This window comes from Momordica charantia (genome assembly GCF_013281855.1).
Source record: "Momordica charantia cultivar OHB3-1 chromosome 1 unlocalized genomic scaffold, Mcharantia_2.0 BLBB01000001.1, whole genome shotgun sequence".
Lineage (NCBI taxonomy): Eukaryota > Viridiplantae > Streptophyta > Magnoliopsida > Cucurbitales > Cucurbitaceae > Momordica > Momordica charantia.
The window spans coordinates 2,218,282-2,290,370 of NW_028275157.1; the positions used below are offsets into that span (position 1 = coordinate 2,218,282).

General features: G+C 35.6%; 2 protein-coding genes and 1 long non-coding RNA gene across 5 annotated transcripts in view; all 3 read right to left on the reverse strand.

The window, feature by feature from the left end:
• Positions 1-9,715: 9,715 nt before the first annotated feature.
• LOC148213080 (uncharacterized) lies at positions 9,716-30,956 on the reverse strand. Of its 3 annotated transcripts, none has more exons than XR_015789490.1 (3): positions 30,529-30,956; positions 11,459-11,517; positions 9,716-11,371 (listed from the first exon to the last, which is right to left on the reverse strand). It is a non-coding gene; the product is annotated as an uncharacterized LOC148213080 (long non-coding RNA). The 3 variants fall into 3 exon arrangements; XR_015789488.1 differs by having other exon boundaries at positions 11,459-18,298; XR_015789489.1 differs by having other exon boundaries at positions 9,716-11,517.
• A 3,046-nt stretch (positions 30,957-34,002) lies between these two features.
• LOC111024454 (serine/threonine-protein kinase SAPK7) lies at positions 34,003-37,844 on the reverse strand. The gene is made up of 9 exons (XM_022302149.2): positions 37,510-37,844; positions 37,341-37,415; positions 37,125-37,226; positions 36,568-36,621; positions 36,391-36,483; positions 36,193-36,285; positions 35,717-35,821; positions 35,540-35,638; positions 34,003-34,556 (listed from the first exon to the last, which is right to left on the reverse strand). The coding sequence occupies exons 1-9, from the start codon at positions 37,627-37,629 to the stop codon at positions 34,236-34,238; spliced, it is 1,062 nt and encodes a 353-aa protein (XP_022157841.1). The 5' UTR covers positions 37,630-37,844; the 3' UTR covers positions 34,003-34,235.
• Positions 37,845-69,230: 31,386 nt separating this feature from the next.
• The window catches only part of LOC148213081 (uncharacterized), a 4,720-nt gene continuing 1,861 nt past the window's right edge, over positions 69,231-72,089 (reverse strand). Inside the window, exons 2-5 of the mRNA XM_088120307.1 lie at positions 71,925-71,979; positions 70,064-70,330; positions 69,353-69,701; positions 69,231-69,267 (exon numbers count right to left, since the gene is read on the reverse strand). Of these exons, the coding sequence (XP_087976433.1) occupies positions 69,231-69,267; positions 69,353-69,701; positions 70,064-70,330; positions 71,925-71,979 (708 nt within the window). The remainder of the gene's footprint in view (positions 69,268-69,352; positions 69,702-70,063; positions 70,331-71,924; positions 71,980-72,089) is intronic.

Genomic DNA, 72,089 nt, shown 5'->3' on the forward strand with positions numbered 1-72,089 from the left:
TCCATCCAGGAAGTACCAAAATGTACCAAGACCTCAAGAAACATTACTGGTGGCATAACATGAAGAGGGAAATAGCTCAGTTTGTTAGCAAGTGTTTGACGTGCCAACAGGTAAAGGCTTCAAGACAGAGACCTGCTGGATTGCTGCAACCTTTGAGCATACCAGTTTGGAAGTAGGACGATGTGGCTATGGACTTCATTACAGGACTACCAAGGACGGTTAAGGGATTCACTGTGATTTTGGGTAGTTGTAGATCGTCTAACCAAGTCTGCTCACTTTATTCCCGGCAACGCCACGTATACAGTAGAAAAATGGGCGGAACTGTATTTATAGGAAATTGTCAGGCTACATGGTATACCGGTATCCATAGTGTCCGATCGAGACCCGCGTTTCACCTCGACTTTTTGGCGGAGTCTACACAACACCCTGGGTACTAAGTTGGACTTTAGCACGGCGTTTCACCCCCAAACCGATGGTCAGACGGAGCGTGTGAACCAGGTTTTAGAGGACATGCTCAGAGCTTGCATGTTAGACTTTGGTGGTAGTTGGGACAAGTACCTCTACCTAATAGAGTTCGCTTATAATAATAGTTTTCAGGCCACGATTGGGATGGCCCCATACGAGGCACTGTATGGGAAGGAGTGTCGGTCTCCGGTTAATTGGGACGAAGTCGGAGAAAGAGTTCTCTTGGGACCGGACTTGGTGCAGGCGACTAACAGTGCCATTCAAAAGATCAGGGGAAGGATGCAAGTTGCATAGAGCCGTCAAAAGAGTTATACAGACGTCAGGCGTAGGGAGCTCGAGTTTGTGGTAGGTGAGTGGGTGTTTCTTTGTGTGGCACCTGTAAAGGGGATTTTACGATTTGGGAAGAAGGGCAAGCTCAGCGCAAGGTTCATTGGGCCTTTTGAAATTTTGGAACGTATCGGCCCAGCCGCGTATAGGTTGGTCTTGCCACCATCGTTGGCAGCGGTTCACAATGTGTTTCACGTGTCTATGCTGAGGAAGTACATTCATGACCCTTCGCACGTTTTGGACCCTCAACCATTACAACTAGATGAGTCCTTGTGCTACGAAGAGGTACCCGTCAAAATTTTGGCAAAAGAAACCAAGTTGTTGAGGAACCGGACGATTCGCTTGGTTAAGGTTTGGTGGAGAAACCACCAAGTGGAAGAAGCTACTTGGGAACGGGAGGACGATATCAAGGCGAGGTACCCTGAACTGCTGGAACAGTCAACTTTCGGGGACGAAAGTTTTGGAAGGGGGGAAGTCTGTAACGCCCCGAGTCCTTCAGGTTAGTTAGTCTCGAATCAGGAGATTTTTCATTTAATTTTAAATTGATTGTTAATTAAATTTATTGATTGTTAATTAAATTTATCTATATTCATCGGACTCTAAACTCCAATCAAAGTTATATTCGCCGGACTTCGTATAGTGGGTCTTGTTTTAAGATGGAATGGATTTCTTTCTCCTCTTGGGCTTAGATATGTTGGACTTTTGGATTGGGTTGCTTTTAAAACAAAAAGAAAGAAAAAAAAAGAAAAAAGAAAAAGGGCATTACAGTATTATTGTTTTTGGTCAAAATCCTAGCCCGTCACATTTCTTGCCACTCTTCCCCTCCTTGTGAAGGCCCAGCCGCCGGCACCCCACCTTGACCATCTCTTCTCTAGCGGCTCACGCGAACTCCGACTACCGCGGCGGCGGCGTAGCAGCTCCACGAACAGCAACCCCTCGGCGGCAACGAACTGCAGAAACCCAACTCTCTTCTCCAGCGGCGCACGCGAACTCCGGCGACGGCGGCGGCGGTGGCGTAGCAGCTCCACAAACAGCAACCCCTCGGCGGCGACGAACTGCAGAAACCCAATCGCGACGGTCCACGAGCAGCGAGGCCTTCAAGCGACGATCGACGGCGCGAATCCACGCGAACCGAATGACTCCCCTCGCCACAGCATCACAAGGCCGTGGCGGTCCTCCGCGAACGACAGGTCCGACGAGAGGCGCGCGGGTTCTGCAGCAAATTCGGCGATACCCAGCAGCGGCGCGTTTTCCCGACGTCCCGGCGATCTGCAGCAGCGGCGGCGCGTTCCCCAGCGGTCTGCAATGAACCAACACCGCTCCTCCTCGCGGTGGCACACGGCGACGGGTCAGATCCGTGGCGGCGCACGGCGAACGGGTTGTTACAGCGGCGAAACAGCGGAATCGGTGCGTTACAGCAGTGTTTAGGACGTTTGGCGGTGACCCACATTCGTTCGAAGCTCGATTTAGGCCACCCACACCTTGGCGAGCTAGATCTAGGTGACCCACACCTATACGAAGTCGGTTTTGGTGGTAATGCGTCATTCGAACCCTTTTAGAGTTGAATTTCGGAGGCTAAATAGGGTGTGTAATGTGCTGAATTTTCTGTTTTGGTGTACTTAGGTGTGAAGTCGGCGCAACACTTAAAGGCACGGTTGTGTGTAAGTAGACAAGGGGCGTGTGCGTGTGTTATTGTATGCTCGATGGTCTCTGACGTGCTGATTTTGTGGCGTTTAATGCTAATTTTGTGATGTCATTGTGCTAAATAATTTTCGTTGTGTTAGTCGATATACTTGGAATGGTGTTGGATATTTGTTGATGAAAATGGTGAGTTTTCTGCTTTACTAAACTGTGAGTATTGCTGTGGTAATGTTTGTTGCCTGGATATGCATGTTCTTGTTCGGCGTGTTTAGTGAACTATTATCCTTAGTAATACTGGTTAAATAATGATGTTGGATATTGAGCATGATTGGCTTATTTTTTTGTTATTAGAAAGTTGTTAAAGTTGTGAAAGCATGCTCAACTGTACTTGTGAGTTGAAAGATGCAGGGAAAGTGGGATTTTTGGAAGGAATGAAAGAGTGAGTGTCAGGGCCTCGGGTATAAATGGTCGGGGGCTGATACGTCACTAGTAAAGTGAAGGAGTGAGTGTCAGGGTCTCGGGTATAAATGGTCGGGGGCTGATACGTCACTAATGGAATATCGAGGCCTCGGGTATAAATGGTCGAGGGTCGATACGAGGAGTCCTTTGGAGGGAAGACTATTGGGGCCTTGGGTATAAATGGTCAAGGGTCAATAGATGGTGAATTCATCGGGGCCTCGGGTATAAATGGTCGAGGGCCGGTGCAGAAGTGTCGGGGCTCTGGGTATAAATGGTCAGGGGTCGACTCTATTCGAGGAAGATAACGGTGGGAGGGTAGGATAGCTGAGATAAGTATGGAGGTACTTGTGAGGTTAGGGAGACTGGAGGTTGGTTGTTAATGTGTTTACTGGTTGTAGTTGTCATTAAATTTTTATGGAATGTGTTTATGTCCGAATGCATAATGTGTTGAAAGGCATGACTACGATTGTTTTATGATATAAATGCGCATGATGTGTGTGTGTTGGTGAGGGCTACTTACAGAGTATATTTTATATACTCACCCCCCCCCCCCCTTCTACAATGGTTGTTTCAGGTGAAGGACTCGGGGGCGACCATGGTGATGGGACGGAGGAGACATGACGAGTGAGGACCATAGGCTACTTAGTTACTCCTTTTTAGTTTAAGTCATTGGTTGAGGCCTTATGTTATGGTCAATAAACGAACTGTTCGTATTTGAATAATTGGGAGATTTCCCTTGTTGTTAGTTTCAATTCGAGATAGGTGCCTATTTTGGTTTTATTATATTCATTGTTTCTCCTAGTTGAATAATAAACTTGTTTCGCGAGGTGGTTCACGAACGTTGTTGCACGATATTCTATGGAAATTGATTTATCGTTAAATTGATGAGAATTAGAACTTGATTTTACATATTTGTATGCATAGGGAGTTGGCAGGACGTACTTAGGGGTTAAGCTTAATTAGTTGGGTAGTTAACGTGACTTAAAAGTGTGTGAGAAATTGTGGGTCGTTACATGACAACAACAAAAAAACACTTTTTTTATACAAAAACAACAAAAAAAAACACTTAAAAACAAATTTGCATTTAAGAATATCTTTGTCTGACCATGACTTCATATATCAATTTTTAATTAAGAATATTAATACTTTTAAATTAAAAAAAGAAAAGGAAAAATAATAATAAGGAAGTTAATCCTTGTGTAAACTGCAAGCATAAGTGATATTTTTTTTAATTCTTTTTTATCTAATAACTATCCTAACCAATTTATACACAATAATTTTATTACAGCCGCCTATCTTTTTGAGATACTTTTTTTTATTATTAAAATACAATATCACGAACAAAAAACAAAAAAAAAACAATATTACAAATAAAGTATATATATAGTTGTACTAAAAAAAAGTATGTATTAGTCTTTACGTGATATTCCCAATTTATTTGATCATATATTAAAATTAAAATTAATGATGAATTTATTAATTTTTTACTAAATTATTAAATTTTTGCTAAGTATTAGATTAAAGAATTCTAATGATACATAAACTTTTAAATAAAAAAAAATAGTAACAAAATTAATTATAAAATATATCATTCAATCGTAAAATAACTCCAAAAACATCTGAGAGACTAAAATATATGTTTTAAACTTAAAAAAAAAAAAAATTGAGAGGGAGAAAATCCACAAATTTTGTTTGTAGGAAAAAGTAGAAGGGAGACGACCTAGTTGTAGAAGTTAGCAAACTTATTTTTCATAAAAGATTTAATTAAGTAGTATATATTTGTATACATTTAACTTAAAATAAAACCCTGAATTACTTACTTTAAAAATTGAAATGTTATTGCAAAAGTACTAAATTATTAAAATTAAATAGAGTAGAAATAAATTAAATTAGATAATACAAAAACTAATGGAGTAATTTTTTTTTTTAAAGCTTTATATATTTTAATATGAATTGTTGAGGAGTAAATTAAAAAAATATATATTAAAAAGATATTATTGCTTCTTTCTTTTAATAATGTTAACGAACATAATTCATCCTTAATTTTTTTAATTTCTTATTAAAAATTATGATTTTATTCGTATTCAATTATTTATTTAAATATATCTAATACTTTTATTAAAATTATTATTTTGAAAAAAGAAATGTAATTCGTAATGTTTGTTTATTTGTACGTTATAAATTTGGGAATATCTCTAGTTGGGGAATAAATTAAATATAAGCCAAATTAAATGATAGATTTTTTTTTAAGAAATTTAAAATTTTCTTTTTTTTGTTGTTGACAAAAATTTTCTCTTCATTACTTATTTGCATATTTTTTTCATAAATAATTTTGATTTAATTGATATACATTTAATGTAAAAACGAAATCATAAATAACTTACCTTGAATATTGAAATTTAATTTTGAAAGGAAAAAAAACATTTAAATTTATAAAGATAAAAATGGAAGGGAATCAAATATGACAACATAAAAACAAAAAAAACATTTACATTTAATGTTTGACCTTAACTTTCATATATTAATTTTTAATTAACAAAAAATTAGTACTTTTTTTAAAAAGGAAGGCGTGTACTGTCACCATAAATTAAATATTAAAAAGAAAAAAAAAATCCTTCATAATCTTTCTATTCAACCACGCCAAACAACCCTTACTTATTTCAACCTTTTTATTTTTTCATCATGCTCCTCTCCTCAAATTTTATTTTATCTAATTTTTCTTTTATTTTATCTTTAGGTATTCAACCTAAACATCTATCCTTCTTCTAAGATGTATTGTGTGATAATCTACGGAAAATATATCTATTTATGTCTGTTTCAACTTTTCTTGTTTAATATTTTTAAGTTTAAGTTTATGTATTTTTTGAAGTTTGATATTTTTTAATTTATGGATTTTAGTTTTCTATTTGTTATTATTATATAGTTTTTATTTTTTTAAAAGACACACCTCTATTTAGGTCTGTTTCAACTTTTCTTGTTTAATATTTTTAAGTTTAAGTTTATGTATTTTTTGAAGTTGGATATTTTTTAGTTTATGGATTTTAGTTTTCTATTTGTTATTAGTATATGGTTTTTATTTTTTAAAAGACACATCTCTGGAGATTTGTTGGTTTGTTATTTGATTTTTTTTATTTGTCGCTTCGTATTCTTTTGAAGTTTAATATTTTGCTATTTATGAAAAATATAATATAATTTTTATTTTTTAAATCATAAGTCCACGAATCTTTTTTATTGTATTAATGATTTTCATTTTATTTTTTTATTATACTTTTATTTGTTGTTTGTATAATTTTGATATTATTAAAAACATAAGTCTTGATGGTTATTATTTGTTTCTAGGTTTAAAATTATGTCTTCATTTGAAATTTAATATTTTATATTATTCAATTTTACTTTATATTGGTTATTATTTTAGTTTTTTTTTCTCTTTGATGTATGCTACTTGTTTTTTGTTTTAGTTTGGAGGTTTGTAGCAGCGTTTTATGCAAATATGAAATATGATATTAACAAAAATTGACACTATTATTATTTTAATTATTTATTTGAAATTTATTGTTAATGAATTTTGAATATTTGTACATTATTATTTTACTATTGTTTTAGATTTTTTTATAAACCAACATGATAAAAAATAATAATCAAAGTCCAGGAATATAATAACATTTCTATTTTTAACCTAAGAAAGTTAGTCAATTATGGTAATTAAAATAATCAAAGTCCGGGAATATAAGAACATTTCTATTTTTAACCTAAAAAAGTTAGTCAATTATGGTAATTTATATGTAATCACAAGAAATATAGTATATATTTAGTTTGTTTGTAAATTTTTAAGAGACAAATTTTAATATTTTCTCTTTTTATTATGCAGGATTGTTGAACATTTCTTATTCAACCATTGATAAATAAAGGTATTCTTTTCTAGTTATTTATAAATACTAGTCAGAAATACGTGCGAAGCACGAAAAAATTCATAGTTTTATTTTAGAGTTTAAAAGTATAAAAATTAATTAAACAATTAAAAAGTTTAATACAATTTGGCTTTTTTCTCTCAACGTTTTGTGTTATTCTCCACTTATGACATTGTAGTAAATCCCATCACCCAAATTTAGTGACTAAAAAAATTGAGAAATATTGTTACTTAAAAAATTTTCATAAGTGAAATACACCAAGAAAGAATAAATAATTTAACACATATTCTTAAATTTTCACCATTTTTTGTTCATAAAAATAACAATTTCTAAAAGAAATAAAACTTTGTTTTGTTTTCTTATTTGAGTCATTCAAAAGAAAGTAAGTATGTCATTTTTGGGTTTTTTCTAATAAATTACTTATTGCATGTAATAAGTCTTCTATAAAAAGTAACAATTATTCACGTTGCATTATAATTGAAAAGAAAAATTAAAAATTGAAGTTTCAAACAACCTAACTAAAATATGAAAAAAAAATTAAGACATAAGGAAACATTACGAATGAAAAAAAGAAAAACTCCAAGTTTTGGCTGACAAAATATTAGAGAAATAATAAAAAGATAACAATTATTTATATAATTGTAAGAGAAAGAGTTACAAAACTTTTCAACTTATTAATTATAATTATAAATAAGCCATAACTTTTTTTACTGTTTTTTTATTTCGAAACATCAACTTTTTTTAATTAATTTATAGAAATAAAACTTTACACATTTATGTTCTTGTGAAATTTTATTATTAATTATAATTAAAAATAACTATAATTTTTTCAATTAATATTATAGAAACAAAGAGACAGAACTTCACCTACCCTACCTTAATTTTTGGTATTATCTTAACTCTTTATTTTTACTCAATAATTAATAGTTATTTTGATTATACATTAATTAATGAAAAAATTAATTTGAGAAAAAAATAATTAACAAAATAATATAGAGGGTGTGTATTAGTTGGAGGAACCTGATGAGAGAGACACATCTACAGAGACAATAGATTAGAGAGAGATTTGTATTTAGAGATCAAAATTGTCCTAATAATAGTGAAAAATTTTAAAATAGAAGAATAAAATTAACGTAAAAGTTCTATTTTGTGCCTTTTTCTTTTTTTTCTCAAAAGCTCTTGATGACATTTTATATTACCAACCTATAATGTTCTTAATATGCTATTTGTTTTCTTTAATTATTATCATTATATTACATTTTAAGTTTGTTAATTTTTTAACACTAAATTCCTAAATTTGTTTATTCGCCCTTGAAAAAGAAAGGCAATAATGAGGGGAAGGAAGCCCTAAAAAAACTCTCTCTAGTTCAATTTGATAAAGTTGGTGGGGATAACAAATTTATTTTTTGCCATAATTCTGTACAAATAATTCTGAGCCTAACACATAAATCAAAAGTTTTACTTTCTAAAAATAAATAAATAAAAATAAAACTCATAATTATCCCAATTATCCAACCAGGAGAACAATTTTTTCTATCGTATTGACATCTCAACACAATGCAATCTACAATTTGTTTCAATTTGAACAATGATAAATTCCGAAAAAGCTAACTGTTACCATCGACTCGGCCACTGGTCCCACCTTGATGTGATTGAGAATTAATTTCTTTAGTACATCTTTCTTCACTATCAATTCTTCTCTCAATCATCCATACGTACATTGTAGTTGTCCTTGCCAAAGAAGGAAAATAATCGCCATACTTTCACACGAACTGGAAAAATTTTCCTTCTGCTTCATCCACGACCTCTTAATTCTTTTGTTGTCATGAGAAAAGAGAGGACAAATATTTATATAGAAGAAGTATAGAACCAAAGGGAGGTATAGAGGATGATGAAAGGATTGGGGAAGGACAATATGTCTATGTTTAAATTTGTAATTATGTGCAATTAAGTTACCCTTTCAACTTCCACACATCCATTTGTAACCACAATCAGCTATTATTAGCATATTAAACACGATCTTACTTTCAACGTCCATGAATGATAAATCATAGATCGAACTGCCGAATCAGAAAAATGGAGTGCTATCATATAGCTTTGTATCGGATAAGTTCACGAGTTGGAGATAAGCGAACTCGAACTGACATCCACTACAGGGTAAACCACCGCCTCTCAGGCCCCCGACTGATTCTACCATAGAGGCCAACGATAGACAATAACTCCTCTCCGAACACAGATTACAAATTTCATCGTACTGCTCTCCAAAGAGCAACTCTTCTCAAAATCTCAAAAGGTACTGAGTTGGAATCCCATTATAACTAAAGATTCTTGTGGTTCCGGAGAATCCAGCTACAGGAGAACCAGGAACGGAGATGTAACGCCCCAGGCCCAGGATTCGGAATCCGGTTTCGGCACCTCTCTGCCCCGGCATTCCCCTACGACCTGGCTGCGCCACCGTCAAGTTCTAAGCCACTTAGAAGAGCATAGACTGCCCCTATAGACCAACACGAGTCCTATTGCTCCAAGCCAAGCACGCTTAACTTTGGAGTTCTTACGATTGAGCCACCGAAAAAGAAGGTGCACCTTGTTGGTATAGGTAGTGACTATCAATTCTTTTTATTTAACCGTTTATTGACCATTCTTCAATAATCTCAAGATCTCTCTCATTTGGATGTGGTATCAGTTCATTCATGTACCCCTCCTCTCGGGCGTCACATATTGTAACAACGCATAAACAAACAAATTTTAAACAATTAGAGCTCAACACAGTTCACCCAAAACACTTAATATCCAACATCAATATTCAATGAGCATTGCTAGATACAATAAACACACGAAGCATGCCGAACAATTCCTGCATACTCAGACAACAAACATCCCCACAGCAAATCTCAGTAAATTAGCAAGGCAGAAATTACACCATTGTCACCGACAAATATTCAATACTACTCCAAGTATACAGATTACCACAACCGAGAGCTACCTAACACATCAGCGTATCAAAATAATATCGAACATCACAAAAACAGCACATTAGAGGCCATCTGACACACATTAACACACGCACACGCCCCTTGTCTACTTACCCACAACTGCGCCCTTAAGTTTTGCGTTGATCTCACACCTAAGCACTAAAACAGAACAATACAGCAAGTTACGTACACTATTCAGCCTTCGAAATCAATTCTAAAAGGGTTCAAATGACTCATTACCACCAAAATCGACTTCGTATAGGTGTGGGTCACCTAGATCGAGCTCGCCAAGGTGTGGGCAGCCTAAATCGGGCTTCAACAACGATGGGTAAGCGTCAAACGTTGCTGGAACGAAGGAATCGCCGTGATTCTGGGCTATCGGAATCTCCAAACTGCCTTGACGTGTGCTGGCCGTGGGTTGCTACAGCACGCCGGAAAAATAAAAGAACGCCGCCGGGGAGTAGGTCGCGCCGCCGCTGCTGTGGATCGTCGGGACGTCGGGTCGAAGTCGTGCCGCTGCTGAATGGGTCGCCGTCCGCCGCTGCTGCTGTTTCGAGGAGGCGCCGCCGTGAGGTGTGGTCGCCGGAGAAGAAATTTAACAAGGGTGGGGGGGGGGGGGGGTGTGACGGTGGCTAGGGCAAAAGGAAGAAGAAGATGAGAGCCTAATGTGTTTTATTTTGTTTTGCCTAATGTGTTTTATTTTGTTTTTCTCCCTTAATTCTTTTTTTTCTTTCTCGTTTGTTTTAAAACCAACCCAACCCAATAAAGGCCCACATGACCAAGCCTGAGAGAACAAGAAACCCATCCCAAAGCAAGATAAAACCAACCACACGGAGCTCGATAAATATAAATTTAATTAGAGTTTAGAGCCCGATAAATATAAATTTAATTAGAGTTTAATTTAAAAAAAGAATGAAAATCTCCTGATTTGAGACTAACTAACCTAAGGGACTCGGGGCGTTACAGGAGAGCTTTCCCCCCTTTTCCGCCTGCCTCTTTGGTCTTAAGAATGCTGGTTTTAAGAATGAGTGATTGCCCTTCTCCGACCCTTACTGTCCAACCGGAGAGCGGACAGCTAATGCTTAAGGAAAAACATTAACTTCTTACCAAAAGTATCAAAGAAAATCAACAAAAAATAAAAGAGGCAAAATGGGGCATATCAAATAAACATTTATTCATAATAATTATAAGAAATTCAATAGTTGCATGTAAAATGACCAATTTGTCTTCAACTTCATATTCAAAAGTATAAGAAATGAAGGGTAAAAACCGGAAAAAAAAAGTTTCTCTGGATCTTGTCTTTTATATATACTATAGATTACCTACCGTTCACAATCTCTAAGTTTAATCATCTTGATTTTTCTTTAATTGAATTTTCTTGCAACATACATTTTAGTAGATATTGATTATGTGGTGAAGTGTTGTGTTCCTATTAGAATTAAAACACACACATATATATAGTTTTAAGCTATCAAATAGGTTTTCCTACCAAATTACATAAATAAATATGTCAAATTGTATCAATAGGGAGAAATATTTTAGAACTTACGGAGTATAATGTCTCCCTTCCCATCGATGAAATATGGTAGAAACTAAAACCTGGCATGAAATGAAAAATTTAGAATCAATTTTCTTTATTTACAAAATAAATATTAAAATGAAAGATGCATTTCATAAGAGACTGACCTAATTTGATTGGAATTGGATACTTTGTTCTGCATTAGTTTAAACTTGTACCATGTCAACTAAGAAACCAATAAAAAATAGAGGATATAATAGACTAAAAATTTCAAAGGGCAACTAATTATGTAATAGAATTTGAATTTGACTGTTAACAAATGAATATTAATTATAATTACTATTTAAATTTGTACCGTTACTATTCTTATATTTAAATGATCAATTATTTTTTGTCGCGACTGTATGTAATTAGGGTCACTTTTATTTTGCTTCTCTTAGTTCTCATGTTATTTAATTTAATTTAATTTAGTATAAATCTAGGTCATATTGAGTTCTGGGTTATTTCAAATGTACAGAAAGTTCTACTTCCGATGGGTAGTTTTTCCAAAAGTTTGGTTGGTTATGATAATGAAGCAATGGCCAATGTTCCTGCTTCACTTCTTCCAACGGCAAAGGCTAAGACATGTATGTGTTGGAAATTTTAAACAAATCCTAATTCATGATTATTCTAAAATAAAAGCCATAAAATTCTAGAACAATCAAGACCAAGGATTTAAGCATGGAAGAAAACCAAAATCAATAAAGAGATTAGAATTACCTGAAACCATTAGATGAATTGATCATGATCTGCAAGAAGTTGTGGTTTATGGTCTTCCTCAACTATGCAACCCAGATCAAATATGGGCAATACTCTCTGTTTGATGGGGAACAGTAGGCTCAAGAAGCATAGTGTATTGGGGACCATAACCTTATATTTATAGGTTAATCGTAATGTTTCTCATAATCCTCTAGGATTAATGGGCTGGTTTCTACTCAGCAAGTCACACCACTAAATGGGAAGTCATGGGTCCATAATTAAGATCACTCGTGTGCCCATTAAATAGCTCAAATATAATTGCTCTTTAATTTGTTACCCACATATGAATTAATTATTAAATTAATTCCAACAATCTCTCATTTGGGTAACAATTTTCTTTATTCGCAATTATATTAATTTAGTTCTTTAGTGCACATCTCAATGCTATTAAAATAAACTTCCCTTTAATAACAATCTGGTCCATCTCGTATATCGATGAAAAACAAAAGCGGTTGTTGTCACATGTATAATCACGACTCAACCTTCAATGATCACCACACCAAATATACTTAATGGCATGGATCAAGTGTGGAAGAGCAGCATGAGAATTACATGTAATGTGACCTAAACATGTCTATTCTCAACTGGTCCAACTTTATTCTTTAAAGAGATCCAAATTTATGCTTTCTAGCTTTATGTTAAACTACATTTAGAAAGAAAATCATTCAGAGCAACAAAATAAATCATCTTCTTTATTCTGCAGAAAAGAAAAACTACATGTCTAATTTAAGAAAATACAAACTCCCATTCAACTAACATACCATAATTTTCACATCTATATGAGCATTATGCTTGTAAAACTTTTGTGAAAATTCTTAATGAGCGGATCCGCAATGATGGAGTTGCATTTCTTAAAACAAAAATACTCTGAATTTTCTTTATCAACTAAAGCTTAAATATTCATACAAAAGCTTTTGTTGCTGTAATATGGAAAAAAAAAAAACAAATCTTTGTCAAAATAACCTAATGACAAAATTTGATAACCATATTCTTAAGTTCGTTGCCACATACAAAATGTTATAAACACAAACTTTAGTGGTGAAAGGGACTAAAGTGACTCTCTACCACGAGATAGTAGTATCCTTTAACATATTAGTGAATATAGCCTCAAAGGTGGATCTAGATGACAACTCAAATTATCAAAATCAAATAGCCTTATGATCTCTTATTAATATGATTATGATGAGTGAGCATGCTAACTTTTTTTTTTAACACCTTATAACTCTTTAGATCCAATTAAGAGTTATAAAAAATTATCTTTCATTCTTGATATGAATACTGCAACGGAAGCATATAGACTTTAAGCATGAATTTTTTTTTATTTTACTTTATTATTCAAGGGACCTCTATTAAGAGTGAGTTTATCTTCACTAGTGATTCAATATCCCCTAGTGCATAAATCTTTATGCTAGAGAACTTGCAATACCTTTCAACATAGTTCTTTTGTGAATTCTCAATGTTACTTGAGATTGATCTTACAATATCATTTCACAATATAAAAGAGATATGTTCATGCAAGTTTTCATCATCTAACAAGACCTTTATTATGTCGCAGGCATATTACACTAGGTAAATAAATTTACTCCCAAACCTGTAATTCATAATTATTACTCCTATTACCTTTCGTATTACATATGATAATATCAATATATAATGAAAATTATGAAATTGCAGATAAAAAATTCTTCACTGAGATCACAGATGAATATAAACCTTTTGAAACTTTGTGTTACTAGATCAAAAGTTTCCAAAATATACAAATTTATTGATTTCATAAATTATACAATTAAGAAACCAATCTTTATATTCATCTGACAAAACTCAAAAAAGTTATAAGTATTGTCATTTACTTGAAATAACTTTTCGAGAAGCCATAGAAAAGATCTTTAAAAAATTAATGTCAGCATTAAGATTTGAAACCATAACAACTAGATGAGCCTTATATTTGTTAACATTGCCTTTTAAAAGCAATATAACAAAATGTAAAATATCTTCGTTGTTTGTTGTTTCAACACATTCTTTATGACATTCATTTTTCCTTTTAAGAGATGAGATTTTGTTTAACTGTAGAGAATATACTCTTTTTATCAAACTTTAATCTTTATAATCATATTTCTCGTATCTCTTCTACTTACTTTAATCACATTTTTAACGATGTTGAACTTGTTTTACTAAAACGAGGAGAATCTTTATTCTTTGCTAATATTGTTATAAAGAGAAAATAACTAAATTTCTCTTAAATACAACATTCTTTACTTTATCTTCCCCCCAAACTCAACATCCTTAAGAAACTTTAAGATCTCATCCATATTAACTTTAAGTGAGAACTAACTTTAGAAATTATATATATATTGAAAGACTAGTCTATCTAGAGTGACAACTAAAAACCTTAAGTCCAAGTCTCGTAAAACCTTGAATTGTAAGTAATTTTAGTTGTTTCTTTATTTGTTACACCACTTAAACTTTTTTATAACAAACTTAAGTGTTTTCTCCAAATAGACTGAGGGTAAGGAAAAATGATTTGTCATATTTTTTACCAGACCTTTTTGAGCTTTGAATCATTCCATAAGCAACATATATTTCACGTTTGCCTGAAAATATATATTACTTATTAGCTCTATAAATCCTTAAAGGAGTTAGCAAATGGCTTAGACCTTATCTTTTCAATCCATCATATTTCCTAACGATTTCATTCACTACGAATTAATATATGATGACTTTTAAGATATCCAGGAATAAAGACCTCTCCTATATCAAATATCGGTGCCCTTAACGAGAGTAAATTTAATTTCTTATAACCAATGTTGTTAAACATTTAAAGAAGCCATATTGAATAAGCTATAAATTGATGTTCCAAAATACTAAAACTCTCAATAGCACCTAATTTGACAATTTCAATTATGTCCCCTTGATCATTCCTAATACAAACTTGAATGTCTGTTTAATCGTGAGAACCAACAAACAACGAATAGAAATACCAAAGTCTATTCAACACACTATATAAGTTTTCATATGCAAGTCTAGCTTGTTAAATACCCTAAGTGAGAAGCCAAATTTTCTTTATACCTCATGTGGCAACGTATTTGGAACATTTTTTGTTTTTTCTTATATATGTTCAAATTTCCTAAAAATATCAAGAGAAGTACTAAGCTTGATTCTTTTGTGGTTTAGGCGAACATATGTTCCAAATAAACCTTAGTACCAACTTTAATTTCTTTCTTTAAGGAAATAAACAATTAATGAGTACAATTTTATCTTTTCTTACTTAACCCATTTTCTTTGAAACATCAGTTATAAGTATCATAACCCACTACATACTTACTGTATAATGTCTCAAATGGTATCAAATGCACAAGTAAATCCTTGAAAATTTTAAATTTTGTGCATTAGATCCTTTGGTGTACTCACTAGTGTTCCTTTATTCTTTATTAAGAAATAGTCAACAAAAATTTAAAGTATATTCCTTTTGTACTTTTCAAAACAATCCTTAAGGAACTTTCCTAATTATTTCCTCATAATCTCGTTGAATGTTGCAAAACACCGTCATAATGCTTATGTAATTAAGGTTACTCCAACTTTTCAAGATCCCAATTAAACCTTAGAGGGATATTGATTTGTAAAAGTTGAAGTGTTTCCTTTCTTTATCAAAAATTCATGCAAACTTAAATAGAAATTATTCTTAAATACACAGTAAGGCAATTAAATAATATTTAACAATAACTAATTCAATAATAAAACATCCTCGAAATTAACCTTAAGTATTTATAAAAATACTTTATAATTAAACTCAATGAGGACAACAAGATACCTAACACAACATTGATAGCTTTCCTTTGGACCGACAATATCAACTTGCAAGTGGTACTCTCCATGTGGTAATCAAACATTGATAATCAATCATGTCAAGTGAAAGCATTCCTTTGGGTCGGCAATCACTCACATGACATAACTTTATATTATCCATGTTTATCACCATCTAACTATATGTGGACCTATTATTTGGCCAAACTGAAGTCTTCATTTGGGCCGATTATAGAGTGCATAAATACACAAATCCACAAACATCTGATAATTTTGAAAGATATCAATATCAGAAATCAGAGGCTACTTTGGTAGCATGATTCATCAAATTAACACCAACCAAAAAGATCAGACAATTATGTAACATATATAACTTTATTATTATTAATTTTATCTTTATGAAAATAAAACTACCAAAATTATTTTCAAAATTATATAATATCTTTATATGCATAATTTAATAATGGGAAAAGTCCTCTAAACAATTTATTAAATCTAGAAATAAAAAATAAAAACTGGATTTTCCCAAAAGGAATATTATTGATATTATAACTCATCAACAATTCAACATAAGCTACGGAGCACTAATTGCAGCACAATAATCTAATATCAATAATTAATTCCATAATTGTAAGTGTATTTGTTATTTGGCCAAATTGTGACCTTCCTTTGGGCCGATCACAATTCGCATAAACAACAATACTCAAATCTCACAAAATTATTACTTAATTATTATTAATTGTTTCCATATGAAAATAAAATACCTAAGTTATTTTCAACAATTAACAATAATATTTCTAAATCAAAACATTCATAGAAATTTAAAAATTGTGCAAAGTATTGATTAAATTGTTAATTTATTCACCATAATCAACAATCTTTAATTAGCACAACATAAAAGGAAAATTAAATCGACCTCTATATTTAAATTCGCCCAGAATATTCAAAACAAAATATAAATTGATAACTAGATAAATAATTATTAAAAATTAAATAAATAGCCACAAAAAAAAAACATCTGTGAGTTTGCGCACTGCAACATTTAAAAATAGTTGGTGCTAGGGCATTATCTTCATGCACCAGCCGTTATCTTCAAACGACACCTTATTGGAGTGCCGCAATTTCTTTAATTTTTCTTTTAATAAAAACTAAAGATTCATCGTCACAACTAATTTGTTAATAAAAAAAATAAACTTTATCAAATTAGTCGGGGATAAATTTGAACAATTTTCAATCAATTAAGAATTTTAATCATGTGAAAATTGTTCAAACATCTTATCAATCCAAATAATTTTAATAACTTTTTGTTTAAATAAATAAGTTATTAAAAGAACAATGAACTTAACTATTAAAGATCCACTAATCATCCATGCAAAACTTGCTCTGATACCACTTGTTGGAAATTTTAAACAAATCCTAATTCATGATTATTCTAAAATTAAAGCCATAAAATTCTAGAACAATCAAGGCCAAGGATCTAAGCATGGAAGAAAACCAAAATCTATAAAGAGATTAGAATTACCTGAAACCATTAGATAAATTGATCATGATCTGCAAGATGTTGTGGTTTATGGTCTTCCTCAACTATGCAACCCAGACCAAATATGGGCAATACTCTCTGTTTGATGAGGAACAGAAGGCTCAAGAAGCATAGTGTATTGGGGACCATAACCATATATTTATAGGTTAATCGTAGGGTTTCCCATAATCCCCTAGGATTAATGGGCTGGTTTCTACTCAACAAGCCACACCACGAGAAGTTATATGCCCATTAAATAGCCCAAATATATTGTTCTTTAATTTGTTACCCACATATGAATTAATTATTAAACTAATTCCAACAGTATGTAGTCATTCAAGGAGGGGAGTCAGATTAATCAAATAAGGTATACTCCCATTGTGACATTGAATAGCAAAATTTTAAAGCTGTTTCGTATTTGAAATTCAATTCTAAAAACTGTTTTCTAAGTCAATAATTTAAAATTCATCATTTTTCTATATTTAAAGTTCTTACTCTCCTTATACTAATTAAATTATTAAATTATTTTTATACAACAATTAGAACGTTTCAAATTTATTAAATTTTATTTAATATGAAAGGACTTTTAAGTCTTCTGTTTTTTTTTTAAAAATAATAAGAATGTAGTAACTAAACATTGAATATCTTTGTTTTAAAAATACAATTTTTCAAACTTTAATTTCATAACTCTTTTCTATTGTAATACAAATTTGAAAATAGAATAATCATACTATGACTTATACTGAGCTTATGCCTCAGTTATTTCAAAATAATCAGCTGGCACCTGTACCTGTAGATCCGATCCAGCCTCCATACCTAAGATGGTATGATGCAAATGCTCGTTGTGACTATCACGCAGGAGCCATAGGGCATTCAACAGAGAACTGCACTGCATTGAATACAGGGTTCAAGCTTTGATCAAGACAGGTTGGTTGAACTTTAAAAAAGAAAATGGGCCTGATGTAAGTAAGAATCCGCTGCCGAATCATCATAATGTCGAAATAAATGCAATCGAATGCCAAGGGATCGAGTCGAAGAGTAAGGTTGCCGATATTACAACCCCTATGGAGGAACTATTCGAAATTCTCTTGGGCAGTGGATATGTATCAGTGGAATACCTATGCCCAAACCTCAAGTATAAAGGGTATGATGAAAGTCTGACGTGCCCGTTCCACGTTGGGGGCAAGAAGTCACTCCCTAGAGCAATGCAACAGTTTTCGGATGAAAGTTCAAGAGTTATTAGACTCAAAAGTCCTTACTGTTACAAAATCTCACCTGGAGAAACGGACAAATGTCGCGGAAGATATCTTGATTGCTGAGGGCTCAAGTGATTCTCTTAAGCCAAAACCCCTCACCATCTTTTACCGTGAAAAGCCAGATGCACCCAGCTGCAGTCGGAAACCAATCAATATCACGGTCCCAGCTCCTTTCGAGTATAAAAGTTCTAAAGCAGTGCCTTGGAAATATGAGTGCAAGGTAACTGTAGGGCAAGATGTATCATCTCTTTCACTCCCAGTTGACAATATCACCGGAGTAGGAGGTTTGACACGAACTGGGAGATGTTATACATCGGATAGCCTGCTAAAGCGCGTGAATGAAACTACTAGTGAAATGAATAAAGAGAAAGTAAGTGAGAAGAAAAAGGAGAAAGTGGAAGAGGATAAGAAAGGGAAGGCCAAACTCCACGAGGATGTCCATGATGAACTGGTGGAGGCAATTGTTGTAAAGGATGTAAGTCCTAAACAACCTGTGTCCGAGGAAGAGACTCAAGAGTTTTTAAAGCTAGTGAAGCAAAGTGAATACAAAGTTATTGAACAATTAGGTCAGACACCAGCAAAGATCTCTATATTATCTTTACTGTTATCGTCTGAAGCACATCGGAATACACTGTTGGAGGCCTTGAAGCAAGCTTTCGTTTCACAAGACATCACAGTGGATAATTTAAGCAACGTTGTGGGGAATATAACGGCATCTAGCTCCATCACTTTTACAGATGAGGAGATACCACCACAGGGTACAGGACATACCAAAGCTCTCCACATCTTAGTTAAGTGTAAAAACTTCCTAATAGCAAAAGTCATTGTGGACAATGGATCTTCTTTAAACATAATGCCAAGATCCACGCTAGAGAAGTTACCCGTTGATATGTCCCATATGAGTCCCAGTACTGTGATAGTAAGAGCTTTCGATGGAGCTCGCAGCCCTGTCGTTGGGGATAGTGAGATCTCGATCCAGATAGGTCCTTGCACCTTTGACATAACATTTCAGGTTATGGACATCACATCAGCTTATAGTTTCTTGCTGGGGCGACTGTGGATACATTCGGCAGGAGCAGTTCCATCCACTTAACATCAGAAAATTAAGTTTGCGGTTGACCAAAAGTTAGTGATCATATCGGGACAAGAAGACATTCTAGTCTCAAGGCTTGCTTCGATGCCATACGTTGAAGCAGCAGAAGAAGCTTTTGAGTCTTCATTCCAATCATTCGAGACTGCAAATGCTACAACTTTACATGGGAAGTTTGGAAGACCTAAGCCACGACTTTTAGAGACCGCCTTTAAAGGAGACAATGGGAGCTTAGACAAACTGCTGATGATGGCTAAGAATACAAAGAAGTTCGGGTTGGGGTATAAACCAAGTAGAGGCGACATCATTAGAGTGCGAAGTCTGGAAAAAGCAAAATGCCTATCAAGATTTTAGAATGAGGAGCGTGATTACCCTAGGAGGACTATTCCACCTCGCAGCCACTTCTTCAGAAGTGCCGGCACAATCCATCAGGAGTACGATGAGAGCTCTGTAGTGGCAGCAGTGACAGAAGAAAGAGAGCAAGTCAGACCTTTTGTCTACCCGTGCCCAGACGGTTCCGAGCTGAGCAATTGGAGCGTGATAGAGCTATCGTCTTTTGTAAATAATAAACCAAAGTAATTGTCCATTTTTTTCCTTCCCCTCATTTTCTTAATTAATTAAATTAATTTTCTATTTCCTGTACATTCCATCCAAACCTATTATTTGTTTATAATTCTTCCATATCAATAAAGTTTGAGTTCATTCACTTTGTTTCTTTCCTCTACTATTCTCTGGGCCAATTTATTCATTTATTTCTGTTTCTTTTCTTTTCTCCTTTATTATGTCTTAAACAGTAATACTGAGATTGAATGCGATAATGATTCGAAATACAAGCTCGATACACCTATATACGATATTGAATCTGATGAGGAAATAGATGACGAGCCCTCTGCTGAGTTATTGAGAATGCTAGAAGAAGAAGAAAAGATGTTGGGACCCCATGAAGAATTAACTGACAATTAACTTGGGATCAAAAGCCGAAGCCAAAGAGATTAAAATAGGCACTCATATGTCTTCAGAGACTCGCAAAAAGTTGATATAGTTACTTCATGAGTATACTGATGTTTTTGCTTGGTCCTATCAGGATATGCCTAGTTTAGATACAGACATCGTAGTGCACAAATTGCCGATCAACCCAGAGTTCAAGCAGGTGAGACAGAAGTTACGGAAAATGAGGCCAGATATGTTGATCAAGATAAAGGATGAAGTAAGGAAGCAAATTGATGCAGGGTTCCTTACAATATCTAATTATCCTGAGTGGGTGACGAACATTGTCCCTATACCAAAGAAAAATGGACAAGTAAGAATGTGTGTGGATTATAGAGACTTGAATCGTGCAAGTCCAAAAGACAACTTCCCGCTTCCTCATATCGATGTTTTGGTTGATAATACTGCTGGATTCTCAACCTTCTCCTTTATGGATGGGTTCTCAGGCTACAATCAGATCAAGATGGCACCTGAGGATCGTGAAAAACCACATTCATTATGCTATGGGGAACTTTCTGCTACAAAGCTATGCCATTTGGGCTAAAAAATGTTGGGGCAACCTACCAGCGTGTCATGGTTACTCTCTTTCATGACTTGATGCACAAAGAAATTGAAGTTTACGTGGATGATATGATTGCCAAGTCAAAACAGGGCGAGGAGCATACAACTATTTTAAGGAAGCTGTTTGATCGATTCAGGAAGTTCAAATTGAAACTCAATCCCAACAAATGCATATTTGGGGCAACCACTGGGAAAACTTCTGGGTTTTGTAGTAAGCCAAGAAGGCATAAAGTTGACCCAGATAAAGTCAAAGCAATCTTAAAGATGCCACCTTCACAGACGCAGAAAGAAGTCAGAGGATTTCTAGGACGACTCAACTACATCGCAACGTTCATATCTCACTTAACAGCAACTTGCAAACACAACTTTAAATTGCTCCGCAAGAACAACGATGGAGTATGGAGTGAAGATTGTCAAGCAACATTCGATAAGATTAAGCAGTATTTGCAAGACCCTCCAATTCTTGTGCCACCAACTCTAGGACGACCCCTTATTTTGTATCTCACAGTGACTGAAAACTCAATGGGATGTGTACTGGGCAGCATGATGATTCAGGCAGGAAAGAACATGCTATATATTATTTAAGTAAGAAGTTCACCGATTGCGAGACTAGATACTCTCAAGTAGAAAAAACTTGTTGTGCTCTAGCTTGGGTTGCTCGACGTCTAAGACAATACATGTTGTATTATACCACATGGCTCATTTGAAAGATGGACCCCATAAAGTACATTTTTTTGAAAAGCCGTCTCTCTCGGGTCGAATTGCAAGGTGGCAGGTTCTCTTGTCCGAATATGATATTGTTTATGTAACTCAAAAGGCTATTAAGGGGAGTGCTTTGGCCGACTACCTAGCTCAACAACCTATAAATGACTACGTACCGGTGAAGTTCGATTTTCCAGATGAGTATATCTCCACCATAGCCGCAAGTGAGGAAAGTTTAGACCCGCAAACTTGGACCATGATGTTTGATGGTGCCTCTAACGAGTTAGGTCATGGGATAGGGGCTATTTTGATATCACCCAAAGGGGAACTATACCCTCTTACTGCTAGATTATGTTTTGACTGCACACATAATATGGCTGAGTATGAAGCATGCTCGATGGGCGTCCAAGCTGCTATTGATATGAAGGTTAAGAAACTTAAAGTTTTTGGGGATTCTATGCTAGTAATTCATCAACTAAGAGGAGAATGGGAAACAAGAGACGTTAAGTTGTTGCCTTATAAACAACTCATAACAGAATTGTCACAAGAATTTGATGAAATCTCATTTGATTATTTGCCAAGAGAAAATAATCAAGTAGCAGATGCATTGGCCACATTAGCGGTGATGTTCAATTTAGAACTTAATGAGGATGTTCGTCCGATTAAAGTTGGGAGGAGAGATATCCCAGCTTCTTGTATGAGCATTGAGGAAGAACCCGACGGTAACCCTTGGTTTCATGATATCAAGCAATATATAAAGAGTAAAGAATATCCACCAAATGCTTCAGAAAATGATAAGCGCACCCTTCGCAAGTTGGCAATGAAGTTTTTCTTAAATGGAGAGATATTGTACAAGAGGAACCATGACATGGTTCTCCTAAGGTGTGTCGAAGGAAGAGAGGCCAATAGGATTATGGAGGAAATTCATGAAGGAGTTTGTGGCACTCATGCAAATGGGCACATGATGGCTAGACAAATTTTAAGAGCTGGCTATTACTGGCTAAGTATTGAGACAGATTGTATTAAATATGCAAGAAAATGTCACAAATGCCAAATTTACTCGGACAAGACTCATGCTCCTGTTTCTCATTTGCATACTTTGACAGCTCTTTGGCCTTTCTCTATGTGGGGCATGGATGTGATAGGACCTATCGAACCTAAAGCATCAAATGGGCATCGATTCATTTTGGTAGCCATAGATTATTTTACTAAGTGGGTAGAAGCAGCTTCTTACCGAGATGTGACGAAAGGAGTTGTAGTCAAATTCATCAAGAAAGAAATTATTTGTCGTTACGACCTTCCTGAAAGCATAATTTCCGATAATGCAAAGAATTTAAACAACAAATTGATGAGTGAGCTTTGTGAGCAGTTTAAGATCAAGCATCTCAACTCAACCCCTTATCGACCTAAGATGAATGGTGCAGTGGAAGCCGCCAACAAAAACATAAAAAGAATAATTGAAAAGATGATTGTAACTTATAGAGACTGGCATGAAATGCTTCCATTTACCTTACATGGTTACCGCACCTCAGTCCGTACTTCAACTGGGGCAACGCCATTTTCTTTAGTTTATGGTATGGAAGTTGTTCTCCCTATTGAAGTAGAAATTCCATCATTGAGAGTTATCATGTAAGCTAAGTTACAAGAGGCTGAGTGGGTCCAAAGGCGTTATGAGCAGCTAAACTTTGTGGAAGAAAAGAGGTTGACGGCATTATGCAGAGGACAACTTTATCAAAGAAGAATGATGAAAGCCTATGACAAGAAGGTGCGCCCAAGAAGATTTAGAGAGGGAGATTTAGTTCTAAAAAGAATTCTCCCATTACAGAAAGATCATCGAGGCAAATGGACCCCGAATTATGAAGGACCATTTGTGGTGAAAAAGGCTTTCTCCGGAGGAGCACTAGTTTTGGCCAACATGGATGGCACTGAATTTTTAAATCCAGTCAACTCAGATCATGTTCGAAAATATTATGCATAGTTTCTGATGTATTTCGAAAATTTTCACTTTGATATCAGTATTATGCTTGAAAGGCAGTTTTGTGTATCCATTCTCTATTATAGCCTAGATTTGAACCACATCTTTGAGACGTGTGTCCCTTGTAATTTATAAAGTCTGGTCTCCATTCGTCTCTTTCTATATACGAAGGATGGTAGCTTTTATATTCACATCTCCAAGGCTATGTGTTACTCGAAATCAAACATAAGGGCACAGGAAGCCTGAGGGACATTTTGTTCTCTGGAACATTGGGGCAAATACGACATTACAAAGTTATCAGGGCAAAGTCGTCGTCCCATTTGTTCTGGTTACTCTCGATCTAGTTAAAATGATTTTTGAAGGAAAGCGAAATGCGGTGATCGGGCTATCTGAACAATCCCAAGTTTTTATAAAAGCAAGTGATTTCACTCTATTTTTGCAACCAAGACAAATTTTTCTGTTATCATCATGCATCAAACACACATTTCATGTAGCGTTTCATGCGTCATTTCATGCATTTGCCTTGGAGAAGTCTCCAAAAAGCCCTATGGCAGAAAATTTCATGACGACTCATTTTTGCTCAAGCAAGCTTGTTTAGTTTTTGTTGGTTAAATCGAACCCGATAGATCGTGGTCGAAGCCTGTGTTAAGCCAGGTCCGTCACTTTTTAGTTTTCTGTTGATTAAATCAAACCCGATAGATCGTGGTCGAAGCCTGTGTCAAGCCAGGTCCGTCACTTTTTAGTTTTCTGTTGGTTAAATCGAACCCAATAGATCGTGGTCGAAGCCTGTGTCAAGCCATGTCCGTTGCCTTTTAGTTTTCTATTGGTTAAATCGAACCCGATAGATCGTGGTTGAAGCCTGTGTCAAGTCAGGTCCATCACTTTTTAGTTTTCTGTTGGTTAAATCAAACCCGATATATCGTGGTCGAAGCCTGTGTCAAGCCAGGTTCGTTGCCTTTTAGTTTTCTGTTGGTTAAATCGAACCCGATAGATCGTGGTCGAAGCCTGTGTCAAGCCAGGTCCGTTGCTTTTTTTTTTCTCTCTCTCTCTCGCCTTCCCAATACTCTGTCTTTTGCCTTTGTGTACCCTTTTTCTGCAAGAATACACAAAGGGGGGCAAGCTGTAGACACCGTATTTGGTCCGGCTCGCCTTCGTTTTAAAAAAAAAAATTTACTGATTTATTTATTATTATTTTGTTTTATGTTTATTGATTTAGTTTAAAATAACATAATTTACTTTATTATAAAATTTAATGTAAAGTTTTAATTAAATCAAATTAAGTTTTAAAATTAGATTTTATTTGAAAATAATTGTTTTTTTAAATTGATTTTAAGATTAAAAAAAACAGTTTTTCTCCCCTTTGATTTTTTCCTTCATACGTGTATCCCCTCCCCTTCTTCTCGTCCCTCTTTTTCTCTCTTCTCTTGCCCGTTTTTATTTTTTATCGTTATTTTTAGGTGTATTTAAGAAAGGTTGCAGTGGGGATGAGAGGAGACAGAACACCCATACAGAGAAGAATTTACTTTCTTCTTTCTCTCTACCATCACCTTCTCTTCTTCTTCACCTGGGCCGGCGATCCCGACGATACATAGACCGCACACGTCCCCCGGTGATCACAAGTTCAGACAACCTGCACAATAGTAGTCCGGCGTAAAACTTCTACAACCGACGCACGGATCACCGACCACCTGACTTCGACCTCGAGTGCTCCTTCACGGTTTTCAAACCCGCGGGCACACCCAGAATTTCCTCACTGCAGTACGTGGTATAGAAAAAAGTGGTTTTAAAAATGATTTTTTTTATTTGTTTTAAATATGCTTGTTTTAAATTTGATATATATATATATATATATTTTTAAAATAAATTTGTTTAAATATGATTTGATATATTTTAAAATAAATTTGTTTAAATATGATTTGATATATTTTAAAATAAATTTGTTTAAATATGATTTGATATATTTAAAAAAAGTTTGTTTTAAATATGATTTGATTATTTTTAAAATAAGTTTGTTTTAAAAATGATTTGATTATTTTTAAAATAAGTTTGTTTTAAATATGATTTGATTATTTTTAAAATAGGTTTGTTTTAAATATGATTTTTTTTATTTTATTATTATTATTTTTTTTTCGATTTTAGTTTTATTTTTTTTAAAACAATTTTTTTAAAATAAAGATTTGTATGATAAAAATTAAAACTAAGTTGTATCCATGTGGTGTTGGCATAGTGGTAGGTTACTGTAATATCTTAGGATGTTGGCACATTGGTAAGAAGTTTGTATATGAATTCTCATATCACAAGTTCATGTCTTGATGGGCCCTACACTAAAATTATTTTTTATTTATTAATTTTTCTTTTCTAGCAAATAATTATTTCGAAAATCCCAATGACAGAAATTGGATCTTTCCAATATTCTCGAGGTGATAATTTGTTTTTCTAATGGTCTTTGCGCTACTCATGCTTCTTGGTTCATATTTTATCGTAAAATATGAACCAATAAATTTGGGACATTTAAAATCAAACACCAAAGTATTTTTCTTTTTAGACCAAAGTATAATAGGATAATTTTTGACAAAATATGGTACCATTTTCGAACGGGTGTCGTAGGGTGCTAACACCTTCCCCACGCTCAACCGACTTGCAAACCAAAATTCTGTTTTCGTAGACCAAGTTTTTTAAATAGGTGATCAATCACACCTCGTAGATGATTGGTGGCGACTCCAAACCTTAAATCTCGAAAGAGACCTGTCAGGGGATGGCGTCGGCCGCTCCGCGTCACGATGACGTTTCGACACAACCATAATTTGAAAAACAGAATCAGTTGGGATTTGATTTGGGTCAAATTTAATTTAAGAATCAAATGAAAATTTTCAATCATAATTTGAAAAAGAAAATCATATTTGAGTTGGGATTTCGATTAATTTAAGAATCCAAACAAATTTCCAACCATAATTTGAAAAATGAATTCTATTTGAATTGGGATTTGGTTTATTATTCTGTTTGAACCCCAACTTTTTTTGACTATAAATTGAGCCTTCACATTTGTAGAAGCACAACAAAAGTCTGGAAAGGTTGGCTCTAAATTTCCTTCCCTTTTTTTTCTTAAATTATTGACTGCTAGTATTCACGTTATTCCCAACTTTGGATTATCATCGAAGTTTCTGCTCGCCCGTCTCATTTACATCGACAAAGAGTAAGAAATCTGTCTTTGCAATTTCTACTGCATGAATTTTTTTCCTTCTTCCTCTACAAGCAAAACCTGGCGCAATGGCAAGAGGGTTTTTTTCAAAAAAAAAAAAATTAATTGATTTGGTCTTTTTTCTAAAGCAACACCTCCTGCCATGTGGCATGAGGGTTTTAAAATTATTAAAAAAAAAGAAAAAAAAAAGCAAAACCTCCCTATGGACGGTTTTAAAAATCTTTTAAAATTTTTCTTTTATTAATTTTAACCATCTGCGACATGGCAGAGAAGGTTTTTTTTTTTTGTTTTTTATTTCTTTATTATTATTATTATTTTTTAAAAATTTATTATCAAGAAGAATAAAACTTTTTTTTCTTTATTTATTTATTTATTATTAATCAAACTTTTTTTTTAATTTTTCCATTATTTATTTATTTATTTACTTTTAATCAAATTTTTTTTTATATTGAAATTTTTTAATCAAACTTCCCTTTCAATTGGAAGTCTCTCTCTGAATCTTCCGCTCTTTTTTTTTTTTTGTAAAACTTTTTTTTTTTTTTGTAAAACTTGAACATGTCCTATTTGAATGTAAATATGATGCTCCCTATTTGATGAAGTTGCTTTATATAAAGACCAACACTTAGATTTTGTGATAGAGTCTATGGACCAATCCAAAATTTAGTAGTTAAGTCTCGCAATCATTCTTTACAGTGACGTCACTCTTGCTTTGGCCGATCACTTCTTTATTTGTGATCTTGGTATCTTAGCGGTGGTGGTCACCTTCAATTGTCTTTCAGTGATGTCATTGCTGAATATGTAACGTCTTTTCGATCGGTTAAGGTGTTCCTATAACAATAGTGTTCACCTCCATCTGTGACATATTTGTTAAGTAGGTTAACACTTTTTTGATCGGTTAAGGTGTTCCTATTCCAGCAGTAGTCACGCCCCTAAACTAGCAATGTTCACGTCCATCTGCCTTGCAGCGACATCTTTGCTGAGTAGGTTAACACCTTTTCGATCAGTTAAGGCGTTCCTATACCAGCAGTAGTCGTGCCCCTATACTAGCAATGCTCACATCTATCTGCCTTACAATGACATCGTTGCTGAGTAGGTTAACACCTTTTCGATCGGTTAAGGTGTTCCTATACCAGCAGTAGTCATTGTTATCTGGAGAGACTAAGGTTGGAGAGAATCCAATGTTCTGTATTCTCATTATTAAGGTTTATATATATAGACAAATATACAAGGTTGACCTAATCCAATAAGGAGAAGGTAGAGGACAAATTAATATTAATACAAGAATATAAAACATACTAATATCTATACTCTAACACTCCCCCTCAAGTTGGTGCATATATGCTAATCATGCCCAACTTGTTAGACAAATAATCTATTCAACTTGTGTTCTGTGATTTTTGATATCATTGGGATCACCTCAAAAGTTACGATTGATTTCTTCTCAGCCATAATAAACAAACGAATTTATTTGAACAAAACGACAAAACCAGACAAAACCACCCGAACCAAACAAAACAGATGAATAAAACGGTTGGAACAAAACCGGATTAGCTATTTTCTGAAACCAGAAACCCCAAGTGCTACCCCACGAACAACCAGAGGGGCAAAGGCGACAGGTGGCGACTGGCGGTGACGAAAGCACACGGGGACGGCGATTGGCGGCGAGACGAAACCTACGAATATAAAACATACTAATATCTATACTCTAACATTATCTATCTTGCAGTAACATATTTGTTGAGTAGGTTAACATCTTTTCGATCGGTTAAGGTGTTCTTATACCAGTAGTGGTCACGCCCCTATACTAGCAATGCTCATGTCCAACTACCTTACAGTGACATCTTTGCTGAGTAGGTTAACATCTTTCCGATCGATTAAGGTGTTCCTATACCAACAGTGGTCACGCCCCTATACTAGCAATGCTCACGTCTAACTACCTTACAGTGACATCTTTGCTGAGTAGGTTAACATCTTTTAGATCGGTTAAGGTGTTCCTATACCAGCAGTGGTCACGCCCCTATACTAGCAATGCTCACGTCCAACTACCTTACAGTGACATCTTTGCTGAGTGGGTCAACACCTTTTCGATCAGTTAAGGTGTTCATATACCAGCAATAGTCATTGTTATATATCTTGCAGTGACATATTTGCTTAGTAGGTTAACATCCTTTTGATCGATTAAAGTGTTCCTATACCAGCAGTAGTCACCTTCATTTGCCTTGTAGTGACATATTTGCTGAGTAGGTTAACATCTTTTCGATCGGTTAAGGTTGTTCCTATGCCAACAACAGTCACCTCTATTTGCCTAACAGTGACTACTTTGCTGAGTAGGTTAACACCTTTTCGATTGGTTGAGGTGTTCCTAAATCAATAGTATCCGCATCCATCTGCCTTGCAACGACATTTTTGTTGTATAGGTTTAACACCTTTTCGATTTGTTGAGATGTTCCTAAATCAGCAGTGTCTGCATCCATATACCTTGCAGCGACATTTTTGCTGTATAGGTTTAACACCTTTTCGATCGGTTAAGATGTTCTATACCAACAGTGGTTACTTTTATCTGTCTTTCTTATGGCCACCTTCCGACATCTTCGCCAACTATCAAGTGGCTGCAACTTCTTCGCCATTTATCATCATGTGCAGATCCAATTTGGAGGATGACACCTATCATGGAGAATAAAACCTAATTTGATATTTATGCCCCCAATGATCATCCTCCACTTTACTTTACTGTAGAGCTAGCCTTTAATAGGGTTGAGCGTCGTATCGTCACTCTTAAAGCAAAGTATTATCCGTCAACCTCTTTCCTTGAGGCTGAGAATTTCACTAACTCCTCTTATTTTTGGAAGAGACTTTTATGGGGTCGAGAACTTCTTGCTCAAGGTATTCAAAAGAGAATTGGTAATGGGGCACTACTAAGTCTTCTATGATCCATGGATTCCCCGAGAGCGCACTTTTCGTCCGCTGACTTCCTCTTTATCCCATTTAGGGACAATGGTTTCTGAGTTGATCACTCCAGCTGGGTGTTGGGATATGCAGATCAGGCTTCAGTCTCTTTTTTGTCAAGATGACATTGATGCTATTTTTTCTATTCCTCCCAATAAATTCAACATTCCAGATTAATGGCACTATGATAAGCGTGGTTATTTTTGTGTTAAGAGTGCCTACAGATTATTCATGAATAAAAATCAAGTTCTTCTTCCTAGTGCTTCTACACCATCAGGCTTTATATGGAAATCTATATGGATTTTAAAAGTTCCAACAAAAATCAGAATTTTTATCTGGAAAGCTACTCATAACCTCTTACCGACTATGTATAATCTTAGTAGGAGGGGGATGGATCTCATACCTTTTTGCCCAAATTGTAGACTGCAATTGGAGACCACGGTACGGGCTTAGGGTTCATCTTTCGAGACTCTATGGGTGGCATTTACGCAGCTGGATCATCTTTCATTCCCATCTACCATCAACCTTTGCTGGCCTAACTTCAAGCAATCCTCAATGGCATCTATTTCGCACTTTCAATTAATTGCAGAAATTTAGTTGTGGAGTTGGATGCCCTCGGTGCCATTTCTCTCCTCTGCGGAAAGGTAACCTCGCTGGCTGCTCCGAGTGTTCTTGTCCACGACATACTTGCCAAGGCCCAATTTCTTGGTTCTGTTTCTTTCAATTTTGCACCTCGTAATGTAAATCAGGTTGCAGATTTTCTGGCAAAGAAATCCCTTTCTCTGCGATCTTCTTTTTGTTGGTTAACAAACTTTCCCCTCAGGCTTTGTGGCCTTGTTAGGGAGAAAGATGAGTTGTCTATTAATGCTCACGTGGCCACTCCCTCTTAATGAAGTAACTTCTTTTTTTTTTGAAAAAAAAAAAGTAGCAAAGTAACAAAGAAAAAATTGACCTCACAAACACTCTCTCATGTGTTTACACTCGTAAAGGTATAGTCACTCGTGTATACAGTCAAAACAACAACACTCTCAACAAACTCACAATATTGCCCACACATGAGAAAAATTTGCAACTCAAGTGGTTAGATATAACACACAAAGAAAACATCCAAATAACTTTACTATGGTTAGAAGCAAGCTAAAGAAAGAATGTTACCTATTTAGAACAAGGGAATTATGATGGAACAAGATGAAATGAAAGAAGTAAGTAAAAAGATGTAACAGATCCAACGAAAGATATAATAATCTTGATCACATTTAATAATACCAGTGTTAATGAAGTATTTAGACCATAAATATAACTCTTGGAATATTAAAGTCCAACGGCTAATATAGGGGATGATGGAGTTTAAATTAGCCTTTACAACATATATGGGTTGCAGAAATAAACATCACTAGCATTGAATAACAAATGGTTTGAAATTGAATGTGTAAAAATTGTAATTGCCAAGACTTTAACGAGTAACGGCTAGTTGTGGAAAGAAGTCAATATAAAACTGATATGATTTAATGCTAACGACTAGATTAACACAACTTGACAAATTTCAACAATTCAACTCATATCTAGTATGCTATGGAAGCAAAATTAGAAAGAATAAAAGAGGAACACATGCTCTCGAGTATAAAAGTTTTCCAACACCGAATATTAAATTTGTATTTTTCACCCAAAAGTAATTCAAATTAGAAGTTATCAAATAATAAAAAGTTGTAGATAAGACTTTAATCTATAAGATTGCATGAGACATAAATATGAAAGTAGTAATGGAAATCACGCTTTTTTTGGTATTTTAGGCATGTGGACGGAATGTAACAAGATAAACAATAAGAACAAAATTTCAAAATAAAGAAAAAGAAGAGCAATATGAAAACGAAAATAGGACCGACCCAAAGGTCCTATCCAATATAATCCAATATTACTTTATATTGTATATATATATATATATATATATATATATATTAATTATAATTAATTAGTATTTAGGATTATTCTTTTTTGTCATTCACATTCCTCTAATTTTTTATATTAATATAATAATACAATTTATTTCTTTAAAAATAAAATAAATCAAGTTGTAAAACTGTGATATAACAAAATTTATTGATAACTTTTTTAAAAAAAATGGTACAAAAGCATATAATAAAAACACAATTTTTAACAATTAGGAACTTGGTTTGAAAAATATTTAAAAAATAAATTTTTAATAATTAAAAAATAATTTATTATATGGGTTGGTTCAAGTCTGATCATACTTTAGCCCATTGGATTAGATCTATGGATTAGGTTATGGGCCTAGTTTTTAGTGGTTGGGTCGGTCCAAGCCAGACCCAAATAATGCTCGAGGTCCGTAGGGTTTGGGCCTAGGTCGAGCTCGAGCCTTTGCTTCTTTAGACTGGACTGGGTCAGGCCAGCCCAATGATGGGGTGAACTAACTCTACCACTACTCCCAAATACACCTTAACATTTTAATCAAAATCTAGGGGCTGACTACAAAGTAGTTATGGTTGAATGCTAGAATTTTATTTGGACAAATATACCCTCCTACCAAAATAGTTAAATTTATCCTACAATTACCCCTAAAATTTTATGGCAAAAATATCCTTGAAACAACTTTTTGCTAAAACTTATGAAATATTATTGAATCAAATTTTTAAAGTTCAAAATTTCAAAAAGTAAAATCTAAATTTACGGGGTCTGTATGCACAAAATTGCTGACCATGTAATTCGTCAAAAGTAGGGCCCAAACCAGCCGATTGCTAAAATGTCCTCTGAAATTTTCATTGTCACTAACGACAATAGCCATTTACACTTTCACTTTTTCTGTACGTGTAACTATCTACGGGGTCTGTATGCACAAAGTTACTAACCATGTACTTCGGTAAAAGTAAGGCCCACACCACTCCAATTGCTAAAATGTCTCCTGAAATTTGCATTTTTTCACTACAAAAAATAGTCATAACAGTAGGAAGAAGACCAGGAGTAGATTTTTTTTAAAAAAAAAAGAGTGGAGTGCGCATAGCCTAAAAATTGGAGATCACTCGTACACTCTTTGTCTTCTACATGATGGCCAACGCTAATATTTATTGGTGTTATGTCATGGTTGGAAGGACTGATCCATGCCCAATATTATCCTTCATCGGCTCATTCTCATTCACCGCCATCAGATTCACTCTCATGTGACACTTTGTAACTCCAGATAAAACCAAAATCGTCTTACTTAGCATCGATTAGGATTTAACTCATTCTAGAGGAATTTACATGGAAAACAAGATTGATGCATGATGAAGATTAGCGAGAGGATCCATGTAATGGAATAGAAGATTAGCAAGACAGATGACAAAAAATAAGGTCGCTGGAATGAGTTAAATCGGGCAAAGAGAGATTGACTTAATTTTGAAACAATATCTAAATCTAGTTTCTAAAATTTTGGTTTAGGTAGGGTAGAGAGAAGATTTGATTTTTAATTAGTTTAAAACATGATTCAAAATAGCTAGAATTTACGTTTATGTAGGATAGAGAAAGAACCTAATGTATAGTAATATAGGAGGGGTAAAATGGACAAATGATGGAATGGTGTTGGAGGGGTAAATACGAAAATCTACCCCGCATAATTTTCGAAAAAAAATGTTAGCATTTTTTAAAATTACGGAACTTTCGACCATTTTTCGTTACCATCTTGAATGTAGCCACGGAATCAGTTCCCCAAAATCTAACCTAAGTTGCTGATAGAAATCTTCTGCAACTAGATGAGCTATAGTAGCAATGGAACCATCTGGTTTAAGATAAGATATTAAATAAAATTTTGAGGACGTTTCTCGAGAATGCAATTTTGAGGATATTTCTTAAAAATGAGAAAAATGAAATATGAACCATTACTAAATGCGTCACAAAAATGAGTCCAACTACATTGAATTATTCCAATAACTTTAAATTACAACTAAATGCGTCACAAAAATGTGTCCAACTACATTGAATTATTCCAATAACTTTAAATTACATTATAGTGACAGTAGAGAAATAAATTATAGCTTAGAGTTGCAGACCTTTAAACCAACAATACTGTACACTACACACAACACCAAAACCTCAATAATATAATGTTATGTTCTGCTTCTAACTGACTAAGAATTCTCCACTGGCGTGAACTTCTTTCACCCTCTTGTCATACTCATCTTCTTCCTCCTCCTCCTCTTCCACCTCTCCCTCGCCTTCGTCATCCTCTTCTTCCGTTCCCCATCCAAAGCCCTTGATGGTCGTCGATGATGGCGGCGGGTTTCTTGCCTCCCCCACGATCTTCATGATCTCCTCCACGCTTTGAAGGGAGAAGCTCGGGTTATCCCTCTGGTAATAGATGGCTTGGGATGATTCTGTCAGTTCCCTCGGCAAGTTCTTTAAGAACCACGGATGACTCTTGATCTCTTTTAGCGAAATTCTCTGTCATGTTACGATGAGATTGAAAAAATTACATCGAATAGAAGCGTTATAACCCAACCCAACATCATAATGAAGTTAAAGATTAGAAAGAATGAAAGGTGACTTGACTACTTTTAAGTTTTCAACAAACTAAGAATTTGTCCTACTCTAGTTTCTTTTCAGCTACTGTAATATGTGGTATAATTACTAATCTATAATGAAATAAAGCGAACAAGAATGGGATTTCTTTGCCGCACGGAGGGATCGAAGAGGAATTCTTGCTCTTTGGTGTTGGAACTATGCAGGTAGGATTCAAGGATATTAGGCCCTTCTAAGGACGCCATCCGTGAGGTACCTACTTGGAAGGAACTAGAATTCTAACCTCGTGTCAAAGTGTCAAGTCAAGACCTATAGGCTAAGGGAGAGTCTCCAGTGGAAAATTTCTAGGAGGTGTTGGCCTCCAGAAAGAGGAATGAAACTATTTTCAACAAATAATTATCTGCCAAAACGTTTGAAGAGAAAGAAAAGTGTCTTGTTCTCTCACTATGATCAAGACTGAAAACTAGCTGCTAGAAACGTTTCTTAACTTGTTTCATACAAGACTTTGAGCTAAGAATAATAGGACAAATTTCAGATATTTCAAGGAGTTTCACCAAATTGAGAGAGAGAGAGAGAGAGTTTAATGTGTAAGCATCTAAATAAACTAACTAAAGCTCAAAATAGCTTTTTAAGTTTTCTAGTATATGGAGCTGGGTCTTAATCTAATTATTATTTGTTCCTACAGTACCAAACTAAAATATCAATTCAGATAAAGCAAATGTAATACCAAGTATATGTGATAAAACCATGGAAAATGATCCGAGTCCCTACACTACCATTCTTACCATTTACAAGTTTCAGATCGAATACCAAACAAAACTAACAATATAAAGTGAAGATGATAATTTTGTATAGAACTCCAGATAAGGCAATAATAAAGACATTAGTTTGTGTCGGAAACTTACCCTCGAGGGATTCGGGACAAAGATGCGAGAGAGTAGGTGTCGACAATCTTGAGATATGTGAACATAGTCTGGTATTTTGTACTGTACAGCCATTATTCGCTGCAGAATAAAGAGAAAAAAAAGTGAGCAAAATGATGGCTTAACTAAAATTACAATATGGCAGGGTAAGAAATGAACCTGAATAGTTTTCCTGAAGTTTCTAGGATCGTCTTGATCTTCGAAAGGATATGCACCAACCAGCATAACATAGAGAGTCACTCCACATGACCAGACATCTGCCAACTAAACACGATGAAAGAAAAGACACTGAGCCATTTCAGTGTTTGTAATGAAAAAAATATTAAAAGAAAATTTGTCTTTAAATTGTGTTCTAATCATATGGATATTCATATTAACTTCATATTTGCTTGTCAAGATACAAACAGCAAGTCTTTCTTCATGCACAGATTTTAGTTCTCAAACTAAGTCAAACTTCATTATTGAATAGCAAAGCTATACAACATTAAACTCAATTGATCATCCATGGAAGGCATTGCTCAATAAATACCAACGTGAAAACGTGTGTTACTTGCAAAAGAAAATATGAAGTGATATTCTTGTTCATTTTGCATAATCTAATTGCATTGGGGAATACTTTAAATGTGCATGAGCACCTTTCCATCGTACTCTCGTCGAGAAAGAACCTCCGGGGCTATGTATGCCGGAGTACCAACAGTTGATTTTGGTCTTGAATGCAAGAGGGATGACTACAGAAGAAATTGACAATACAGCAGCATAAGTACAAAGCAAATTAAAAGGAAAAAGGAACACCTTAATGCAAAATGATTGAATAAATTCTCATCTTCGAAGACCTTGGAGTAACCGAAATCACAGATCTTCAAGCGCGGGGCTGCGCTTCCATCTAAAAGGGTATTCTCTAGCTTTAGATCTCTATGACATATTTGCTGCAAAGCATTGTGTCAAATAAGATATTGTATAGGAGTTTTAAGCAAGAAACCATACGAGGCTTAGTTCGGTTTTGACTCTACCATTGAATGGCAATAATTGACTCCAGAAATCAACTGCTGGAAGAAGTACCTAGCCTGTAAAAATAAGATCAATAGTTATAAACATAACACCACAAAACTAGCAATTTCTTATTCTTCTTCTTCTTCCTCATTCTTCTTTCCTATTTTTCTCTTTTTTTTTAATAACTTGGAGTCAGAGCTTTCTCCCTCATACCAGGCTCACCCACGCCCGCCACAAGGCCCAAACCAGAGAGACATCAAGGATTTTTGATATTAAGCTCATCGGAAGGTTCGAACTTGAGACCTCTAGGCCAGTATGACCAAGAGACCCTAAGCCTTTGACAACATACTGCTCCCGGGAGCTGTCCTCATTCTTTCTTTAGTGACCAGAGCATTCCCGCTCCTATTATGCTCATGGCCCACCCCACTAAATCCCCAGAGAAACTTCGCCCATCCCATGGCCAACTCTGGGAACAACAAGGGTTCTAAATTATTAAGTTTTTGGGTGGAAACTAATTGGGAATAAAGCTAGCAAACTCAGAGTGTAAGATTTAGAGAGAGGGAGAGATAGATTAGACCTCATCTTCACTGAAACGGCCAGCATTGCAAATTCTTTCAAAAAGCTCTCCCCCAGCAGCATATTCCATCACTATAGCCAAATGCGTTGGAGTCAAAACAACCTGCAAATCTTAACCCAACTTCAACTTCAAATCCATTTTATGTTTCTCAATCTAAAACAAACTTGATGCGTTTAATAGTAACAAACGAATCTGAAAGAAGAAAGAAAGACTTGCCTCCTTGAAACGAATTATATTCGGATGCCGAAGCGATCGGTGGTTTATAATCTCTCTGGCCACATTCTCATCAATCTGTGAATCCAGACACAAAAAGAAGGCATCAAAATCCCCCAAAATCCCGAACCCACGAATGGAATTCGAAAGGGGAAAAGGAAGAGAGGGAAACCTTGTGGCCGCGCTCTATGTACTTCATGGCGACGAGCTCTTTGGTGTCCTTATGGCGGAGAAGTCTGGCAACTCCGAAATTGCCAGCTCCCAAATCCTTGACCACCTCGTACTTGTCCATGGAATCAAACGGGGAAGAAGTAGGAATTGAAAGCAGGGATTCGAAGGCTCATCAATCAGATCTGAAGTAGAAAAATGGGGGAATTTGGATTTATAGAAACGGGAAGAATGGGGAGAAATCGAATGCACGTGGAATGGGCAGAGCGTTTTCAATCGAGGACCAGCTACAATCCAATCACTGCCTCTTCATTCCCAATCCCACCTTTTTTCATACTCACTTCTTCGGCTTTGCTTTTTTAATAAAATAAATAAATAATCAAAGTGACTTCTATCGATTTTCGACTCCATTCAGATAAATATTGCAATTTTAATTCAAATTTCACTAATTCCCTACTCATTTTAGAAATGAGCAATATAAAAATTGTGAAAACTTATAAATTTTGATAGTATAAAATTCATTATTGAATAGTTATTTCATGCTAACTTGTTAGCTCTTACACATTAAGGTTGATTAGAAGATGGGTTAGAATCTCCGATCTCCTATGATATCGTAATTTAAGAAATAAAATAATCACGATTAAAATGTCGTACGAGATCTCCCGACTTTTCTCGATCTTTGGTGTGCATCACGAAAAGATTTACGAGAACACCCTCCCGACTTGCCTATAAAACGAAACAGAGTACAAAGAAAGGTAAACCCTAATAACAAAAAAATAGCTTATGACATATTCCAATCTTTATTGACTTGAACATTGAAATGTCCACCTTTTGTTTGGAAGGTTCCTCTATTCTTCGAGGAGGAGGATTTGTGTGATTGTTTGTGAGGGATATTTCATCCACAAACACTATCAATATAAGATTGTTCTATAACTCATTGAAGAGACTAATTTTTCTAATTATTCTTCCATCATAAATTTATTAAAATGTAAATATTGTAATATTTATCTTAGAAATTCATGAAATATAAAGTTTTATTTTTACTTTTATTTTTAGGTTTTTTTTAGTACCATGAAAGAGAAAGTTTAGAGGATAAAAGTTGATACAATTTTAATCGGCTTGATTTCATCCTAAAAAAGGGTAATGGGTTTATTATTGTTATTATTATTTTAAATATGGGCAGTGGGTTTGGATCTGCAAAATCGCCGTTGGGTGAGGAGAGAGGATGTGGGTACTTTTGACTTTTTTACCCTTTTTTTCTTTTAATTATTTAATTATTTTTTGTTTAGGTTTCACACTTCTTCCAAATTCCAATGGCCTCTTTTTTCTCTATCACCGTCTCATTCATTGACCAGTGACAGCACTTCCACTCAACTCTTCAAAACCTTTATGATAAAGGAATTGCCGAAACGGTTTCCATATGCAAAAGGAATCTTTTCATCGAAATCAAAGCATTAATTTTTCTATAGACTATACGTTATGAGTATTGAATCGAAATTTCTAAATATAACAAAAAAATCCATCAATTATAGAAAAATATTAACGTAATATTACTAATATAAATATAATATTAAATTTCAAAGGAGTAAGGACTTGTGATGTCTTGGTCACACTGATTTAGAGGTCTCAAATTTGTCTCTCGAATCCATGTCGAGAGGACGTATTTTTTTATAGATAAAATAAATAAATTGATTTTTTTTTTATTTTGTTATGATGGCCAAGTGGACTGATTCACTTCACTTCTTGATTTGTCTTCAAGCTATCTTTTAATTTGGTATAATCCAATCCATCCTTTGGGGCCCATGGTTAAGTCAACAAACTCAGCCTTGGCTTCTAGTATATATGAGTTTGAAAGGATAAGAGATACGTTTTATTTATTTGGAAGACCTAACGGAATGGTTTTTCAAGGGAGAAATTTTAGTTTATGATGATTTGTATTTGGATATAGCAAACTTTAATTGCTATGAATGGTGAGATGTTTTAAAAAAAAACAAAATTATTATCTATGTGAACCCTACTTATCTATCTAGGTGGACCCTTATTAAGGAGATGAAACAAGAAGCATTTGGTTTACAACCCAATCAAACCTGATTAAGTGGATCGTAGTTCAATTTGGTGAAACCGAAACTCACCGAGGATCAGAACCAGATAGGCCTAACGATACCCAACTAGATGATACCTGGAGTCATAACCTAACCACATTATGTTTCACTTGTTTTATATAGTTTAGTCACTTGAATCAGGCAATTCAACAAGATCATTAAAGGTAATTAACAAGTAGCTGTCATTATACTTTATACCTACAACGCGGACCTATCTAACACAATAACGATGTCATTACAACCAATTGCTAATACGAAAACTTAAGCTTACTTAGCCAAAATAACTATTGAGTTAATATACATCAGGGAGTGATGGTGAAGTCCTTTTTGTGTAACTAGCATTATTTTGCAATCATAAACACTCAAGGAGTCCATTGTGCTTCAAAGCTAAGGATAGTTTCTAGTGTGCAAAATTATGGAGAGAATGTTTACTATGCACCATAAGTAGTGTTAGGAAGGTAAAGAAAGATGAGCATGGAGGATGATGTGAAAAGTTTAATGAATCGACTACGAACCCTCTAGCTATATGAACTCGTGATCACACAAAAACCCATAATGTAGCAGAGGAAAAAACTCTAAACCTAAAAGATATTTCTTGAAGCCCCAACCTACCCAAATTATCCCTTAGAGACAATCAAATTTATATGTCTTAATTGTCTTAACTAACTATATTCAAATGGGCAATTTAATGAAAATCTTACTGCCACATAATTCGTCAAAAATTCAAAAAGTGAATAATACTAACTTAATCTAGACACAATGGAGTGGTTACAATATTCAATGGTGAGTAATAAGTAACTACAAGCTAGAAAAATGGGAGCGGTTAAAAGTGAGGCTATTAAAATATATTGTTTTTATTTTTTTTTCAAAAATAGAAGGAAATAACTAACATAGAATAAAAAGTTGAAACATATACAAAAACAAAAAGAAGCTAAGACGAGGACAATGTCAATAACAATGCACGATATATATATACCAAGAGAGCAATTTATAGAATTTCCAACCTGCGTATAGTTGAACGGGTAAGATACATATTCCTGATAAAAAATTATGTAATCGAATCTCTACCTCCACACATTGTTGTACTAAAAAAGTGAGGAGTTCATAAAATTTTTAAGGTAAATTTTACAAAATGAAAACAAATATAGATGGTGTATGTGAACCAAAAGGGAGTAGTAGTAATATCAATGGTTTAGGTGTGCATGTGAAAGGTACTAAAGAGAACCGAAAAGGGTTAAAAAATTGATTGGGTATGTTGATGCACGGTCCTAGCCGAGGTGACACGTCAGCAGGCTTTCCCTTTATAAGGGAAACCTTTGAGAAATGGTGCTTGCGATGACATTGTCCCATACTCGTTAGTCAGTAGATATATTTTGCTGGTTATGGAAGATCATTTAGTTACAAAATTAATGCTCCACTAGCATTGAAAGGATTTCTTATCGGTCATAATCTTCCGAAGATCAGAGTTGAACTAAGTTTTGCTTTTGGACACGCAGGCATTCCCAATGGCCCACGACCAGAGAAAGGACGTGCCATCAAGAGCACTCATTGCAAGTGACGTTATCACACTCCCATCACTCACACGAAGGGAAAGCAATGTGTGTCCTCAAAATAGCATGTGGCACCCAACATCAAGTCTCATTACTTCCCCGACTGGTCCACAAAGGGAGGCTTGTCGAGGAAAGTGGGGTCGTTGCTAAGGGAAAGCCATGAGGTGCCACATGTGGACGCGTTGCAGTAATTTCAGACCCTCCTCCACCTGCGAAGTGGGTGAGCATAGCATACGAGGACAACTCTGAGCGCACCAAAAGAAGGACATTGAGCGTACCGAAAAAGAAAGTCGAGCACACCGCACGGACGCCCCCAACGCATTTTGAGGTACCAACAAACTCACCCAACGGGCACCTAATATGGTGCCCAAAGCATACCCCAGATGTTGCTATACCCTAGATGTTGCTACACCACTTTTTGATGAAGGAAAATGAAAGAAAATGTTAGGAGAGGAGTCCTCACACCTCCGATTGGACTGTCCATCGTGCTCCACTCGAATTACCCACTTTCCATATATAAGAAAAAGGGCAACCCTACGAAGGTAGGTCGTTCCCTACACAAATCCTTGTTAGAATTCGGGATACAACCAAGCAGGCTCTCATCATTGAGATTATTGCATTTCTATTCTATTTGCTTCATACCCATCTGCTCATAATTTGAGTTTTAACTTGAGCATCAGAGTACATTCAGCAAAACTTTACACTGGTATTAATTTCTGTGTGCATGTAATCAAGATCTTGAAGACAAATGCATTCATATTCACTTTACACTGGTATTAATTTCTGTGTGCATGTAATCAAGATCTTGAAGACAAATGCATTCATATTCCTACTAATATGACACTTACATGGAGCTTATCCAAAAATTGGCATCAACAAAATGTATATAGAGAGAGAGGTTTTCATTTATCTATATTTAACTAAACGTAGTTTTTTTTTTAACAAATTAAAAGTTGTTATATATATATTTTTAAGATAAGCAAAGTATATTTTTATATTTACTCCGTTAGTTTTTGTTTGTAGCTTCCTTCCTCAAATATTCTAAGCAAAGTTGTGCCACGTAATTTGTCCAGATCACCTTGAATGTCTCAGCAATGCAATGTCAGCATATTACTTGACCTTACCTAACCAAATTCAACACAAAATTGCGACTTTATTATATATGTATCATGTTTGAATGTAAAATTTTGTCTCACCTACGAATTCTCTTTTGCCCTCTACTCTACATTTAGGAGCTTTCGATGCCTCCAACCAAAGTTAAAAGGACATTTTCGACATTGCATATGAGAGCATGGACCCCAGTCTGTTCGGGTGGGATACGATTAGGCTGAGAAGTTCTATTTGATAAATAGTCAAATTTCAAAAATAAAACATAAATTTTTTAAAGTTTTTTTCTTTAAATTTTGAATTTGACTTAGATTTTAAAAATGTTTCGAAAAGCGGATAACAAAATAAACATACACATAAGTAGAAGTAGTATTTCTTAGACCTTACTTTGTCTCCTCGTCATAAGTTAAGTTGTGTATTTTTCTTTTGGTATTATATTAAATCCCAGGCTTGAACGTTGAGATTTTACACATTATGACGTATCACAATAATTTTTTAAGAAAAAAAAGTTTTTGTATTTATTTGACCGAAATAAATGTATCTCAAGGAAAAAAAAGGTTAAGATATAAAATGATATAATTAAAATATATAGAAAGATTCTATTATTAAAATAATATGTGCAACCCACAGTGTACGGTCACCATCGATATCCTCAATAAATTTTCCATATCCCAATTTAAATGCCCATAATAATTATTCATATATTTATAAGATTGTTTCAATTTTCATAAAGAAGAAAATATATAATTGGTCAATAATTAAGAGAAGATAGACATTATAATGATTTTTTAGTGCCACATGCAGGTGAAGTTAGCCCTGCCCAAGTTGGTACCCTTATAATAATTTAATAGTACATTTTTCACTCAAAAAAAAGTTTATTTTCCTTTTTTTTTCAACTAATCGGGCATGATTTAATTCAGTTGATAATAAAATCTTATCATCATAAAGGTTGATGGTTCAATCCTCCATCTCACAAAATGTCATAGAATTATGCTTAGGTTGACTAGTTTCAAACATTTAACAAATGTGAATAAAGTATTAACAAATTGAGTTATGTTCATTGATCAATAAATTTAAATATCATTTTAATCTCTAAATTTTTAATATATCTATTTTAGTCTCTGAACCTTAAATAATAATAATAATTTCAATTCTTGTCATTATATATAATCAATTGATGAATGACATTGTCATGCGTGTGGCATAAACATATCAGATAATTTACACTAGAGGATGCATAATTCCCATGAATTCAAATTTGAAACTCAAAATATCTAGTAAAGTCTCTTTCTTCTTTATGAGCATTATAGGTATTATTTTTTAAGAAATATATATATTATCTGTTTCCATTTATGTTTCATATCAACAAAAAAAAAAGGAAAAAAAGAAAAAAAAACCAAGAAAGTAAAGAAGAAAAATCACAAAACTAATATATATTATCTACAAATTAAACAATTAGCATTTCATATATAGACTTAAATTCAAATCTAATGCACAATGTCAATTTATAGGTAAGTGCTTGAATCATTTAGTTGGAAAAAAAGAATGAAAAATTCAATACATTTTTCAAAAGGAAATTTATAAGAAAAAAAAAAGAGAAAAATAAATACAAATGATATATTATTGATTTTATCTTGGAAGGAAGGTAACGTGGTGTCCATGCCATGACCATTTGAATGTGGTATGCAACTCTCACAAGTCTGCTCTGTTAAGTTATGGCTCTTTCTTCTTATTCATCAAAAGTATTAAATTTGGTGATCAGAGCCGCCCTTCATGTATGTAATTGGTTTTAGTTTTGCTCTTAATGTTTTAGAAGATTAAATTTCATCCCCAATCTTTTAATTTCTTTAAAAAAGAGAATATATATATATATATATATATTTTAATAATTCTCGTTAATCGAAAATTTTAAAGCGTTTAGAGATAAAATTGAAATTTTTTGCCTTAATCGAATTCTATACTAAGTGATGGAAAAAAATATAGATAAATTCATCTTCGTGTAACTTCTTCGAACATGAACTATTTGGATTTTCCTCTTCTACAGGCTAACGACAAATAAGTAATTAACAATAACAAATGAATAAGAGATTGGGATAGGAAAAACTTAACACCATAGGGATTATACCCGTTCACCTCAATCTTGGGACTACGTTCAGTCTTCTGCAAATGAGCAGATTCTACTATAGTTGGGAATATTACAATCGAGATCTCACTTAGGGTTGTTGATCTGTTGGTCGAATCGATTTTCAGGCCTAAATCGATGTTGACTGATACACCGTCGGTTATCAAAAACGAAAACTGACTGACCATCGAAGCTGTTTTCCCACCGAGCGACTTAACAAACGTTTTGATCGGTTGGTTTGTCGGAAACCGACCATTGAGTAGGTCTACTACGTGGCGTGGGTGAAGGGGTGTAAATCCCGCAGCAGAAACGATGAACGTGTTCTTGAATTTTTTGAAGAACAAAAACCATACAATTGAAAAAGAAAACTACAGGAGAAAATAAAAAAAACTCACTTAAAGAACCGATCCCACCACCAAATCTTCCCGACTATCCTCTAAGAACAAGAACGTCCTTGTGGGAGCAACGATTTATGAAACAAAAAAGGGGAATATGTTGAGAGCAAAAACTTCTCTTTTTTATCTTTTGCATGTACAAGAGCAGAGAAAAATTGCAGAACTTTTGTGCAGTTGAAACAAACTGACGCGTCATCGCTTTCCTGCATTTGTGTAGGGGAGTTGATTTTTTTTGTTTTAATTAAATAATAAAAACTAATTAAATTAACAAATTAATTTAATCAATTAATAATTTTGATTAATAATTATTAATCTAATTTATAATTAATTAATCAAATTTTAATATTAATTAAATAAATACATAAATAATTAACATTAATTATCTTTTAATTAAATATCACGTATTTAATTAAAGCTATATATATATATATTATATATATATATATATATTTTCCTTTTTTTATTCATATTAAAAAAAATCTCTCTTTTATAACCTATAGTTTTAATATGAATCCAATTAATATTAATTATTATTTGAATTCATTCAAATAATTTCTCTCATAATTAATTTTGAATCTTTATCCTATATATATATAATGTATCAATATACATTATATACATTCCCTTATATAATTTATATAATTTGAAAATTTCAAATTATTTCATGATTCTTGATCTTCATTTTACCCGTTGTGAGCTAGCAAGGGGACATAATGAACCAACATATCAGAAGCTCAAACGATACGAGATTAATCGGTCAAACTCATTGACCGAGTTAATCAATATTCGTTAACTACGGGTCATTCCACTAAAGACCCGCAGTTGCACTCTTCTCACTGTAGAATATTTTCGTGTCCATGGATATACAACTATTAATGGCAAGTCAATCCTTCACGAGTTCTCGAACTCAACCTGGATCAAATTACCGTTTTACCCTTGAGTTACATCTTACTCCTTAAATACCACTGCTCCTCTAATGAACAACCTGGTTATGGTTCAACTAATAACCGAAAGTCCCTCTCGGAGTCAGCATTTAAGAGAACACTCATCTACTCCTCGAAAATCGGGGAGGAGTGAATTACATCTCGTGAAGTTATGTTTCCAGCTCCCCACTTGGTCTCATCTCCAAAATGGTAGGAATATTGAGTCGGCGACTCAAGCCACTCTCACCCATACAGACTAAAGGACGAGCCCTCACGGGCAAGAGTCCATAACTCACTCAAGATTAAGAATGAGTTGTTTGGTCATCCTATGAAATAGCAATCTGTTAGTCAACAACGTTACATCTAAAGATCGGTTATTTCGTGGTCTGGTCTTATACAAACTCATTGTATAGGATACCCCCACTCGCATGTCTCCACACGAACGACCTGGATCGAGTCGTCTGTAACATTTACAAAGTGGGCCGTGTCCATAGTTTGCTACGATAAGATACCCAACCTTATCCATATACTATAGACCCTTTAGGTTATTCCCGGGATATTATCCACTTGTATATCGAGAGTATATCAAATATATACCCATTATATATACTGTCCCGGTTACATGATAATAACCTTGGATGTTTATTTTATTGGATTTATACAATGCAATGCAATGAATTCAACAACAAATTGATTGAATAAGACTTTGTCGAATATAAATTTGTTTTTACATAAATACAAACTACGAGTTTAGGGCAACATACCCAACAGTGGGCGACCAGCGAGTGTGGCATGTGGGTGAGGCTGCTGCAGGAACTGAGCGACGGGCGGGATCCTGGGTTGCGGCAAGATAGGGACGAGCGCTGAAAGGAAAAAACTGGTTCCTTAGACTTCTGAGAGAAAAGATGGGAAGAAGGGAGGGGGAGAAGGGAGAGATGGCGGAGGAGGGGAGGACAAAACAACCTTGAGAAGAAAGATGATTACAATGCAGGAAAAGGGAATGGAGGGAAGAGGGTGATGGAAAATGGGAGTGAAGAGAGAGAGGAAGAAACGTTATTAAACAAAACAAAAAATATTGGGTGGTTTTGAGAAAATCAGCAGATAATTTTCTCAAAACAACCCAAAGTACATGTGGCAGTGCATGACATTGACAAGTATTTAATCAATTTCTTTAATATATGAATAGTCGGTCGATTTCGGTCGAGCATCTTCTTTCCCCGTTCTCCAATCGACCGACGCCGATCGTACCATGGCTAAAATCGATCGATCAATGTTGGTTCTGTCAGTTTTGGTCGGCTGGGTCGATTTTCGGTGAGATAATACTATACATTGACTATCTTGCTTCTAAGTATCCCAACAATGGCTACATAGGATTACACAGTTGAAAACACCTTCAGTAAACCTACGGGATACTAATTTCTTTTCACACATTGCTCACAACCACTCAAGTCTATTTTATTTGGATTCTATACAAATAAAACCTTAACAAAGGGGTTCTATTTGTAGGAGGACAAATATCCTAAACCTTATAGGATAACAATATTGTAATCCTTATAAGACAATAATATCATACTCCTTGTAGGAATTGGTAATACTGTTTTGGCTCCATTATCCCAAAAATCTCCCACTTGGAGACAGAACATCGATCTTGCCTCTCACTACAACAACAGTCTCTGATAATCTTGGAAAACTCCAAGGCTTATTCTGCAACAACTTCTAATCTTCTTTAAAAATCTTCAGGGCTACCCTTGCAAGTTTAAAAACTTGTGAAACAAAATATCAGAAATCACTGCTCCCATCTTTCTTTGCCCTGAGGTCGGACAATCTACGTTGTCTTGTCTCCTAGACGCCAAAGACACACCCATATGTAACGCCCTAGGAATTTCACCATTTCCAAACAGGGACCATTACTAAGACTACCTAAAATTTTCACATAAACAAGAGAAGTACCTTCACAACAATACTAAGCAATAAAGCTACCACGCTTCCGCTGTGCTACTCTATTTTTAACACTCACGAGAGCTTGAACAATTAGAACAACACTAAAGATTTAAGAGAAACTCGCCTCCTATACAGATAAACCATTTAATGCCGACTTCACATTAACCAAACCCGTCCAGAAAACCTTTCCTAACTATAAGCCATTCACTAAACGAATATTAACATCTCGAATGGCAATGAAACAAAAACTAATTCAAGTACAATCAACTTAAACAAATGTATTCATAAATATCCTAGGTAGGTTACAATCCCGTAGTTCAAGAAGACAACAAAATTAATGCTCTAAAAAGAATAATGAATCGGCAACCTTACAACATCCTTTAGACAATAAACTAAACAAAAACCAACCACTAACAACTCAACTACAAGATTACGTAGCCACAACTATCCTAACTAAAAGAAATTAATTGCACACAGCATAGCTAATGGTCTTTCCGATCAAGCCTCCTCCTCGCCATCACCATCCCACGAGCTAGCTCGATACCTGCAAACTGGAGGGGAAAAGAGGGATGAGTACAACCACAGTACTTAGTAAGCAGCCCTTATCTGAAGGGTCACGCACAAACAGCATACTTATCAAGGAACAACGTGTCATGCTTATTAAAGAATCAACACACACACATCATGCTCCACCAAATCATGAAACATTCATTGTCATGCTTTTCAACACATTATGCATTCAAACATAGACACATTCTATAAAATTCGGTGACAACCACAACCAGGAACACATTAACTACCAGTACTAACCTCTAGTCTCCCTAACATTCAAGTACCTCTACGCTTATCACAACTACTCTAGCCTTCCACAGTTAACTCCTTCTAGTAGAGTAGACCCCTGACCATTTATACCCAGAGCCCCGACCCTGCAGCATCGGCCCTCGACCATTTATACCCGAGGCCCCGATGACTTCACCGTCTATTAGCCCTTGACCATTTGTACCCAAGGCCCCAATAGTTCTCCTTTCGAAAGACTCCTCGCATCGACCCCCGACCATTTATACCCGAGGCCTCGACGCTCATCTTTATCCAATATTGGTGTATCGACCCGCAACCATTTATACCCGAGGCCTCGATACCCAATTAGTGACGTATCAGCCCTCGACCATTTATACCCGAGGCCCTGACACTCACCCATTCACTTCATAACTTTCATAACTCCACATAACATTTCTAGCCTCCAACCAAGATTTCAGTACTACTTTCCTAATAACAGCAACCACCACAACGCCCATCACGACACAACCACTAGTATGATTTCAATGCTTCACAGATCTCAAAAACACAAAGTTTGACACCAACCAACCTGATCACAACATAGAGCACATAAAAGCTTCAACAAATAACCCTATGGCATGCTTCAGATAATATACATTTCACATAGCAGTTCAGAAAACTTTTAAGAACACGCCCAACACAATTCATCCAAACATTTAATATCCAACATTCGAAGAAATCATCCAACATCAGTATTCAATAAGCATTGCTAGACATAAATAAACACATCAGACACGCCAAACATCTTATGCAAAATTCAGACAACAACATCTCCACAATAAGTCCACTTTAACGAGCATTCCTTGCAACATACATCATTCCACATCAGATCTCAACAGCTCAACAATACAAAATTTCCACTATTGTCACCGACAGACATGCAACACTACTCAGACACATAAACCAACATAAAGAAGAGTTACAATTTTATTACTCGATAGGCCACCAATTCCAATCTTTCAAATGCATCGACAAGCCATTCACACATTTAATCAAAACACAATTATCCAACATGCTCTTCATCGTACAAAACACGAAGATAATCCCGTAGCTTCCAACTAAGCAAACATAAACTAAATAACATAAAACTATCACGTGCATTTTCAATCCCAAGACATGCTTTGAAACATCAAAGCTTAATCACTTCCAACCATACCGAGTAGCAACTTTCAAGGCACATCCAATAATCATGACACAAGATATTTTCCTAATATGTAAAAGGAAGGGAACAAAAGAAACAACAAGGATGCAACCCAACAATAACAACTAGAAGTCCTCAAATGATGCCCAACAAACTCTAAATACATGAGATATTCAAGTATAGCAAAGTTAAGCACGAAACCATCTCAATAACACCTATTAACTTACATATTAATAAATAATAAACACCGAAAGCACCACACAATTCATACATATTCAATCAACAAACATCCCCCAAGTAAGAACTACTTACTAACAAAGAACCTAACTCTCCTAAGCTCCGCCAAAAACTTCTAACTTCCACCGAATGGTTCCCTAAAATCAATTGGGTTAAAACTGGGTCAAAGTGGAAAAAGCTCGGTACTTCAAAACGGAGTTCGAAAATGCTTGAGCTTGCTGGTCCGATGTCGAAATGCGATGGGTAACTACGATTTGGGTTCGAATAGGAGTGGGTAACGTCGAATCAATGCCGGAAGGGGTGGGTAACACGAACCAAGCTCCGTTTGGGTATGGGTCAACACCGAAAGTCACCGGGAGGAAGAAAACGCCGCAGATTTGGGCCAAGCACGAGCTGTTCGCTTCTGTCTGAGTCGGGGAGAGGTGCTGCAGGTACGGGGCGCCGAAGGACGCGACGTCGAGGGGAAAGCCGACGTCAAGGCAGCCGGATCTGGCGAGAATCGGAGCAGTCACACGTCGCCGCCACTGGACTCGCTCGTGGTCTGCCCGAAGGTGTCGGATCTGGGCAATCGTTGTCGCCACCCGCCGCAGTTGCTGCTGCCTACGACGCTGAAGAGAAGGTCGCGCCGCCGTTGGATGGGTCGTCGAGACTGCTCGTGGACTTCGCCGTCGCGCCGGTTAGTCGGGAGAACCGGTCGCCATCGTACCACCGTCGGGTCGCTGCTGGAATGACTTGTCGCCGCTGCTCGCCTTGAGAAACACCGCCGAAAACTCTGCTGTGGTGGGGCGTCGTTCGTGTGGCTCGGTCGCCGGAGCTATGGTGGCCGGCAGCAGAAATCGAGAGGGGGGGGGGGGCTGGCGGCTGCAACAAGAGGGAGAGGAAGAAAGAGATCATAGGGCTTCTTGTTTTTGTTTTGTTTATTTTGTTTATTTTATTTTATTTTATTTTCTTTTGTTTTTAAACTAAAAGCCCAATTCCCAAATTAAAAGAAGGCCCATGGGTTTGAAGAAACTAAAATTCTACTTTCAAACAATATAAACTCAACGATCTTCAACTAAAACAAAAGTAAAAGAAATAAATCTAAGGCCCGAAGAGAAAATCCTAAAGAAAACACTCCAGTAATTAAAATAAACTCACAATAACCCAAAATGAAATCCAGGAGGAAAAATTAAATTTCCAAAAGTTTACTTAAGTTTTAATTAAAATCTCTTTTCAAAATTTTAGAACTTAATTATCTAAATCAAACGAAAATAGACTTGATTCGAATTTATTCAAAATTAAAACTCCAAAATAAGAAGTTTCAATAATTTCACTTAACGAAAAAGGAAGAAATCCAAAGGCACAATTTTAAATCATAAAATAAACGAGTCAGAGAACGCGGGGCGTTACACACATGTCCCACTCAAACTAAGTGGTGGTATCTAAAGCCTCCTTTTTCGTTCTCAAATACTGAATCTTGAAGAAAGAACTCCCCACTGATGACTTGACAACTCTATTCAAACTGGCTACCAGGATTGAAACTCAACTCTTTACCTTAGCATTTACTGAGTTCATCTTCTTTTATGCAACTATTCACTGACGTGACTTCATCAATTCACCCATCCGTCTGACAACTAGGGATAATCCCTGATAACCTAAAGAACTTGTTATCGTTCTTTGACTTCCCAATTGTTGTTCTTGAATTGATGGCAGATCCTTCTGATCTGTCTTGTAATCATTATAAGACAATAATATCCCACTTCTTGTAGGAATTGGTAGTGTTTAAACTCCAATCCACCTTGTTTCTCACTCTACCTTCAAAGACCAAGTTCGAAGATGATGATACTAAAGCAAGGTGTTCAACTGGCAGTTTTAGCTATTGGATAGTTTCTTATCCTAGGTCAGCCTATCAGGTGTGCAAGGTAGTTGGTGGGTGAGACCTTAAGCCACATGGGAGTTTTCCGGTGCGATTCCATGACTAAGTATTAAAGTCAGTATTTCCCCCTGGTCTTCAAGGGAGACCTAGTTTTTCTATGCTTCCTTACCTACCGTCACCGCTCTGAATGCAATCGAGCTATACGCCAACCCTTATTTCATGCATCACTCTGATAATACAAGTCTTGTCCTTGTATATGATCCCTTGACAGATGAGAATTATACATCCTTAAGTAGATCGATGTTGATTGCTCTCACGGTGAAGAAAAAAGTTGGCTTCATTGATGAATCTATCGTTCATCCTATTGGAGATCTTCTTCAGACTTGGATTATCTGCAACAATGTTATGATTTATTGGATCTTCGAATCTCTGTCAAAGGAAATCTCTGCGGGTGTTTTGTTTTTTGATTCGGCGAGCGAAATCTAGCTCGATTTGAAAGAGCGTTTTCAGAAATAGAATCGTCTTTACATATTTCAATTACGTTGAAATCTGTCCAATTTAGTGCAAGATCAACTTTTTGTGAGTGCGTATATCACTCGTTTGAAAACACTGTGGACAAAACTCGACTCTAATCGTCCCTCGTGCACTTGTGGTCGTTGTTCCTGTGGTGGCGTGAAGGAGATTATTGCTTTTCAGCAACAAGAACACGTTATGTGTTTTCTTATGGGATTTAATGAATCTTTCAGTCAATTGAGGGTGCAATTACTTCTTATGAAGCTTGAACTGACTATCAATCGAGCCTTCTTCCTTGGTTTCTCAAGAGGCTCAGCAAACGCACCATCCTCACGTCTACATCTCTGCTAGCTTTATCGACTGCACTCATGGTTCGAAATTCTTCATCAGCTGGATCTTCTAAGTCGGCTTCCAATTCTCCTTCACATTCTAAGAAGAAAGACAAGCCTGTTTGTACACATTGTGGCCTCACTAGTCACACCGTTGATAGGTGCTACAAATTGCATGGGTATCCTCTTGGATACCGTACAATAGGTCATCGCAACAATTCTCCTCAAAATAAGTCTGCTACTGATTCCTCAAAGTAAGTTGATAGTTCTTTAAATCTTCTACATTCACTAACGTCTCTCAATGTTGATCAGTCTCGAGGGTTATTATCCCTTCTTCAATCTCATTTGAACAAGGTTCATTCTGGCTCCACGACAGATTTTGTTCAGTCTCATGTTGCAGGTATCTGTTTTGATTCTTCATCTTCATCATTTTTGCGCACTCGTTGGGTTGTTGATTCGGGTGCCTCGACTCACATATGTTTTAATTGAGAACTTTTTACTACAATTACATTGGCTTATGGTGTTAGACTTTCTCTACAAAATCAGTTCAGTATTATAGTCGATTTTGTTGGGGATATTCGGTTAAGTTCTGATATCTTGCTAACCATTGTGTTGTTTGTACCATCGTTCATATATAATATGCTTTCTGTCAGTGCCTTGACAACTGATTCTTCTTTCTCTGTCACCTTTGCTGATAATTGTTGTGTTCTTCAAGACAAGTTCTCTTCGAAGTTATTGGCAAAGTTGAGTCTTGGCATGGCCTTTATCTCCTATTTGTTGAGTCGTCTACTGCTCCTATTACTATTGTTTGTAATTCTACTTATCATACTTGGCATAATCGACTCGATCACCCTCACCCAAGCACCTTTTTGCTTTGAAAAATGTATCGTATATTGATTCAATTCCTAAGCATGAATTTGATCTTCCTTGTGTAATCTGTTCTTTAGCAAACAGAAAAGGCTTCGCTTTAAGTCTCACAATAATATTTCTACTCATTCCTTTGATCTAATACATTGTGATGTTTGTGGCCCTTTATCTTTATTTACTCATGCTGGTTGCAAGTATTTTTGACAATTGTGGATGACTTTCCTCGCTATACATGGACCTTTTTTATGAAACGGAAATCTGATGCTTTGGTGATTGTTCCTCACTTTTTTGAGCTAGTCGAAATGCAATTTGGAAAGGTTATTAAATGTTTCTGCTCAGATAATGCAGCTAAGTTGTCCTTTACTGATTTTTTTCATTCTAAAGGTGTCGTTTCATCAGCTTTCTTGTGTTGGTCGTCCTAAACAGAACAGTGTTGTTGAGCACAAACACCAACACTTACTTAATGTGGCTCGTTCTCTATTTTTTCAGTCTCGTGTGCCTATTACTTTTTGGGGGGAATGTGTTCTTACAGCTTCTTTTTTAATCAATCGAACCCCTTCCCCAGTTCATCATTGGTTGATCCCATTTGTTAAGCTATATGGGCAGAGTGCTGATTATTCTTCTTTTAAGGTTTTTGGATGTCTTTGCTTTGCCTCTACTTCCCAGCACACTGCTCAAAGTTTCACCCCCATATTATTCATTCTGTCTTTGTTGGTTATCCATCTTGCATGAAGGGTTATCGTTTGTTTGATATTGAAAATACCATATTCTTTACATCCTGGGATGTTGTCTTTCATGAAAAAGTATTTCCTTTTCATACATTGCCTCTCAGTGATGCTTCAGATTTTTTTTTCTGATATTGTCTTACCTTAATCTGCTGCTTATTCTAGGGTTTCCACTGAAGTGTATGTTGTTTCTAGTAGCATTAGTATGGTTGATCCACATTTGCCTTTTAGTACTGCTGTTGATTATGTTCCTCCAGATGGTGGTACTCTACACAATGGTATGGTTGATGATGTTGTTACACCGTCTATTGCCATGATGTCGTTTCTCTTGATTCTACTGACATATCTTCTTTCAGATAATCCTGATAGTGTTCATGTTGTTGTTGAGAGTGTTGATGTTGTTGTTTCTTTTAATACTATTCCAGCACCAATTGGCACCCCGCCATTTTAGTAGGCCAACTCGCAAGCCATCTTATTTACATGAGTATCACTATGGCCTTATTAATTCTAATGTTTCATCAGTTAAATATCCCTTACATAAGCATTTGGCATATGACAGGCTCTCTTCTACTTATAGAGGTTTTGTTCTCAATGTTTCTGCCAGCTACAAGCCTCAGTTCTACCATCAGGCAGTCTCTTTCTCTCATTGGCATGATGCAATGCATGATGAGCTTCAAGCCATGGAAACCAATAATACTTAGTCAGTTGTTCCTCTTCCCTCTGGTTAACATTCTATAGGTTGTAAATGGGTATATAAAATCAAGTATAAATTTGATGGTACTATTGATCGGTATAAAGCCCAATTAGTTGCTAAGGGGTATACTCAACAACAGGGATTAGATTATATTGAAACCTTTTCTCCTGTAGAAAAAAAATGGTTATTGTTAAAGTCTTGCTTACTCTTGCTATATCCATGAATTGACCTTTAATTCAGCTTGATGTTAAGAATGCTTCCTTGCATGGTGACTTGTTTGAGGAAGTATACATGGATTTGCCTTTTGGGTACAAACATGCTAAAGTTTATTCTAAGGGGGAGCGTTTTGTTTGTTGCTTACATAAATCCATTTATGGTCTTAAGCAAGCCTCTCGACAGTGGTTCAATAAGTTTTCTCAGTCTCTTAATCTTCTTGGTTTAACTCAAACCAAGTCAAATTACTTATTGTTTGTTCGAGGTTCTGGCCCTTCTTTTATTGCACTTCTTATTTATGTAAATGATATAATCATTAATGGTGCTTCTTCCTCAGTTATTGATAGCCCGAAGTTACATCTTAACCATGCTTTTAAGTTGAAAGATTTGGGGTCACTGAGATATTTTTTGGGTCTTGAGTTAACTCGGTCATCTGCTGGTTTTTTATTATCTCAGCACCACTATACACTTCATCTATTAGAGGACACTGGTCTTTTGGCTTCAAAGCCTTGCTCTTTTCCTAGGATCCTCATTTGAAGTTATCTACTATGAATGGAACTTTGTTGGATGATCCATCTGAGTTTTGATGATTTATTGGACGTTTATTTATATCTTACTATTACTTGCCCTGATGTTACCTTCTCTGTTCACAAGCTGAGCCAATTTGTGGCTGCTCCTCGATCTTGTCATCTCAGTGCAGTTCATTCTTTGCTTCGTTACTTAAAAATTTGTCCTAGTCAGGGTGTGTTGTTGAAGCCTTCTACTTCTTTTTAGCTCGTGCTTTTGATGATGCAGATTGAGCCTCTTGTTTTGACTGTTGTAAGTCCACTACTAGTTTTTGCATCTTCTTGGGTGATTCTCTTGTTTCGTGGAAGGCCAAAAAGCAAAATACTGTATCTCGTTCCTCTGTAGAGTCTAAATATCGTGCACTCGCCACTACTATTAGTGAACTTGTGTGGATCTCTTATCTTTTGAAGGAGCTGCAGTTTCATGTGCCCTTTCCAGCTCTTATATTTTGTGACAATCAAGTTGCGATTCATATTGCCTCGAACCCTTCCTTTCATGAGCGAACGAAGCACATCGAGTTGGATTGTCATTTTATTAGTGACAAAATAGTTGGTGGTATCGTGAAGCTTTTGCCCATCTGAACTGATATGCAGTTGGCTGACATATTTACAAAGGCTCTTTCTTTGCAGTTCTTTTATCCCTTACTATCCAAGATGGGTGTGTGTAATCCCTTCCATCTTCAGGGGAGTATTGGAGTTACTTATCTTTGTAAATGATGTTTTCGTTATGACAAACTTTGTTGTAACTTGGGCTATATATACATAGCCTTCTTCTTCTAATAGTATTATGCAATATTAATTTACTCATAAGTCTCAATAACTTGGGTACGACTTTCAAATTAGTTATTTTAAGTTTCCTACTGCATTTTGGTTCAATGTAGTTTATACCTAAGATATTTTAGCCGGAGATAGTGTTAAGAACAACGATACTCAAAGTACCTCAAGTATCTCCATAACGATATGATATTGTCTGCTTTAGGCATAACTCTCACGGTTTTGCTTTTGGTTTCATCTAAAAGGCCTCATACCAATTGAGATATTGTCTCATACATATATACTGATAAGAAAACAATAGGCAGTTGGATTTAAGAACCCTTATGGTTATGCAAACCCCTAGATCACAAATGCTAAAACCCCCAAATAGAGATGATGTCAACCCAAGGAAGAAGTTAGAACGGATTTACCTTGATGATCAATATCAAAAGTAGAGAAAACTTGTTTCTAAACTCAAGATTCGAACCACTCCACAATATAGCTTGATCAAGGCTACTTGAATGATTTTAGCATGCAAATCTAACACCCAAGAATTGCAAAGAAAAACAAACTCTAGGCTTTTTGAAGCAAAATAGCAACTTTCATTCAATCATCAAAATCTGTATTTCAAAGGAAACAAGCTAGGCTATTTATAGCCTCCAAAACAACCTTAAAAATAACCTAAAGGCATTTGAAAGGTTGTAACTCCCAATTACATGATGACCATAACATCCACTAGCTAAAATGTAACTTAAAACACATAAATGCAATGTTTGAAACTGAAAATATAATAAAAAGAGGTTTAAATCCGAGAATTGAAGTCTTGGTCACCCTTCAAAGTCTTTGTAACCTCCCAATTATAAATGAGTTTCACTTGAAGTAGTTTGAAGTGTAGTTCCATTAATTGATGTATGACTTGCAATAAATGGAACTTGAGATGTACTTAAGTTCATTGAATGGAACTTGAGTTCAACTTTGACTTCCATGAATGCATCTTGAGTTCAACTTTGACTTCCATGAATGCAACTTGAGTTGACCATAAATGAAACTAGAGTGCATTTAATGCAACTTCGATTTGTTGTCAACTTGGACATTGGATTCTCCAACATCTTCCTTTAAATCCTTGAGCACTAAGATACTTTGGTTCATATCATCCTCCCCTTCTTCAAAAGGATTCGTCCTTGAATCAAAAGGATCTCCTACATCAAATGGACGGAAATCAGCAGCATTGAATATGTAATCTTCATCAAACTCGCCGTGTAGAGCACTCTTAAAATCATCAAAAGTCAAATGTATATCTCTACATGGATTCCTCTTTCACTTCTTTCCATCAGAAAATCGATCCTTCCAATAGGATCTCCAAACCCAATCAGTCGGTTTGAACATTGTATGCTTCTTGCCATGATTGAATTTAGAAACAAATTTGGACTTTTGCTTATCACGAGATGCTTTAGCCTTGTAAACCACATGTTGACTGCCATGGTGTACTTTGGAAGCATTCTTTGGTTCAATCTTCTCAATGAGTGTTCTAGCCTCCTGTAAAAACTCAAGGGAAACACTAGCCCAACATGGTTTAAGCTCTCCCGTTAGATAACAAACGCCTTTGTACAAAAGATCAAGAATGTTTTGTTTGGAAAATAAAACATAGTTGACATCACAAACTTTTTCAAACAAGCTTACATTCTTGGCTTTTCTCTCATTTTTCTCTTTAGGCCATAGACTAATCTCATGCTTTTCTCTCACACAAGATTCTTTTTCAAACAATTGACATGCTTTTGTCTCGACCTCATGCGCCTTTTTCCCTAACTCACACACAACATCATATGCTTCTTGAGGTGTAGGTGTTACAATAGTAGAAGTGTTACAATCAAACAATTCATTGCAATCTAGTTGCCTACTAAATAAAACACTATCAGCATGCATTGGCACTAGGTCACAAACTATGTCTTTTTGAATTTTATCACATTCTACCTCAACAATAGGCTTAGATTCAGTAGGTAAACTAACATTCTCTAAAGATAAATGAATCTTTGAAATTGGTTTAGATTTAGTATACCTTGTAGACTTCCTTTGGAGATGTTTCTTAGTCTGTATGGCTATGTGCACCATCCCTTCTAAATCCTCATAAAATTGAAGATCTAGTCGTTCGGCAATCTCCTTCTTAAGTCCTCTTAAGAAACGAGCCATTGTAGCATCCTCAGCCCCACAAATATCAAACTCCTCAAACAACATTTGCATCTCCATATAGTAAGCCTCCACACTTTGGTTCCCTTGTCTCAAAGATTTCAACTTATGGAAACGATTAGGAACAAAATTCTCTCTCATTAAATGCTTGAGAACATACCATGAGTCTATTGGACACTCAAGGTTCCTCCGCCTACTCAACATTAATTTATCCCACCAAGTAATTGCATAATCTCGAAGTTGAGCAACAATGAGTTTTACCTTTCTTTCTTCGCTAAAATTGTGGCAGTCAAATACGTACTCCACTTGCTTCTCCCACTGAATGTAAGCCTCCAGATCAGTCTTACCATAGAACTTTGGAAGCTTCAATTTCATATTTCCCAAGTTTCGGTCAACTTGAGCATCCTCCCGTGGAGCTCTCCGTTGGAGATTATGGTAGCCTCTTCCTCGGCCTCGCCCTCGATCTAAGCCACGACCAACATGTCTCTCTCCCCGTCTTGGAGCCGCCAAGACTGTAACTTGATCGTCCTCCCAATGATTAGATCTATCACCTTCATAATCATCCTCATCTACAACACATGGTGGTGGAATTCTCTCCGAAGCTTGGTTTTGAGCCTCCAACCTTCCTATCCGTTTTGTTAAAGCCTCCATGCCACAAATCAATCGTTCCATAGTTCCTTCTAGTGCCTCTCTCCTTCGGGCATCGAGAATAGTATTATCTTCAGGATTGGACATGCTGCAAAACAAGTTAAAGTAACAAGAAATGGACCTCACAAGCACTCCCTCACGTGTTTCCACTCGTTAATGAATTTCACTCGTGTTTAACACTCAAACAATGAATCACTCCCTGTAACGCCCCAGGTTTATATATATCATCCTAGGCAACGCTAAATAATTCACCTGGCTAGCCTTAACTCTAAACACGCGATAAGCAACTCCCTGGGAAAATAATTTAAACGAAATAAAGCTTTGACTCCCATACGTTCTGTCAGAAATACAAATGTCACAAACCGTCAGGACTTCGTCCTCCGTAGGATTTAAAAACAGAAACATCTCATATCCGTCTCAGTGGAAAAAATTCATAAATAAATAAAACAATCGTACACCTAAACTCCAACGACGACAGTGACGCGTTTACCAGCAACATCCATAACAAATAAAGTAGTTCTAAAGAATACAAAATTTCCTCCGCGGTTGACACCTAGCAATAACATAAATCTCAATGCTACTCGTACCCAACGACCCTTCCCTCTATCCTCACTAACTAAGCTAGTGATCCTTCCTCGGTCAAGCCCTCTCCACGTCATCACCGCGGTCGACCCTGTTCACACCTGAAAACATATAAGGGTAAAAAGGGGGGTGAGTACATAAGGTACTCCGTAAGTAGCACTTCCTAACTAGCACAAAAATCATGCTCATAGTCACGACATAAAGAATAAAACGATAGCAAGGCAATCAAATAAGCAGTGAGAGATAGCAAACAATAACTTGACATTTACATACAACCACCATGCGTCGGAACTACCAAGACCACAACCCCTGATTCACTAGCCCTTGTCTCATGGTACTAAACCTTCCTCTACACCCCACTGTGTTACTCCCCGCTTAACTTCTCGAGGCATGACGGCTCTTGACATTTATTCCCAAGTTACCGTACCCCCTCCTTTTACAGTACTAGATGTTCGACCTTGCCATTTATTCCCAAGGCCTAGCACTACTTCGCAAGCACCACTCTACTTTTATCCCTCAAGCCTAACTCCTTGAGTCGCATTGACCCTTGATATTTATCCCCAAGGCCTCAATACTCCTCTACAGAAACTTGACGTTCAGCCTTGCCATTTATTCCCAAGGCCTAAACTCTGCACCGGTCCTTGCCGTTTATTCCCAAGGTACCGATGACTTCCCAGCGTATTGGTCCTTGACATTTATCCCCAAGACCCCAATACACGTTTATAGAAATTTGACGTTCGGCCTTGTCATTTATTCCCAAGGCCACTACTCAAGGCTTTGAACCTCCAAGCGATTTATATGCATTTTTCAGGTCAAAACACCCATGGTTAACGGACTATCAACCCGTCCCTTTACCCTTCACCCTTCACCACTTCACTAACCCTTCCATGACCACCTACAAGTAAACCTCCCACATTCTAAATCACTGCACCGTTTACAAGCATGCTTTTCCACGTAATAAACAAAATACATCCAACAGCTCACAACCAGAACAATATGAATTAAATTATCGGTATAACCACGCTAGCATTTCATTTAAATCCCATTTGCAAAACGTCATGAGCCAGTTACTTCTAACTACAATAGTTCAGAACCTACTAGTCACCTACAACAATAAGAACAGGAAGCATGTTTCCTCAAAAGTGTTCAATAACAGAAAGACGACAACAAGATCGCTAGAAATTCACAAATCAAACTAACAATCCCTACATGCTCATTTAAATTATTTTAACAAGAAAAAAAAAGAACAACATCAAAACCATTCCGTTAACGCTAAATAACGCACGCACTCGCCCCCTGGTGCTACTTACACAACCACGTCTTTAAGTTTGCGTCGATCTCACACCTAAGCACCAAAAATAGAAAAATACAGCAATTTAAATGTACTGTTTAGCCTTCGAAAACGACTCTACGAGGGTTCAAAGGGCTCATTACCGTAAAACGACTTCGTGTAGGTGTGGGTAAATTAGATCTAACTTGCAAAGTTGTGGGTAACGTAAATTGGGCTTCGAACGGATGAAGATAATTGCCGAACACCACCACAACACTGCTGTCCACGTTTTTGCAGCAGCGAAAAGTGCCCAAAACGACCTCCAACGGCTTCGTTTTGACGTCCGTTACTACAAAACAACTTCGCTTAGGTGTGGGTATTCCAAATCGATTTCGTTTGGATGTGGGTAATCCAAATCTAACTTCGAACAAATGTGGGTCAAAGAAAAGTTACCGGGTTTCACATATCTAAGCTATTCAAGGTTGTTAGGCTCGTTTGATCGGAGGAGGGACGCCGCGAAAACAGCCTCACATGTATCGATGCCGCCTGCAGTTGCCCGAACGTCACACGCCTCCGCTGCCCGTCGCACGCTGCTGCCCGTCGCATGCCGTTGCTGCCTATCGCATGCCGCTGCTGCCCGTCGCACGCTGCCGCCGTTTGCCGCTGCCCAACGCCGCGATGCTGCTGCCCGACGCCCGCGCCAGCTGCTGCCCGACGTCGCACCTGCTGCTGCTGACGCCCGCGCCTGCTGCTGTCCGACTGAGGGGGCCGTCGTCGGTGCTGCTTCGTCGGAGAAAGAAATCCGGATCGAGGGCTGGCGGCTTCAAACGAAAGGGAAGGGTGGAAGAAGATGAGGAAGGAGAACAAGATGGGCTAGGGTTGTTTTGTTTTAATTCCCCTTTTTCTTTTGTTTTGCAACATATAACTCACTTGGGCTAGTTTCTTTTGTTTAAGGCCCACTTACCCAATCACTCCTTGATAACAAAACCAATAATATAATTTCGTAATTGGTCCAGTGGCCCAGAGCAAGTGTCACATAGCGGAATCCGTACTAAACCATAACTTAATAAATACTACACGCTACTAACTCACCACTAAATCTGTAACAATACACACTAGCCGAGATGCCACACTTAAATTAAATAAAGATCACTGATGAATCAAATAAAATAAAAATGAAATAAATAAATAAATCAATAAACAAAATCTATTTTGTTATAAAATTTTCCAGAACTCGGGGCAAGCTAACCTGAGTAACGCGGGGCGTTACACTCCCTCACAAATGCTCAATCTCACCTCTCAGCAAAGTACACTCCAATATTGAAAAGTAAGCCGATGAGCAAGACTGCAACTCAAGTGATTAGATAAGACACACAAAGAAATCACTCAAATAACTTGATATAGGAGTAAATTCAAAACTCAAATCAGAAATAAGCTTAAGAAAGAAAATGACCAGAATAATTAAGATGGAACAAGATGAAAATGTAAAAGACCAGAAAATGTAACTCTTGAACAATTAAGGCTACTTTGAGATTTTATGGAGTTTAATTCAGCATTTTATAACAGATATGAGTTACAAAAGAAAAACATCATGAGCATTTGAACAACAAATTGCTGGAAATTAATTGAGACAATTGTAACCGTCAAAAATTTAATGAGTAACGGTTAGTTGTGGAAATAAATCAAAACATAATTGATATGATTTATTACCAACACCTAGATTAACAAAAATATGCAATTTCAACAGCACAACTCAGATCTAGCATGATTTGGAAGTAAAAATGTAAAGAACAAAGAGGAACACATGTTCTCGGGTATAACAGTTTTCCAGAACAGAATATCAATTTTCAAACTTTTCACCTAGAAGCAAATTGAATCAGAAGATATGAAAGTAGACAAAGTTGTAGATAAGACAGAGATCTACAAACTTATAGAAGACAACAAGACGAAACAAATAATGGAAATGACACTTTTTTGTATTTTAGATACGTGGACAGAATGTAACGAGATAAACAATAAGAACAAAAATTTCAAAACAAAGAACAAGAAGAGCAATACGAAAACGGAAACATATATCCGATCTAGAGCCTAGTGCTCTGATACCAAATGATAAGAAAACAATAGCCAATTGGATCTAAGAACACTTATGGTTATGCAAACCCCTAGATCACAAATGCTAAAACCCCCAAATAGAGATGATGTCAACCCAAGGAAGAAGTTAGAACGAATTTACCTTGATGATCAATATCAAGAGTAGAGAAAACTTGTTTATAACCTCAAGATTCGAACCACTCCACAAGATAGCTTGATCAAAGGCTACTTGAATGATTCTAGCATGAAAATCTAACACCCAAGAATTGCAAAGAAAAACAAGCTCTAGGCTTTTTGAAGCAAAATAGCAACTTTCATTCAATCATCAAAATCTGTATTTCAAAGGAAACAAGCTAGGCTATTTATAACTTCCAAAACAACCCTAAAAAGTAACCTAAAGGCATTTGAAAGGTTGTAACTCCCAATTACATGATGACCATAACATCCACTAGCTATAATATAACTTAAAACACATAAATGAAATGTTTAAAACTGAAAATATAATAAAAAGAGGTTTAAATCTGAGAATTGAAGTCTTGGTCACCCTTCAAAGTTTTTGTAACCTCCCAATTATAAATGAAGCTTCACTTGAAGTAGTTTGAAGTGTAGTTCCATTAATTGATGTATGACTTGCAATAAATGAAGCTTGAGATGTAGTTAAGTTCATTGAATGCAACTTGAGTTCAACTTTGACTTTCATGAATGCATCTTGAGTTCAACTTTGACTTCCATGAATGCAACTTGAGTTGGCCATAAATGAAACTAGAGTGCATTTAATGCAACTCCGATTTGTTGTCAAATTGGACATTGGATTCTCCAACATCTTCCTTTAAATCCTTGAGCACTAAGATACTTTGGTTCATATCATATACCCATGTGATTGTTAGCTTTATGGCTTCAATCAAACCAAATATTTTGATGATTACAAACAAAGTATAAACTAACAATTTGAGTGTTTCAAAGTGTCCATAGTGTAGAGCTTGAAAAGACAAAACAAATGTCTGTCAAATCATTCAAATCGGAGTTTAAACGAAGAAGTTATGATTAAAACAAGTTAGGAGAAAAATTCTACGTAGCGGGTGACGTGGACAAATCCTACATGGTGGGTGACATGGACAAGTGGACCGAAGTTGACATGTGGCATCAAGAGGACATACTTATGCTGACGTGGCATCCAACAATCGAACAAATGAGAAGATGACATGTGGCGCTTTCAATCTCCACAAATCAATTTCCACCAATTTCTCTCAACCTCCTCAATCACTCACAATCTCAATGATTTCTCAATCTCCACCAATTTCTTTTAATCACCATAATTATGTTTTCATTTCATTTCCTTACCTCACATCTTAATCTATACCATTCATCCTTTGTTGCCCTAAATCCAATGGCCAAAATTCATCATAGAAACTCTATTTAAAGCCACCAAATTCCATCATTCTACACACCAACTATCAAATCAAAATCATTTGTTTTCAAATTCTCCTCTCAACTTTTGCAAAATCTTCATTCCCTCCTACACATAACTTGCTCAATTTTGTTTTGTGAGAGATTCATTAGAGTGTGGCTTTTTAGCCATTACTTTGGTGCAAAATTTGTGTAATCTACTTTGTTTTTGAATTCTATATTTTCAAATTCGGTTTTGTATTAAGGTGTGGGTGCACCTTGGGTTGTGAGAAAAGTAAATTGGTTGGATCCTGAACCAGTAAAAAGAATTTTGGGTTTCTCTTTAGCCTAGGACAAAAAGAGGGTCGATCGGTTTGGTTCTCACCCATTAAGAGAGCCACTGCAGTAAAATACCCAAGAAGGAGTCTTGGGGAGTGGAGTAGGAATTTCCGAACCACTATAAAATTTCTCGGTGTCACCACTCTCTTCTCTTCTCTCTTTTAAATTCAATATTTACCTACTTTGAATCTTGGTAGATTGCATATAGGTTTACTTAAATATTTTGCTCAATGTTTTCTCTTCTTGTTAATCTTCTTTTATTGGTTGCATAATTGTTCATTACTTTAAATTTATTTTTAATTTTCAAAAAGTGGTAAGCAACCCTATTCACCCCCCTCTAGTGTTGCCATTTGATCCTACAATTGGTATCAGAGCAGGTAGCTCATTTTTTTTAAAAGATTTCTGAAAATTCCATCTTTTTCTAATACTATTTATTATTTTTTTCCGTAAATTTCTTTATTATTGAAGAAGAGTTTAAATTGAGTTTTTGAGCCGATTTTACTAGAAATTAATTTTCCTCAAAACTTGACTTTTAAAAACTATTTTTCTTTCTTCACTCTTGGAAATTTATTTTGTCTAGAATAAATCTTTGAAATTATTTTGAAATTTAATATCTTTGAAAGTTAACCTTTCTTAATTCTAAATTTATTTTCTTTGAATCTTTTCTTAAAACTTAATTGTTTGAGCTTATGACAAACATTGGGGTTAATGGATTTAGTGAGGGTCATTCTACCACTAGACCACCTCTTTTTGATGGAAATAATTATACTTGGTGGAAAACTAGGATGAGAATTTATTTGATTTCAATTGATTATAACTTGTGGGAAATTGTTTCTAAAGGTCCTTTTATTCCTATTAAGAAAGTTGAGAATGTAGATGTAGCTAAAAATGAAAATGAGTTTAATGATGATGATAAAAGAAAAATATCGATTAATGCTAAAGCCATGAATTGTTTGTTTTGTGCTTTATGTGCTGATGAATTTAATCGAGTATCTGCATGTAACTCTGCTAAAGAAATATGGGATATGCTTGAAGTAACTCATGAAGGAACAAATCAAGTAAAAGAGTAAAAAATTAGCATGCTTGTTCATAATTATGAATTGTTTAAAATGGATGCTAACAAGTCTATTACTGAGATGTTTACTAGATTTACGAATATTGTTAATGCTTTGAAAAGTTTAGGAAAGGAATATACTACAGCTGAGAACGTGAGGAAGATTCTAAGATCTCTACCAAAAAGTTGGGAACCCAAAGTGACAGCAATTCAAGAAGCGAAGGATCTCTCAAAACTTCCATTGGAGGAGCTCATTGGATCTCTCATGACGCATGAGATAATCATGAAAGGTAATATGGAAGAGGACGTCAAAAAGAAGAAAACCTTGGCATTAAAGTCTACATCCTTCCAAGGGGCTTCTGAAAGTGAGGAAGAACTAAACGAGGAAGAACTTGCCTACCTATCCAAGAGGTTCAAGAAGCATTTCAAGAAGAGACACTTTCAAAAGAAAACCAACAGTCAAGATGCTAAAGGAGAAAAGAGCACTAGAGACGTCATCATTTGCTACGAGTGCAAAAAGGCTGGACATGTACGATCTGAATGCCCTCTACTACGTAAATCATCTTCAAGGAGAAACAAGAAGGCTATGAAAGCTACTTGGGATGAAAGTGATGAAGGAAGGGATTCTGAAAGTGGAGAGGAAGTAGCTAATCTTTGTTTCATGGCTTTTGGAGATGAAGATGACAACGACGAGGTATGTTTTGAAAATCCTTCTTTTGATGAGCTTATGGATGCTTACAACGAGACTAAAGAAGAATTTGAAAAATTAGGTAGCAAATATTTAGCTCTTAAAAAGAAGAATACTAAGCTAGCTCATGAGAACCATGATTTATTAGTTGAGCATGATAGCATAAATAAATAAAATGAGATGTTTAGAAAAGATCTTGTTATGTCTAAGTCAAATTTGCATGTTTTAAAAGAGGAGTATAAATTATTAGAAGTAAAAAGAAAGATATATCTTCTACTCTTTTGAAGTTTACAAATGGTAAAAAGAACTTAGACATGATGATGGGAAAACAACAAGCTATCTTTGATAAAAGTGGCTTAGGCTATAAACCTCATAAAAAACAGAAGAAATTTGTAAACTACTTTGTTAAAGAAACTTCAATGTCTACTACTGTTTGCAATGCATGCGGAAAACTTGGTCATAAACTTTATGCTTGTAACTTGAAGAAAAATGGTGCATTAAATGAAAAGAGATGGATTCCTAAATTTTTGCTTACTAACCCTCAAGGACCCAAACAAGCTTGGGTACCTAAAGTTACATCTTGAGTATCATCTTTCTTCTAGGTATGTTTGAGATCAATAAAGAACAAGTGGTACTTGGATAGTGGATGTTCAAAGCACATGACCGGAGACCACACAAAATTCACGCACCTAGAAATGAAAGATGGAGGATACGTTACCTTTGGTGATAATAAAAGAGGTAAAATCATTGGCAAAGGTAACATAGGTAATGGTTCAAAATTTATGATTGAGAATGTGTTGCTTGTTGATGGCTTAAAGCATGATCTTTTAAGTATTAGTCAATTATGTGATAAAGGTTATAAAGTAGTATTTAATGATAAAAATTGCATAATTGAAAATGCTTGTGATGGACAAAAGTTTTTTGTAGGAAATAGAGATACAAATGTTTATACTATTGAATTGAATGACTGCCCCATTGTTAATAAATGTTTGTCTGCTATGCATGATGATTCTTGGTTGTGGCATAGAAGATTAGGTCATGTTAGCATGTATCTGATTTCAAATATTTCCAAGAAATCTCTTGTTCGAGGTCTTCCAAAATTAAATTTTGAAAAAGACAAAGTTTGTGATGCATGTCAAATGGGTAAACAAACTAAGTCATCCTATAAATCAAAGAAAATGGTTTCTACTTCTAGGCCTTTGCAATTATTACATATGGATCTATTCGGACCTACTAGAGTTGCAAGTCTAAATGGAAAACATTATGCTTTTGTTATAGTTGATGATTTTTCAAGATTTACTTGGGTTTTATTTTTATCTCATAAGGATGAGGCCATAAAAGCATTTATTAGTTTTTCAAAGAAAATTCAAAATGAAAAAGGTTCTATGATTTCAAAAATTAGAAGTGATCATGGAGGAGAATTTGACAATGCAGCTTTTAAAAAATTTTGTGATGAAAATGGTTTTTCTCATGATTTTTCTTCTCGAAGAACACCACAACAAAATGGTGTTGTAGAAAGGAAAAATCGCTCTTTGCAAGAATTAGCTACTTCTTTGTTAATTGAGTGTAATTTACCAAAATATTTTTGGGCTGAAGCTGTTAATACTGCCTCTTATGTGATGAACCGTGTTTTAATAAGGCCAATTTTGAATAAAACCCCTTATGAGCTTTTGAATGATAAAATTTCTAATATCAGTTATTTCAAAGTTTTTTGTTGCAAATGTTTTACTTTAAAAAATAAAGAGAAACTTGGAAAGTTTGAGTCAAAAACTGATATTGGCATATTTTTAGGATATTCAGCATGTAGTAAAGCATATAGAGTTTTTAATAAAAGAATCCTTGTAGTTGAAGAGTCAATGGATGTTGTTTTTGATGAATCTCATATTACTGCTAATCAAGTTCCAGCTAGTGATGAGTTAGAAATGCCTTTTGAGAATTTGAACTTTAAAGATAATAACTCGGAAGTTGTAGTAAATGAGACTCAACAAGTGCCAGAGGAAACCCTTCCTAAGGATTGGAGTTTCTCAATTCACCATCTGAAGGAGTTAATTATAGGTGATGTATCCCAAGGGGTAAGAACTCGATCTTCTTTAAATGCATTAAATAATGTTGCTTTTGTATCTCAAATTGAACCAAAGTCTTTTAAAGAAGCCGAAGTTGATGAATTCTGGTTAATTGCTATACAAGATGAGTTAAATCAGTTCGAAAGAAACAATGTTTGGGAATTAGTCCCACGTCCTAATGATCATCCTGTTATTGGTATTAAATGGGTCTTTAGAAATAAAATGGATGAGTCTGGTAATATTGTTAGAAATAAAGCTAGGTTAGTTGCACAAGGATATAGTCAGGAAGAAGGAATAGATTATGAGGAAACTTTTGCTCCTGTTGCTAGACTTGAATCAATTAGAATGTTGCTTGCATTTGCATCTCATAAGAACTTTACTTTATATCAAATGGATGTAAAAAGTGCTTTCTTAAATGGTTTTATAATGGAAGAAGTATATGTTGAACAACCTCCTGGTTTTGAAAGTGTTGAAACTACCCACTTTGCATGCCTACGATTTAGCTTGCTTTGACCTTGAAGATGCTTCAAGCTTTCATGATCGGTGTGGATCACAAACTTTCTCGGCCACAAATAGTGTTGCCATACCTGCAATGTACGAACTAAAGCAAACAATTCTTTATCATAGGTAGGATAGTTCAACGAAGCCCCATTTAGTTTTTCACTAAAATACATTAAGGCCTTTCCATCTTGCATCAAAACAACACCTATGCCCAAACCACTTGCATCACACTCGATTTCAAAAGTTTTATCAAAGTTAGGTAAGACGAGTAATGGTGCATTGGTTAATTTTCCCTTAAGTTCATTGAAAGCTCTCTCTTGCATTTCCCCCCATTCAAAAACAACATTCTTTTTCACTAAGTCATTCAATGGTGCAGCTACGGTACTAAAGTCCTTTATAAACCTTCTATAGAAGCTAGCTAGACCATGAAAACTCCGAACCTCACTGACATTTTTTGGTGTTGGCCAATCCCTAATTGCCTTAACTTTCTCTTCATCAACTTCAACTCCATTTTTACCAACTATGAAGGCAAGAAAATTAACCTTTTCCATGCAAAAGCTACACTTATTAAAATTAGCATAAAGCCTCTCTTTTCTAAGTGTAATCAAAACGGATCTAACATGCTCTACATGCTCAAGCAAATTCTTTGAATAAATCAAAATATCATAAAAATACACAACAACATACTTCACCAAGTATTTTCTCAAAACATGATTCATTAAGCGCATAAATGTACTAGGTGCATTAGTTAACCAAAAAGGCATAACAAGCCATTCGTACAATCCAAATTTAGTTTTGAAAGCTGTTTTCCATTCATCTCCTACATGCATCCTAATTTGATGATATCCAGATTCAAATCAATCTTTGTAAATAGACAAGAACCATGCAATTCATCAAGCATATCATCTAGCCTAGGAATAGGATGACGATACTTTACAGTGATTTTATTGATGGCTCTGCAGTCCACACACATGCGCGAAGTTCCATCTTTCTTTGGCACCAATATGACCGGTACAGAACATGGACTCAAACTTTCGCGAACATAGCCTTTCTCCATGAGCTCCTCCACTTGCCTTTGAATTTCCTTTGTCTCAGTTAGATTTGCTCTATAAGCTGGCCTATTTGGAATGGTAGCCCCCGGTATGAAGTCTATTTGATGTTCAATGATTACGCTTGTTTACATGCGTAAAAAGAAGGTTTTAGATGCTGTTTTTACTATGTTTTAACTTTGTTTCGAACTTTTTCTCGGTTGTTTGAGTTCCAATTCATGCAGAATTCATATATGATGGTTTGTGGTTGGCTTATATTGTATTTATGACATTTTAGGACCATTTGGGAGTGCAAATTAATCAAAAGAAGCAAAAAGACGGAAAAACCTTCATTGGAGGCGCCAGGCGCCTAGTAGGCTGCAGAAATCCTGGTTTTCTTCCAATTTTGCCCTTAATAAAACGCGTCTTCCAATGCGTTTTGGTGGTTCCAACCGATGCATACGTGTAGAAGAAGTGTTCCACTATCAGTTTGAGCATGATTTGGTCAGTCAAAGGAGTTGGAAATGGGTGATCCACCAGTGTTTTAGGACCTACCTAACCAATTCTGCACAACTATAAATTCCAGCAGCTTCTCCACCAAATTCATCAAGCCTTGCTTCCTTCTCTTAATCATTCTTAGTGTTTCTTTGTTGCTTTCTAAGTACTTTTGAGTTGCTTTCACATGTTGCTTTTAGTTTTTAAATCCCGAGCACTTTACATTCCTTTATTGAGCTTTGTTTTGTTTCCGTTGTTACTTAGTTATTTTCTACCTATTCAAATTTAAAAAAATCCAGCACTTAGCTTATCTTTACTTTGCCTTTACTTTATTTTTAGTTAAGAGAATTGTGTTTTTGGAGGAAAGAGCACGTGACACTCCCCCTTGCTTGAAAGAGAAGGGCGAAGCACTCAATCCCGAGCAAAACTCTCCGTTAGTTAACTTTTGTTTTTCACACATGCATTTCAATTTCAACCATTTTACTTGCTGTATTTTCTTCAATATGTCTTTCTAAATTCCCGTCTCTAGCCCGGTTATGGATAGTTAGCCTTTTATTTCTAAAAAGGGTTGCTAATAAGTAGTGTTTTTGCTTTCCACTCATTGCTCAACATGTCTTTCCAAAAAGTTAGGATTTAGAGAAGGCCACTGTAAGACTTAACAAGTCAATACTGAAAAGGTTGCTTATTGCATTGTTGAGTGGTTAAACCGAGGAGATGAGCGCCTTAGACATAAGGGTTCCGGTTAAGTAGCCTAGACATAGGACCTTAACCCGAGGTTGCGACTATTTCCATCCTAAAACTAAGATATCTCTCATAATAGACATATTAGGGAATGTCTTAGGACTTTGAACTTGCTTAGACATAAGTCAAGTGAAAAGCGTAGTCGTTGGTTCCTAAAGTAAAATGCATATCGTCCTTAGCGTATCCTTGATTATTTGTTGGCTAACTTGAAGTAATTCGGGCTAGGTTTTACCACTATAAGACGAAATCCCAAATCCAAAACCATTATTTGTGACCACTTCCCATTTTACAAGAATCACTCATTTCAACGTTCACTATTCATTAAAACATTAGAGTTTGGAAATTATTTAGAAGTTCTTGAGGATCGATACTTGGATACTCCATCCATTTTATATAACTCTGACAGGTGTGCGCTTGCATCTATAGAATTGTTACCACGCTTAGTGCGTGCGCTCAGCATAACCTCAGTCATTCAATACCTCTAATTGGAGGTAACCCTTTAGGTATATCTTCTTGGAACACGTCCTCAAATTCCTGCAAAAGATGTTGAAACAAACTCGGCAAAGGCAAAAGGTTATCGTTAGAAGCCACATACCCTTCTTTGTACATAAGTACAAATATGGGCTTTTGGGAAAACATTGCTC

What these genes read in the sequence shown, in the direction of transcription:
- LOC111024454 (XM_022302149.2), bottom strand. Translation starts at nt 37,629, where the DNA reads ATGGACAAGTACGAGGTGGTCAAGGATTTGGGAGCTGGCAATTTCGGA. An exon ending in TCAATTATTGCCATTCAATG is followed by an intron (nt 36,484 to 36,567) that starts GTAGAGTCAAAA and finishes AATGCTTTGCAG; the next exon opens with CAAATATGTCATAGAGATCT. An exon ending in GACGAGAGTACGATGGAAAG is followed by an intron (nt 35,822 to 36,192) that starts GTGCTCATGCAC and finishes CATCGTGTTTAG; the next exon opens with TTGGCAGATGTCTGGTCATG.